We start from the raw sequence: 72089 nt of genomic DNA, 5'->3' as shown, positions 1-72089 counted from the left end.
TGGCATCATCTGAACAACTGGTGGTTTGGACCCACAGTCAGGTCCCTAACAGAGAAATATGTTTTTGATCTTTTCTATGTCCAGGCCCTCACTACTTACGATAACATTCTCACAGTGCATCCAGCTCGCTGGCTACTCACTGGAGAAAAGATAAAGGCTAAGTGATTTTACTATTAAATAAAAATGAAAAAAAAGCAATTAACTACAACAACTAAGATAAAAACTAATAAATCTAAAGACAGTAGAAGGAAAGAATGAAAGATAAAAGCAGACATAAGCAAATTGGAAAAAAGAAAAACAATAGGATTCGTAAGATAAATCAAAGAACTAACTCTTTTAAGAGACCAATAAAAGAGACAATCCTCTGGCAGGGTTACATAAGAAAAAAAAACCAAACTAGTAAATAGCCCTAGAAATACAGAAAGAATGAGAAACAAAAGCATGAAAGAAGATTAAAGTTAAAAGCATGCTTTATTTAAATTTATGCTAATAAAATACTAACCAAAATAAGACAATAAAATCCACTCAAGATCAGGTTGAAAAATTCAAGGAGGCAAAAAGTTGAATAAAGAAGAAGCTGATAAAGAACTCTCCATGACTTTGCTGAGATGTGAACTCAGATGATTTGGATGGGGTTGGGAGCAGCAGAATCCCCTGGGCAGAGGAGCCTAGTAGGCTGTGGGGGTCACAAAGAGTCAGACACAACTGAGCAACTAACATTTTCACTTTTTCTAACACTTTTTTAAAGGAAGAGAGAATTTCTGTAGGATCGAGTTGTTTCCAGAACATAAAAAAACTTTATAAGTGTCTTAAATAATTTTACAAACCAACCTAACCCTGGTAACCTAACCTGGTAATAGAAAGGGATTATATAGAAATACTACATGCTAAAGTGTTTAAGAGCTATAAGTTAAGCTAACTGTGCTTAAAAACGATCACACTTCTGCTTTGATAGATACACTTTTTTTTTTGCTGTGCTGGGTCTTTGTTGCAGGGTGCAGGCTTTCTCTAGTTGTGGCAAGCCGGCTTCTCTTGTGGTGCATGGGCTTAGTGGCATGTGGAATCTTAGTTCCCTGACCAGGAACCAAACCCTAGAAGTAATACCTCTCCCTTCCTGCTAAGTAGTGGCACATGATTTACCCAAGAAAACAAGTGGGGGACCGAGGTGGAGGTGGATAAAGGCAATAGGTGAGTTTTGCTGCAAAAACAAAACAGAACAGAACTTTTCCCTTCCTGTTTTGTAACCCTTAAATAAGACAGAAAGTGGAATACAACTGTATAATAAAAGAATAATATGAAAAAAAAAGAATAATATGACTAAATGTAGCTTAGTTCCACAAATCACAAATGCAAGGGTGACTCAATATTAGAAAATGTATGGATTCATCACATTCATCTATCAAAGAAGAAAAATGAATCAACTAACAGAATTCAAATTTCTTTCTTCCTATAGTAATCCTGTTAAATTGGAGAGAGACAGAGGCTTCACGTGAAAAATAATAAATTAGGAGTCTACAATGGTCAAATGATGAATGCATTTTTACTAAAGTAGGATCAGGCAAGAATGCCTGGTGTTCCAACTCAATATATTCTTAAATTCTGGAAGTTCTAGCTGAAGTGTGTCATACTCTGAGCCTGGGTTGAACCTGACCATCAGATATTCTATATTTGACTTGCCCGTTGTTTAGAACATTTGATTTCATTTTCAACATTTAAAAGGTTTATAGATTTCACATTTTTAAAAACACCTGATCTTTGGTATATCTTTGAAAACATCTGACCATCTATCAACATGAGGCCTATTTCTCAAATGGCAGAGAATGGCTGAAGCTGAGTAAGAACTTCTCCCTTTAGACAAGACTTGTGCTCTGCCATTTCCCAGAGGCCTCACTGGACCCAATTCGTTCATTTATGTTACTTCCCTGAGTCCCATGGACATCTGAATTCCTGAATCCTTGCTGAAGGCAAAAAATAGAAAAGAGGGTGTAAACATTGAAAAGGACCAAAACTATCATTTTAGGGGAATGAAGTGATGAGCTACCTGCAATAGCCAAAAGAATCAATGAAAAACCCTTAAAATGAATGACAGTTCAATAAGATGGCCAGTTACCAAATTAATAAAAGTTTATATGGCAGGGACTTCCCTGATGGTCCAGTAGTTAAGACTCTGCGTGCCCAATTCAGGGGGCCTGGGTTTGACCCCTGGTCAGGGAACTAGATCCCACATGCCACAACTAAGAGCCCCACTTGCAGCAAAAAAAAGACTCTACATGCCACAACTACAGATCCTGCACTCAGCAACAAAGATCCCATGTGCCATAACTAAGACCTGGAGCAGTAAAAAAAAGAAAACTCATCTAGGGGCTGGAGGTGGAAAGAGAGTTTTGTTACTATTTACAATAATAACAAGTACCTTTGAGCTCACTTGGCAAGAAATGTGCAGCATTTATATGAATCAAACTATGAGATGCTACTGAAGAACATAAAAAATGATTTCAAAACAAGAAAAGTAAAGCACACCATTTTCCTAAAATTGTTGTAAGGATGTCCATTATTACCAAAAGAATATAAATGTAATACAACTCCAATGAAAATCTAAACATAACTTTCTTGGGGAAACTTGACCGAGGGAGTCTTAAATGTTCATCTGGAAGAATAAATGTTTGAGGATAGCCAGCTAGCCAATAAAAATGTCAAAGAGTCTAATAATAGGGAAGCATCTGTTCAACAAATAATTAAAATTTATGATAAAATGATTAAACTTATATGATTATAGGAACAATCAACAGAAAGAGGATTAAAAGCATAGAAACATACCCAAACGTACACATAAACACAGTATAAGTAAGTTCTACTTCACATCAGCAGGTAAAGAAAACATTTTTTGTAGAGCTGTCATATGATCCAGCACCCCCAATCCTGGGCATATACCCAGACAAAACTATAATTTGAAAAGACACATGCACCTTATGTTCCTAGCAGCACTATTCACAACAGTCAAGACATGGAAACAATGTCGACAGATGAGTGGATAAAGAAGATGTGGCACATATACATGCTATGGAATATTAGCCATAAAAAGAATGAAATAATGCCATTTGCAGCCACATAGATGGACCTCAGTTCAGTTCAGTTCAGTCGCTCAGTTGTGTCCGACTCTTTGCGACCCCATGAATCGCAGCATGCCAGGCCTCCCTGTCCATCACCAACTCCCGGAGTTTACTCAAACCCATGTCCATCGAGTTGGTGATGCCATCCAACCATCTCATCCTCTGTTGTCCCCTTCTCCTCCTGCCCCCAATCCCTCCCAGCATCAGGGTCTTTTCCAATGAGTCAGTTCTTCACATCAGGTGGCCAAAGTATTGGAGTTTCAGCTTCAGCATCAGTCCTTCCAGTGAACACCCAGGACTGATCTCCTTTAGGATGGACTGGTTGGATCTCCTTGCAGTCCAAGGGACTCTCAAGAGTCTTCTCCAAAAGCATCAATTCTTCGGCGCTCAGCTTTCTTTATAGTCCAACCCTCACATCCATACATGACAACTGGAAAAACCATAGCCTTGACTAGACAGACCTTTGTTGGCTAAGTAATGTCTCTGCTTTTTAATATGCCGTCTAGGTTGGTCGTAAGTGTTCTTGCCCCGCCCCCCAAAAAGGGTCTCAAAGAAATAGATGGACCTAGAGATAATCATATTAAATGAAGGCAGAAAGAGAAAGACAAATACCATATAATATCACTTATATGTGAAATCTACAATATGATACAAATGAACTTATTTACAAAACAGAAACAGACTCATAGATTAGAGAACAAACTTATGGTTACTTGGTGGAAGGATGGGAGGAAGGGATAGTCGGGAGTTTGGAATGGGCATGTAGACACTGCTTTATTTAAAATGAATAATGTAATGCTTACAAGTATATAAGGAAAGAAAATTGGGTCAAAAAAGGGGTGATGACACCAATAGGCAATTCACACAAAGTGCTGGGTGGAGTGGGGAGAGAGAGAGAAAAACAAATGGCCAAGAAAAACAGGTGAAAAAATTTACTCTCAATAGTAACTGAAGAAATACAAATTAAAATAGTGACATGACACTGAACTTAGTATACTGTTAATAAAAGTCACAACAATGCTATTCTTAGACAGCCTGTGGGAGGCTGGGTTCTCATATCCTGCTGATGCAAATATAAATTGATAAAACCTTTTTGGAGAGCAAGTCAGCTGGATATGTCAAAAAGTAAAAACACGTTCTTACCCCTTTGATTAGGAATTCCCATGTGTCAGAATTTATCCTGAGAACATTTTCATGGATGTGCACAAAGCCTTAGTGTAGAAGAGATGCATCTCACCATTCTTTCTAATGAGGACAAATTGGAAATGGAAGGGTCAACAATACAGAACTGCTTTGAAAAAGTCCAGGCCTGATATGAGTGTGTGAGAGCAACTTGGATTGGTCAGCACCTCTCATGCACATTTGATGACTGTTTTAGATTGCACCCACACAAGGAAGTACTCTGTACCACTGAAATAATGTGGAAGAACATTCATCATATAGAAAAACTATATACAATTGCATCTATGGAAAGATTCCATTTTAAATGAAATACATAGGTAAATAGAGACAGGAAACAACTTAGGATACAGGTCAAAATGCCAGAAATGATATCTCTGGCTAGTAAAATTAGGTACAGTTTTTTGCCTACTCTTATTATATTTTCTGGGCTCTTCCCTGGTGGCTGAGACAGTAAAGAATCTGCCTGCAATCCCAGAGACCTAGGTTCGATCCCTGGATTGTGAAGATGCCTTGGAAAAGGGAATGGCTACCCACTCCAGTATTCTTGCCTGGAGAAGTCCATGGACAGATGAGCCTGGCAGGCTACAGTCCGTGGGGTTGCAAAGAGTCAGACATAACTGAGAGACTAAACACTATATACATTGTATTTTCTAATAACTGCACAAGATTCTACATATAATTTCTTTAGTAGAAGTTCCCGGATTTTGTAAAGTAATGATCAGCCCTGGTGGAGGCTACTCCTGGGTCAAGGATGGCCACACCTGGAGAGTGTCCATGGCTAGGGTCAGGGTATAGCGGGTGAGGTAAGGGGTTCCAGCCTTTCGGAGAACAAGATATGTGCGTGTCAGGAGATTAATATATGAATATGTATAGGAAAAAAACCTTAAGTGATGGGATTATGATGGTTCTTTCCTTTTTTTTTTTTTTAAAAAAACAATCTATTTATTTATTTTTGACTGTGCTGGGTCTTAGTCACAGCTCATGGGATCTTCATTGCAGTGTGAGGGCTTATATCTCTAGTAGTGCCATGAGCTCCAGGGCACACAAGCTCAGGCACATGGGCTTAGCTGCCCCGCGGCATGTAGAATCCTAGTTACCTAACAAGGGATCGAACCCATGTCTCCAACACTGGAAGGCAGATTCTTAACCACCAAGGAAGTCCTTGGTTGCTACTTTCTTTTCTACATTCTTTTCTATCGTTCAAATACAATGAAATTTTGTGTTGCTTATAATTGACAGGGAGGGGATGAACACAGTATAACTGCTAAATATTATAAAAGCCTGCCTGCGCTATAAACCCCACCAGGGCCTGGGCCTGCCAGCCCCTGTATCCCACCCCCTCTCCCTCCTTAGGTTGATGTGTACCAGTGCCTGGGCTCCTGTTGCTTCCTCCTTCCCACCTCCGCTTTCCTAGTTTCCTCTGCCAGGAGAGACTTTTCATTTTTTATATAAAATACAGGTTTTTAATATTTTATATTTACATTTTTATATAAAATATCTCTTGGATATTGCAATAGGAAAAATTATCAGATAACTTGGAAAAAGATTTCTTAAAATCATCAGATGGGGGCGGGATAAATTGTAAACATTGTAAATCAACTATGCTCCAATAAAATTTTAAAAGAAAGAAAATTTAAAAAGCACCAGTTACAAAAGAAAGCAGTGATCTATTTTATTATGTTAAGAACATTAATTCTTCAAGAGATACCTTCAAGAAAGTGAAAAGGACAGCAAACAAAGAATTAGAGTTGAGAATATATTAAGGACCCTTCTAATAAAAGCACCAGCAATTATAGAATGATGGGCAGAAAACATGCACAGATACTTTTCAGAAGAAAGGAGATATATTTGACCAGTCATATCCAAAGAGATGCCCACCATCAAAGGTAAAAATGCAAATCAGAACCGCAAGGAGGTACTATTTCACACACAATCTATTGGCAAAAATGAAAAAGCCTGACAACACCTAGCACTGGACCTCTCACTTCTCATACACACGGGCCAGGGAGGTTTAAGTTGGGGCATCAATTTGGGGAAAAGTTTGGCTTTGTACTCTGAAATCGAGCACATGGATGCTATCCAACTCAACAATTCCACTCTGAGGTGTGTGCCCAAAAGAAATGTTTGCACATGTATAAGACCAGCTATAACACAGTTCATCACAGGACTGTTTACAGTATCAAGAGTCTTTGACCAGCTCAAATGACGGGTAATGAGAGGGTGGCTGGATAAACTATGGGATGCTCACATAATAAAATGTTACAGAGGAGCCAAAACAAATGAAAGACAGCAACATGCGACAATAAGTGCATCTTAACAGCTTAGTTCCTAAAAATTACATATAGCATGATGTCTTTTCTATAAAATTAGGAACATATATACACATAAATAGACATACACTTTTCTGAATACATATAACATATATATAAAACAGTGAGACTAGATAAAAAAGAAGGGCATACTGAACACAGACATCAGAATGAGGGTCCTTATGAGGGAGAAGTAGGTAAATAGAGTGGGGGTAGATCTACATGGTTAGATGCAGGTTATAATCTTATTGTCAAGGTTCTAGCATTTTATGTTAAAAAAATTTTTTGTTTTGTTTTTAAAAACCCTGCTCTCCCACTGCAGGAGGCACAGATTCGACCCCTGGTCAGGGAACTAAAATCCCACATGCCACATGGTGTGGCCAAAAAAAATCAAATCAAATGATGGAGCATTTATGAAAAAAAGTAATTAAAGCAGGTCATGCATGGACCAATGGTGATGTGTTTCATGAACCAAGGATTATTAGTAGATTATGCACTTCTGTGTATCAGGCATCCAATAAGAAAGAAAAACTTATGTTAAATGAAAGTTAGAACATGATAAAGGAAACACAATTATTAACTAGAGGAAACAGGGAGCTGGAGTCTGACAACAGATTGAAGATTCAGTCTGAAGGCATATATCCAAGGTTTGAAGCGCCTACTACAAACTGTATGCAAAGGTATCATCTAAAACTGCACTAAGAAGCTAAACAGACCTACCTGGGGCTTGTCTTTGTTTTTATGAAAGTTCCCTTCCATTTCAAAAGCACCCTCTGATACCACTCAGTGAAACCAGGGAATAGCCTGAAGACTCTCAGCAGCTGGACATTGGTTCCTTGGCTTTTTTCAAGACAGCTAAGCTCTCACGTCAGCTGGAAAGACTCGTCTCATGCTATCTTATTCCTACAAGGCATTAAATGTGAAATAAGGCCTTGCTGGGCAGTTTGCCACCAAGTCTACTTTTACAGCCTCGGTAACCTATGCTCATGGCATCTCAGAACTCTGTAATGCATATCACAGTGCTTGGAAGGTTTGGTCATTTCCAGGCAATGAGTATGTGTGTGTATATGTATGTGTGTGTTTAATCTAAGTAATACTTTACTGTCATTCCATTATTACAAATACAAAAGCTGGCTCTGCTTTTAAGGTTCTTTTAAGATCTGAAAAAAAAACAAACAAACAAACTCAAAAACCCAGCAACCTGTAACTCCAGCTTCTGGGCCATATTCTACTTACTGTCTGGCATGTAGTAGGTGCTTCCTGAGTGTTTTGTTGAGTTCAGTGGCACTGTTTTCTAAATGATGCTGTTGAAGACCCTGGATTTCAAGAGTAAACACTTGTTCAGTGAGTCATCTTTTCTACCGATCCTGTTTATACAGACACACCTTGTTCTACTGTGTTTCACAGATACTGCGATTTTTTTTACATATTGAAAGTCTGTGGCAGTCACGTCTATTGGCATTTTTCCAACAGCATTTGCTCACTTCATGCCTCGGTGTCACATTTTGGTAATTCTGGCAATATTTCTAGATCTTTCATTATAATATTTGTTATAGTGATCAATGATTCATGATCTTTGATGTTAATGCCATGACTTATAGAAGGCTCAGGTGATGGTGAGCATATTTCAGCAATAAAGTATTCTTTAATTAAAGTACATATATCATTTTTTAAACATCATGCTATTGCACACTTAACAGACCACAGTACAGTATAAACATAACCTTTATATGCACTAGGAAACCCCCAAATGCATGTGGCTTGCTTTATTATGATACTTGCTTTATTGAGGTGATCTGGAACCAAACCTATGGCATTTTGAAGGCATGTCTATATAGCAAGAAACAATCTAAAAAGGATGAATATATTTATGGGGGAGGTATGTCAGAAGAATGAAGTTTGGGACTGTCTTTGGATGTTAAGGACACACTGCTGTTGTATGTGAGATCAGCCACTGCAACAAGGACACACCTTCAGAGTATATTCAGAATCCAGGGAGTCAGAAAATAGCGCGCATACACACACACACATTTAGTGACAGATGATGAGATTAAGACAAAGCCCTCCTACATTAATGACCCTCTTGTACAGATGACAGTCAAATTTTCCAACTCATTTTGTTTTGTCCGTTGAATTTGGTCACCAAAAGACAGCGGCAGACAGACGGAACAATGAAAGAAATAATTAAAACCTTACCCAAAAGGTTATCAGCCAGAAGCAGGAATTATCCAGAGAATCTCTCTAGGAGGAGGATGGAAAAGTCACTTTTCCTGTCCACCATGGGCGTGTTATCTGAGAGGAGAAAAATATCACATACTTTTCAGAAGAAGCTCCTGGGCCAGCCCACGCAGAAGCTCATATTCATATTTTCCCAATTGAGGTCGATCCCATCTAAAAACATCTGGACCGCCCCTCCCTTCACTGTGGCTCTTTCTTGATCAGCCCCACCTGCCAGGCCATTTGGTTCTTTTTTGCCATCTAAGCACACATGTGTTCGTTTTCGCCTAGATTAACTTGCTTGTGGGTTTGCTGGGGTCCAAGTGTTAAGTCATTTCACGTGTGCGGCCCCGCCCGTCCATGTAGCACAACTGGGTGCAGTTATGCTGTTGGCTTGACCTGACTTGTATTTGTTGAAATGGAAAGGCACCCGGGGCATAAACAGATGTCTCCAGTCTCAAGGCTGCTAGGGAGCAGGTGGAGGCAGGTACCGGGAAGGTCCTTTTTGTCTCTGCTCCCCAGCGTCTACCCCTCCCCAAATTCGTTGCCGGTCTGGGCTTTACCTATTCCTGGTCACGTGTCAGTTAAAAAGGAAAGAAAAGAAAAAAGCTCACCTACCAAATACACTCTAGGAGTGTGGGATCAGCACACCAGTGTTAGGTGTGTACACTTCATCTGTGTTTGCACCCAAATACAAAGCAACAGGGGCTTTCCTGGCGGCTCAGATGGCAAAGAATCTGTCTGCAGTGCTGGAGACCTGGGTTTGATCCCTGGGTCGGAAGATCCCCAGGAGAACGGAATGGCAACCCACTCGAGTACTCTTGCCTGGAGATTTTCCGTGGACAGAGGAGCCTGGTGGGCTACAGTCCATGGAGTCACAAAGAGTCGGGACAGGACTGAGCGACTAACAATTTCACTTTTCACAAAGCCACAGATGGGTATGGATGAGACAGTGAGGGCGGATACCAAGAGCTTCAGGATAAATCACCATAAAAATGGGTTGCCCAGGTTTTTTCAATTCCACCAAACTGTTAACTGTGTTTATTTCTTAAAAGATATTTGTGGTATAATTTACAATAAACATCACATATTTAAGCTGTATTTCCTGAATGATAACTGGCAACGTGTATGTCGTGACATCATCACTGCAAGAGTTTGGACATTCCCATCAACTCCAAATGAGTTTCCATGTGTGTATGGCCAGTTTTTCAGTTTGGAAGCCTTTTTGGTTTTGAGGGAATTGGAGCTCACCTAGGAGTCCAGGGCTTACCATGGGGTCACTGATAATGTTAAAGAAATCAACAGCAACCTCACCTCCTTCCCGACACCCCTACCCCCACTCCCGCCTCCGCCCCAAATCCACTGCTTCCGCAGGAAAAACAATCCCTCTGACCAACAAAAGACTTGGGACTTCCAGCATGACTCACCCTCAGTCCTGGGGCGCATACTCGGTTTCTGATAAGAGGCAGTCAATCTGTCCTCCGTTTGTTTATAATGAGTCATGCTGGAAATCAGGCAGCTCCTTTTTTTTTTTTTTTCCCCTCCCATGTCAGGGTTGGGCAAGAATTAGAGGCAGATACACCACCATTCAAGTGCAGTCATCCTTAAAGTGTCCGGTGACTCAATGGGGCCCCCTACTGGTGGAGACAGGGAGGGCCACGTCGTGGAGCGGAGGTCTGCCTTTCTACTCACACTTCAAGGCCAGACCTTAGCGACTTGCAGATTGATAAGAGAACTGGGAAAACGCAACTGAGTTTTCTGTGCATCCTGCCCACTACCCCCAACTATTAGTGGCAGAGTGGAGCGTGAGTCACAACTTGCAGCCGGTGTGTACACTGGAGCGATTAGCCACATAATTGCTTCAGTGATGAACCTTCCCCCAGCTGCAACCCGCCTCCCCCTCGGAGACCTCTGCCAACAGTTTCAGTGGCAGGAATACTGAGGGCCGAGGTTTACAAAGCGCGAGTTGTGATTCTTTTAGCTAGTGCCCTCTTGGCCCTGATTTAAAATTCCTGCACACGAGTCTGAGGGGAGCAGGGGAGAGTTTTCAACTAGAATTGGTGTCATGATCAAGCCAACGTAAGCTAGACTGATCTGCTGTTTCAAGGTATTGAGGCAAAGCGCTCTGTTTGGAGAGCAAATCACCATAGCAACTCAGCCGCCCCAGTTACAGTAGGCGCGCAGGACGACCAAAATAAAAATCCTTACCAAGTCTCAGGATTGGCTCCTGAGAGCTGCTCAACAGACTTTCAGTTTCCAGATAGCATGAGCCAGCATATATTTTGGTTTCCTAAATTGCTGAAAGGAGCGCTTTAAATAATAATAGAACTATCCAGCCAGGTTACAAACAGAGGAGTTCTGGGCTGTCCCCCCTTTCAGCTTAAAACACAAGCAGACATCAGTGCCAAGCAGCAGCATTTGTCGTTGAAACAGACTTTGGAAAAGGGCTCATTGTTACTTATTGTGGCTTGCCACATGGGGGTACATGGTACTCTAAATGCTGATTTTTAAGAAGAGCCAAATCTGTATGAAAACAGGTTTTCTGTAGGTGTGAAAGGAAGAAAAGCAAAACCACTCTTTCTTTCCTCCACCCCCAGGATCCCAAGCACTGGGCTTGGATTCCATTAATTATCTGCCCTCTCTCCAGCATCTGCCTTCTCTCACTTGGCTCTGCTCCTGATCACCAACAGACAAAATCGCCTTGGCCATGGGACTTGCCCGTTCTTCTCTTCATCCTCATTGTCCAGACTTCCTTTGGCCTCTCAGTCTGGTGTGTGTCCGGAGCTCCCTGCAATCACCATCCGGGATGCCCAGTGTTCTCTGCTGCAAACCCAGGCAATGAGCATTCCTTCTGCTCCACTCCTAATCCTGTGGGTCATCCCCTTGAAATTCTCTCCTGCTTTTGATTCTGGTTGCTGCATGATTCAGAATCTTCTTTTTATAGTCTGTCTCCTCTATTGTCTCACCTCCTAAATTTAGGAACTTTTAAAGTCCTATCTGTTTCATATTTGCTTTAACCATTTATCCGATGTCTTCAATTCTCACTTCTAAGCAGATATCTACTACATTTTCAGCTGAGACTGTTTGCCTAGAGGTTGTTTCAAAACCAACCCTATCAAAACTGAATTTAATCTTCCCCACACAACTGGATCCTTCTCTAGGCTCTGTTAACAGTGTCATCATTTCCTAAGGCTTAAAGGTTAGGTGTTATTTAGACTCTTCCTAGATGGATATTTTCTTTGCCACATTCCATTGACTGTCCATTGATGCTTCTTCCATTTGTGTCCTTCTTTCCATTTCCAAAGCTATTGTCTGAGTGCTCATCACCAGAACTGTTGCTGAAATTGCTACAACTTCTGAAATGGTGATTTCACATCCAGCCTTTCTTCAAGACAGCAAATTATGGTAGAAAGAAAGTAGGCTTTGGAGTTGGACTCCCATCTCTGCCATTTACTTTCATTGTGACTTTACTTTCATAATCCCTGGGTCTTAGTCTCTTTACCTGTAAAACAGGTATAAATCTGTACTTTGAGGTATAAGGACTTAATGGGGGTAACATATGTGAAGGACAGAGAAGCCTGGTGTGCTGCAGCCGATGGCGTCACAAAGAGTCAGACACGACTCACGACTGAACAACATATGTGAAATGTCTGGCGCACTTTAAACCCTCAGTTGATGCTAGTTCCTTTCCATTTCAAACTTACTACCAGACCGAAGCCTTAAAACAGACTTCCTAGTCACGTCCTTCTCTTACTCAAGCATACGTTTTTCTACCAAAATAAGGACAAACTCCTTGAGCCTAGCACTTGAGAGACTTGCCTAATGTGGCCCCCGTGTCTTGCTCCAACTCTGCTGTTCATGACTCTTTCTTTAAACACCACCTGCTCCTTTGCTGGTGCTCTGGACTTGGACTTGAGTGCATTGTCTGCGTCTCTGTCTGATGAAATTCTAGCTGTTCTGTAAGACTCATCTCAAATTCTATCTTCTCTCTGAGGCCACCCCTGCTCCCTACCATCGGATATGACATCTTTCTCTGGCCCCTGGAACACTTATCCCTCTCTGGTGGCATTTTTATTATTCTACTTGGCTCATGTTCTTTGTTCGAATTCTCTTTACTGCACGACTGAATGTCCTTGATGGCACAGAGAGTCCTGTGCCTTATGCAATAAATGCCTTATGCCAAAAACAAACCTGCCTGGTCACGCTTCCCTTTGTCTACTGAGCTTTCTTCTTCCTGAAGTTTTTGTTGGGTGTCACCCTTCCCAGAAACAAAGTTGCACAGGGAAGCAAATCTCTCTCAGTGAAAGGCATTCTCTGGGACACCAAAGTTCTGGAGCTCATCGTTATGGGAAAAGTGTCCTCGAATATCCTCTCAAATAATCCACGTCACCATTTCATCAGACCCAGTTTATTTACTGTTTTCATAAATCCCAGGGAATTCCCTTGTTTGAAATCACAACTTGGTTTTGCTTACTGGTCTCTCAGGCCCTCAGGGAGCACTGTTCTTTCAATGTAGAAAAAACTTCATGCAAATGGATCCTTGGGAATGTCTGAAATTCCTTTTTTCCTCATGCATTAATCAGCCTTTTTAAGACTGATAATACAACACAGGAAAGGAACTCAGATTAAAGATTCAGTTGAGCATTTGTAAACAATGAAAAACAGAGGTCCACTGAGCGAGTATCTTAAAATGTGTCTGTGGTTCTTAAATATTTAATCAATTTATAGTTTTTAATATTAATGGCCTAATTCCAAAGTACAGTTCTTAAATATGTGTACATATATTATGTATGTGTGTGCACGTGTTCGTGCTGTCGATTCAGTTGTGTCTCTTTGCAATCCCACGGACCTCAGACCGCCAGGCTCCTCTGTCCATGGGATTTCTCTGGCAAGAATACTAGGGTGGGTTGCCATATCCTTCTCCAGGGGATCTTCCCCACCCAGAGACAGAACCTGCATCTCCTGCATTGAACGTGGATTCTTTAATACTGAGCCACCTGGGAAGCCATATTGTGTGTGTGTGTGTGTATACATATATATCTTTTTTCCTCATTCATGAATCAGTCTAACACTGATGATACAACACAGAAAAGGAACTCAGATTAAAGATTGAGTTGAGCTTTCATAAAATGAGAAACAGAGGTCCACTAGAAGGTTTAATTTATACTTTCTAGTTTACAAAGTTTCATTTTAGGATGAATGAGGCTGGAAATATGGTTTCATCATTATATGGGAGCTCCTGTTGGTAACATCATTTGCAAAGTACAATTTTCAAAAGGTTAAATTCATGGGCTCTCATACAAACAGAAAAATAACAGAAGTCGAAGTTTTTCTTTAATTCAATCTCATTAATGAGGAAACCAGTTATATATTGACTGAGTTAGGAGAAAACTGAAAGACCTGGAGATTTGTAGCTGGTCACAGGAATGTAGAAATAAATTTACTAACAAATGCAAAATTGGTTAATTTCCCACCAGACAATAACCTTTGTGATGTTACTGAACAAGACTCATCTGCAGAGCTATCAGCTTTCTGCAAGTTAAACTCTCTTCTTTATAAGCACGCAAAATAGTTTTCCTAAGCAGTCAGCAAAAGGTTCACAACTCTAGAAAATCAGATAATCCCTGGGCAGCAGAGGTCACTAGACAACATCCAGGTCTGCAGAGAAGAGTACTCCGTGTTCTCTTTGACCTGTTTCCAAGTTTTGCGTATTTGCTCAGCACATTCTTCTCTGAGAGGCATGGAAACAAACCAATCTGCTTTCTCTATATTTGTTATTAGATTCATGAAAGGAGACACAAAACATAGTTTCCAACTCTCCACTGGGCCCTCCTTTGCCCTCAAGTTTTTCATTATGAACTTTGGGGTCAAAGTGCTTGAGTTGAAATCATGGTTCCACCATTTATTGGATGACTTTGGGAAAAATTACTTAACCTCTCTGTGCCTCAGTTTCGTCTCTGTAAAAGAAAAATTTAAGTATCTGTAACTTTATGGCTTTGCCATGAGTTAAAAGAGATAAAGCACAAGTGCTAATAAATTTGAGTTATATTACTACTAAGGGTTTGATCCCTGGGTTGGGTTACAGTGCATGGGGTCGCAAAGAGTTGGCTGTGACTGAGCAACTTAACACTTCCGCATTACAAGGGTTCATTATTCTACCGAAGTATTGGGACATAAACATTTTGAGAAATAAATTGACACTGTGCATTAAAGAGGGTTTAGGTCCTACATTTTAAAGCAGAAGCAAAATAACTGTTAGTCTCTCAGTCATGTCCAACTCTTTGCAACCCTATGGACTGAAGCCTGCCAGGCTCCTCTGTCCATGGAATTTTTCCAGGCAAGAATACTGGAGTGAGTAGCCATTCCCTTCTCCAGGGGAACTTTCCCACCCAGGGATCAAACCCGGGTCTCCTGCATTGGCAGGTGGATTCTTTACCATCTGAGCCACCATGGAAGCTCAAAATAATTAAATCCAAATGAGCAAATTAGTAAATAACTTATTTAAGAGGATACAATAAATTCTTGTTTCAAAATAATCATCTACTTCTTTCAACTTCATTGTTAAAGGGACAAAAATGTATGAGTCACAGGTGGCAAGAATTAATCTTTGTTGAGTTGAGGTGTCCCAGGCATTGTGCTTACGACACATTCATTACAAGTCAACAAATGAGTATTTTCAGAAGAATCATTTTTCCCCTCCTCCTTAAGGACACATGCTACAAAATGAAAAGCAGCAAAGGAAAATAACCAGAAGAAAAATACACTGGAGCCTTAGAAAGTGGGCTTACCAAGCAAGTCAAATGCCAAAGCAGTGGTTCAAAGCACATTGCAGCTTTAGTCACTTATTCTGTATGAAAAACTAATTAAATATTCTCTATAATTTTAAATTAAATCTACCAACACATTGGTAACTATCATATACTGGGAATGTATTCCTTTTTGCTCCACTTGGTTGTTTTTGCCCACAGAACGTTGAGGAAAATACTGAATAAATACACACATTTTATTAAAACATACACAAACAACTCTGTCACAAATTGATGTAAATGGTTAGGTATCCCTCCCATCCAAATTTTGGCTTATATAACCTTAAAAAAACCACAGTGGTGTAGGCCACCAAAAACCTATGGATAAAGATGGTAGATTAAGTACTGAAGCTCAGAATCAGACAGGAAATAGCTATAAACCAAAATAGAAAGCAAAATAATGAAGAAAAGTGACAACTCATGTCGAAGTCTGGGTAAATTTTAATAGGCTCAAGCCTGAGAAAAGAATTTTCCTAAAATGTTGGTTCTTAAGGGGACATTCCTAGGTTCAACTGAACACAAAAGAGAAGGGAATTTCCCTAAAGAAGTTTTCTGAGCCAGAAGAAAATCAAATTATGCTTGAAAAACAAAAGCAAAGATTAATAATGCCTGTCTTTCTCCCCTACCCACTTCTCTGGATTCACTTCAGTGTAGGTTTTCCTGCTGGAGGCCATTTATTAAGTCTATACTCTGTTTTCTCAACACAACCAAATCTAGTCTTAACCCTCTGAGTCTCAGAGGGTTGATAAATGAGACAATTATTTTCAGTCCCCTCATGAGCTGGGAAACTACAGTCTGGAGGTACTCAAACATATTCAGACATATAGACATACTAAGCCTCAGATTAAAGAAACAGCAACTGGTTGCCAAAAGGATATTATTTATGGCCACTCTTAAAAATGATTTCTTATATATAATTTTAAGAAAGTATCAAGAGAGGCACTGTGATTTAAACAAAACTGAAAACCATTTCTCACAATATTTCATATACTCAAAAAGTTTTGTGCAAAAAACTTGTAAACTAGAATAATGCTGGTCTCGAGTTCTTAAAAAAGGTTTTAAGAAAGCTAAGCATGAGTTCATAATCGGATATTTGTGATTTTGAAAGAAAAAAAAGGGCAAAGCTAACAAAATGCTGCTAGAAAACAAAGTGATAAAGTTTTTGCAACTGCATGCATCTCTAGTTCTTTGCCAGATTCTTAGGCTATAAAAATTTGTAAAAGAAGTTGATGTAAAGTAAATACGTGGTGGTTATATTGAAGGGTTTTCACAACTGGAGACACTAAGATGTTTATTTAGTCGGAAGAGGACGTAGCAATGAGAGCCTTTCAATTATAATGACCATTTTAGAGCTCATTAGAAACTATCACTCATAATTCAAACACATCTGAGCCAGTGCCCCATCTTAAGATGTCCAATAGGCATGTCCAGTATTGTGCATGCTGAGTCGCTTCAGTCATGTCCAATGCTGCGCAACCCTGTGGACTGTAGCCCGCTGGGATCCTCTGTCCACAGGATTCTCCAATCAAGAACACTGGAGTGGGATTCCACATCCTCCTCCTAGCAGGTACAACAGCATCTAAGTCTTTGGGAGCCAGAGGATGTTGGCTCTCTAAATACAACTAACTAAATACAACTGTCTTCTATGTTGTAGCAGGTAACGAGGACTATTTTAAAATAGTAGCTTTAAGAGAGGTTATTTTTGAAAACCTGGAGTGAAACCCTTCTCAAAAAATGTGCTGTTAGGGTTTTCCTTTTATGTAATGAAAGAACAATAAAAGGCAGGTGGAATTATACTAGGAGAAAAAAATAGAAATTACATTTCTCAAGCAGAAGTGCTAGGATGAAGAAAAATGATAATAACCATCACTATCTGAGGTGGTATCTATTTTAATGTACTTAAAAGACATGACTATGACTGAGTGCTTAAAGAAAGAAATGCAGAGGCAAGTGAAAATTAACATATGTGCCTGACATTTTGTTTTCTGTTCTTAAGGGTATATTTTTAACCCTGGGACAGAGTTAGTATCCCAAATCTTTATTCTACCACAAACTAATCTCTGTTTCTTGTCCTCTTCTCTCTTCTCCAAGTCACTCTACAGAGTCTAATGATAACAATTCGGTACCCCTTAATTCATTCTTGTGATACTCTCGTAAAGAGTTCAAAATCCACACACTTTAACTTATGTCAACATACCAAGAAACCAAGATGTCAAGACAACAGATTTGGTTTAGAGATGACACTTGAAAGACTGTGTTAAAGATGAAGGCCATTTCATGTCACACAGACCCCCGTCTACTCTGAGTTCAGACACTGTGACAAACACAGCTGATGCTGACAAAACACGCCCCTAGGTGATATGGCCAGTGGAGCTTATGCTCTTGAACAGCACTCCTGAGGTAGATGATCAACTCATTACTGAATATGTGAATAATATCTAAGTTAATAATGGTTCAATATCAAAGTTTAAAAACTGTACAAAGATGCTGTGAAAGTCCTGTATCTATACTTCAGTAAGAAGCTAAATAAAGTCAATCAGAAGGTTTGGAATGAGACTGTTTTCCTTATGGATTTTTAAAATATATATATATTTCATTAGGATTTTTATATATTCTATGCATTGATCTTCCATTTCCTCGCAACACTTGTAGTTCAAATCAAGAAGGAAAAATCGAATCTTAAAAACTGTGCATCCCTCCTTTTCTTGCATCCAGTCCTCACATAAGAGACGCAGGAGGCCAGTCCGGCCCAGGAAAGTGGGGGGCAGGGACCTGGGAGAGGACATGTGCTGGGGGGGTCCCAGGGCAGGTGAGGAGACACTGGGAAGGAAGGCATCTAACAGACTCCCGGACTAGCCATTTGGGCTTAGAGATTGCTGGACTCAGGAGGTTAAATATCTGTAGAAACAGAATTTTTAGGGCTCCTTCTAGACAATCCAGTTCTATAAACAATTCATTCATTCTATGTTTTAAAAATACTGGTTTTGAACAAACCAGGTATGGTTCTGGTACATGCCATCTATCTTCAGGTGATCAGAAAACCAACTGGCGTTTTAGAGGTTGCTGTCTTTCTTTGATTAGCAGTAGCAAGTCCCCATGAACTTATCCTAGAGGCAGGCAGTTAGGAGAAGCTAAGGAGAGCGTGGAGAGTACTGGTGAGGAGTGGCAGAGATGCTCCCTTCTCAGAGTCCCAGAGGCCCCTCTCAGACAGAGGGTAAGAACACAACTGTGCATTTCATTAGTCTCCGAAGGAAACCGAAGTTTCTGTTCCTTTCACGAACAGCCTTCTATAAACACCTGCAGACACCTTCCCTGATCCTGACAACACTTCATGTAAAGATGGAAAGTACTAGACCTGGCGCGGATGGTGCAGAGTGAAAATGATGCCTAAACAAGCCTCTGGTCCCCTGACCCAGGAAACAGCACAATCGTTCAAAGACTGGAAGAGAACGAGCTTTGTTGTTTGGTCGCTGAGTCCTGTCTGACTCTTTTGTGACCCCCAGGGACTGTAGCTCACCAGGCTCCTCTATCCATGGGATTTCCCGGCAAGAATACTGGAGTGGGTTGCCATTTCCTCCTCCAGGGGATCTTCCCAACCCAGGGATCGAACCTGCGTCTCCTGCACTGCCAGGCAGGTTCTTTACCACTGCGGCACCTGGGAATCCCGAGAGAATGAGCTACTGGGCTAATAACAAAGATCTGTGAGGGCCGGCAAAGAGCAGCTCAGAAGCAGTCGGGGGACAAGAAAACAGGCAGCACGGCTCACTTTCTCACTCTCCCTCTGGACAGGACCTCTGCATAGGAGGTGTGAATGAAGTCATAGAGCTGCCGCGCACTGCCCGTGTTCCCCAGCAGGCTCGCCAGCTGGTCGAAGGGCAGGCTTGCTAATTCAGCGATGTTCTTCACGTGGTTCATCAAGGAGCGGCAGTTTTTGGCGTTTATCCCCGGCATTTTTAACAAGAAGTCCTGGGGCCCGGGGTTGTACTTCTCCGCCTCGGGGAGAGTCTCGGAGTCGGCGGTCACTGCCATGGCGGTGCTGGCGTCCGGCTGAGGCTTGTTCTGCTTCAGCTCCTCGAACAGCTCGGCGGTGGCGTGCGGGGAGGGGCACCAGAGGATCCGCAGCCGCGGGAAGTGCAGCGTGAGGAGGGTGAGCTTGGAGCTGACGTCGTTGCCGGAGATCTCCTGATAGAGGGCGCCGCGGGACATGAGAGAGAACGGCTTACTGGGGTCGAACTCGATGAGAAGCACCGGCCGCTTGTAGTAGCGGGACATGGAGATGCACTGGCTGTAAAGGCGGCCGTTGTTCAAGGAGCCAATCAGATCACTGATGCTCTTGCGCTCCACGCACATTTCCGGAGTCAGGATGTAGTCTCCGACCTCCAGGGTCACTGGCTCGATGTCGATGCCCCGGCGGTGGATCAGAGAGGGCAGCTCACTTCGAAACTCCCGCATGTCCACGACGATGCTCTGCTGGGTACCGTTCTGCTCCTGGCCGCCTGGGAAGAAAGAGAAGCATTTTAAGAAACATTGCTGAGGAGTAACTCTCAAAGATGGAAGATCACAATTAAAGTCAGATGTCTGTGTTTCTGCTATTAGTCTCCCACGCCTGGTTACACAGTATTACTTTATTCCACATTTTCCCGTATTTTCAAAAAGGTTTATTTACGGTTGAAGGCAATTTCCCTTAAACTAAATAGAGCTACTAGGAAACTGGGGTCTCTTGGTAAATACTTCCTTACACAGAATTCACAAACACCAACACTCACCATCGTCTTCCCTCTGGGGCTCCTCTGTGCTCCCTCACTGCTGCACTGACCACCCTTTGCTGATCACCGTCATCCCAATTCCTACGGCAGAGCCTAGCACACAGTAGATGCTTAGTAATGTCCTCTCAATAAACTGCCATGTGAGCTGCTGTGAAAAATTTTGAAGTGTTTCCTGCTTGTATCAATGAGTCCAGAGACAGAAAAATGGAAGAAGCTGGGAGAAACATGAGCACAGAGCTTCTCCCACTAATGTGCATGTGAATTGCCTGGGATGGAGTGAAAACGCCTACTGCATTCTGTAGGTGTGGAAGAGGGTCCCAGAGGCTGCGTTTCTAACAAGCTCCCTGGTGATGCCAACACTGCTGGCTGAAGGACCTACTTCTGTAGGTAGAATAATGCCCCCCGCTCCGGAAGATGTCTCTGTCCTGACCCCTGGAAGCTGCAAATATGTTACTTTACACAGCAAAGGGGACTCTGGAAATGTGATTAAATTAGAGGTCTCAAGATTGGGAGATTCTTCTGGATTATGGAGACAGGTCCAAGGGCCCTTATAAGCAAAGGAGAGCAGGAAGCTCAGAGGCAGAGCTGCTGGTGGAGGTGGAGGAAGGAGCCACGAGTGAGGGAGCAGGCAGCCCTGGATGACCTGGAAGAGGAAGGGATTCTCCCCCAGAGCCTCCAAAGGGAGCGCAGCCTTGCAGACACCTTCTTTTTAACTCAGTGAAACCCATTTGGACTTTGGATTGTATAATAACTGTTAGATAATGACTGCATGTCATTTCAAGACACTAAAGTTTGTGGCAATTTGTTACAGCAGCAAAGGGAAGCTAATACGAGCGCTGAGAAGACTGAACTCAGAGGGCAGATTTCTGTGAATAGCTTTTCATGTGGTACCCATAGGCTCTACCTTCCTTCATATTGCCGGGTATTCCTGCTGTCCTGCAGGAAATGTCCCCAACCTATTTAAGAATCTTCTTCAAAAGACACAGATCCTCTGATGAGGCCGTGTTTCCCAAAGTATGGGCCAAGGACCACTTCCATCAGATGCTGACCCCGTTTCAGATCTATCAAATCGGAATTTCTATGGAGTGGGATCCATGAATCTACAGTTTTAACAAGCACCAGAGGCTATTCTGAAGGACAGTGAATTCTGAGACGCACTGCTTTAACTGCGCTGACCTCACCAAAGGAGAAAGCGACTCAGCCATAGTTTTTCCCACGCCACCTGGCTGAAGGCAGCTGCTGAAATGGAGATCTGGGGAGTGGGAGGGACATGGTCATCCTCGGACCGCAGTGCAAGGGTCATCCAGCATGTCTCGGTGGAAGGCCACTGGCTGGATGCGGCAGAGCAGTGAGTACCACATACCTGTGGTCTAGAAGAGTGCCAGGAAGCAATCAACAAACACTGGAAGGGGTGGGAATGCTCCCTGAACAATGAACCCTGTCTCTTATCTATAAGGACACTGGCCTCTTTGGGTTAAGGTAAGAACCCAATCACCATTCACAAAAGCTTCTTGGCAAAAGTATATTCTGAATCTCAACTAATGCTGGAATGTAACTTATTTCCAATGCTGGTGCCTAAAACACAACCCCCCTATCTTATGGGTGAAGAGCCTGAGATTCAGAAAGACATGTGGTTAGTAAGTAGCAGAGCTGAGACCGAGATATGAGAGCAGACACCCACGTTGAAGAGCTTGTTTAGAAAAACCAAGCTCTTGCAGTGAGACTCTGGAGCCCCATAGCCTTCGGCACAAGCAGCAGGAGAGCTTGGCAGAGAGTGGGACTCACCGGCTTTTCGCGTGTCGGTGGGAGCACTGGCAGACACGCAGCCTCTCACAAGGTCGAGGTTCGTTTCGTCTCTGCCTTCTCTTTCTTCAGGGATGACCATGCTAGCCTTTTCCCTGGGGGTGGGAGGAACACATCTTCAACCTTTCTGAATTAATTTCAAAATTCCTGATTTTAATCTTCGGTAAATTATAACATAGAAAATGATCTATGCAACTGTAGTGCTAAAAGAGAACCCAGGAAACATCAGAAGGATGTTTGGGTATGAGCCAAACATGCACAGACAAGCGATGGGGAATGGAAGCACAGTTTCTTGGTTGGGTACTTCTGCTCATCTTCTGGAGTTAAAAAAGAAAAAAAAACTTACTTATTTTCTATTCTGTATGTCCTCCAAACACTTTGAGTCATGAAATAAGCATATGAAGACTGCCACAAAGAGGTTACTGAGGTTTTTTATACAAATGTGCTAAATGTGTTACTGAGCACTGAAAAGAATTCAAACAATTCATATTCCAATATTTTCAGAGAAATCATAGATAAGATAATTAAAGACCAATGATTAAAGACATGAAAACATAAATGGCCAAACTAACTATGATTTGAAAAACTCTAGGTGGGAGGCCCCATTAAACACTCTCCAGTTTTAAAGGAAAATCATGATTAATATAAGAAAGCAAATTTCCAACAGAGATTTAAACAAAAAAAATCGACATCTCAGGTTATGCAGTACGGCAGTATTGATTCACTAACTTAGCTGTTTAAAACATTTAGGGCAGGCTCCCACATACTATGCGAGGTAATTTGGATACAAATATGGTTACCCAATAATTTCTGTCTTCAAGAAAGCTTAGCACCTTAAGCTGGTAGACTGACAAGCCTATAGAATCCTAACTCAGATTTGCAATCAGGAACCAGAATCATGACAGGACCCTCAATAGCCACAGGAAGACTAAGCCAGGCTTGCCATCCTCTGATTTTTCAAAACCAGTAAAAGGATGTTAGAATCAGCTCAGGAAACAGCGGGCTCTGTGGGTCCTTTTGTGGCAGGTCAACAGAAAAGATGTATAAGACTGCGTCTCTGCCCTGGCTGGGTTTGCAGCTGAGTTGAGGAAATATAGCAACGTGGAAAACCACCGTGGAACTGCCTGCAATAAGAGAGTCTGCGGAAGGGGAAACAAGAGGAATCATTAGCAACCAGTGATTCCAACAAGGGCTCATACCCAAGGGTTTTCCAAAGAAATAAGATAAAATCAGATGGAGCAATTCCTCAGCCACTCTGGATACGCAATGTCTTAGGGCACGGTACCAAAAAGAGGTACCATGGGTGAACAGAAACTCAAGTTTATAAATTCTATACTATTTGAAATAATATACAAATGCAAAGTTGTTATTAGTGTAACACTTTATGAACAGGTTGCATAGGCCAATCACTCGAGTTCTGTTCCGGCCCATTATTCTCAACACCAGCGTCAAGGGTGGCTACTGCAGAATTCTTTGCAGTGATCACAGCTCCAGAGTCACTCAGTACTGCCCCGTCACACCTACCAGACTCCAGCTGGGGACACATGGCAAATGGTCCAGAGAGCTTACTGCTCTTAAATTTCTTTTACATTTGGGATCAACATGGGGGATTTTCCCCCCCTCTATATCTCCACTTACCCTACTGACTAAGCCATCACAGGCAGGGGCAGCTTCCTTTCCTGGTCAATCTGTTATCTGTGCGTGGCTGCACAGCACAGGGGGTTAGAACGCAGACTCTGCATCCACATGTTGTGGATCTGACACCACTTACTGGCCGTGTTGACTTTAGGCGAGTTTTTTAAAAGCTCTGTCCCTCAATTCTGTCTGTAAAATGGGAAGAATACTAAAACCTAACCTCAACAGGTTAGGAGGAAGCACAAGCTGGAATCAAGATTGCCGGAGAAATATCAATAACCTCAGATATGCAGATGACACCACCCTTATGGCAGAAAGTGAAGAAGAACTAAAGAGCCTCCTGATGAAAGTGAAAGAGGAGAGTGAACAAGTTGGCTTAAAGCTCAACATTCAGAAAACTAAGATCATGCCATCTCGTCCCATCACTTCATGGCAAATAGATGGGGAAAGAGTGGAAATAGTGGCTGACTTTATTTTTCTGGGCTCCAAAATCACTGCAGATGGTGATTGCAGCCATGAAATTAAAAGACGCTTACTCCTTGGAAGGAAAGTTATGACCAACCTAGACAGCATGTTAAAAAGCAGAGACATTACTTTACCAACAAAGGTCCATCTAGTCAAGGCTATGGTTTTTCCAGTGGTCATGTATGGATGTGAGGGTTGGACTCTAAAGAAAGCTGAGCACCAAAGAATTGATGCTTTTGAACTGTGGTGCTAGAGAAGGCTCTTGAGAGTCCCTTGGACTGCAAGGAGATCCAACCAGTCCATCCTAAAGGAGATCAGTCCTGGGTGTTCATTGGAAGGACTGATGCTGAAGCTGAAACTCCAATCCTTTGGCCACCTCATGTGAAGAGCTGACTCATTGGAAATGACCCTGATGCTGGGAAAGATTGAGGGCAGGAGGAGAAGGGGATGACAGAGAATGAGATGGTTGGATGGCATCACCGACTCAATGGACATGGGTTTGGGTGGACTCCAGGAGTTGGTGATGGACAGGGAGACCTGGTGTGCTGCAGTTCATGGGGTCGCAAAGAGTTGGACACAACTGAGTGACTGAACTGAACCTCAACAGACCGTTACAAAGATCACATAACACATGTAAGGCACTCATAGTAGTGCCCGGAACATAACAAGCACCATATGTTAGCTTTTATTAATGTCGTAACTGTGTGCTCAGTCACTCAGTCATGTCTGACTCTTTGTGGCCCTCATGGACTGTAGCCCGCCAGGCTCCTCTGCCCATGCGATTTTTTAGGCAAGAATACTGGAGTGGGTTGCCATTTCCTCCTCCGGGGGATCTTCCCCACCCAGGGATTGAATCTGTGTCTCTTGTGTCTCCTGCACTGGCAGGCTGATTCTCTACTACTGAGCCACCTGGGAAGCCCTATAATGTAGTAACCTCATCCCCTAATTATCCATGACTATGCTAAAAAAAAAACTGGCAAAGGAAATGGCAACCTACTCCAGTATTCTTGCCTGGAAAATTCCATGGACAGAGGAGCCTGGCGGGCCACAGTCCACAGGGTCGCAAATAGTCTGACATGACCAAACACGCACTCGCATGCTAAAAAACAGATTTCTTTCAAATGATCCTGCAACTGCTTCAGTTAATACTGTTAAACAAAACAGCTAGTTTACTATGAAATGTAACTGCAAATTAAATCTCAGAAAAAAAAGCGTACTCTTGAAATGAAACCAGGGTTGTGAAGAAAATATTAAGTCTTCCTAACCAGTAACTCAAATTAGTTTAACAGAAATTTGTCATACTTAAAAATATTCAGTCCCTTGTTCACAACATTTCGCATAATCAAATTACTGTATGTGACAGATACAAAATAATAGAACAATTCAGATTTCTACATCCACCTGAAATACTATGGTTTCTTAATATTGCTGTAACATCTCTAGTGGTATTTGAATAGCTTGTACAACGTGATAAAACAGGGAGGAGGTATTGGACTAGGAGTCTCTTCAAATGGGCATTTATTCAAGTCCTCATAATAACCCATTTTGTGATCATATTTTTTTAACTGTAAAATTTCAAATAATCTAACCCTTCCCTTTGAAAAGTGGTGACCTCTCGAAAACTATGTTTACTCAGAATGTTATTACTAATTTTTTGACCCAGGGAGCATTTTATTATCAATACTGAGACATGTAATCTTTTTTCTCTTTACTTGTCATCTGTAATCTACTGATCTCTAGTCCAGCCAAACAGTCCTTTCACTGCCAGTTTGCCTGATTCATTCCTCTCTGGTTATTTTAAATAGCAGCATTGCTTTTGTTCTTAACAAAACCACTTGTGGAGGTCCTGGCAAAAGTGCATTTCCTCAGTCTCCCATTACATTTTTCTCTAAGTCCAGGCTCAGTGCAAATGCTCTTTTAGCCATGCACCTCACATATATTTTGCTTTTCAAAACAAACACTTCTCAAATTCCCCAAGTTTTCTGGGAAAGTAAATATCTTAAGATTCTAAATAGTGTTACTATCTGTGTGATATGGCAAGACCTAACTTAATATGTAGACAGTCACAGCTGAGAGAGTTAGAAAATTAGGCCAGGCCATATAGATAAAATCTGGTACGGAAATTGCTGTAGAAATTGAAATGTAGGAGAAAGGCTACATCCTGGGTTCTGCTGAGGGATGTTTCCAGTCAAGGCCAGGTTGATCTGAGCCTTGTCACTAAGCCCTTTGAGTGTACAGTCCCTCGTAAAAGCTGGGAAGTGCATGCGGGTCCCCAACACCTGGCTACAGTCCACTAATGGCACTCTTTTCTAGGCTACGTTCTGATGAACTGGAGAAGATGCAGCTGTGGGAAGGAGGCCTGGCGCATACAACTCACCTACTCAGATGCTACAGGCACTCTGGGTGGGCTACAGCTCTGGGCAGGAAAGGGTTCAGAGAGCAGGCCTGGGATGCTCAAACCCTGCACATTCCCAAGAAAGGCCTGTCTCCTCAGCTTGTCTTTCTGGAAACCCCTGGCCAGCTTCTGGGAGCTGAGATCTGAGTTCTTGGACTACTCCGCCTGATAAGAGGATCACACAGCAGGCCCCAGTGTGATTTATGGTGAATACATGTTTCATCTCCAGGGAGCCGGAGTCCGTCCTTTGAGTACTGCATCTGTATGACTGACTCCCAGTAAAAACACTGGACCCCAACTCTCGGGTAAGCGTCCCTGAGGGTAGTGCTGAGTGTGTGCTGTCACACACGGAGGCCAGGATTAAGCACTTCCCGGGACCTCACTGCAAGAGGACACTCGGAAGCTCACGCTGGATTTCTCCTGGACTTGGCTCCGTGAGTTCTTTCTCTCTGCTGATTTGACTCTGTGTCCTTTCTCTGTAATTAACCACAATGGTGAGGATCCCAGCTTATCTGACTCCTGTGGGTCCTTCTGGTGACTCACTGAGCCTGAGGGTGATCTTTAGGGACCCTCAACGTAAACACCGACAACCTCATCTGAATATCTTAGTTCCCTGTACGCAATGTAATCTAGAGACAGTCACTTTAATCAGAGAAGCCTGAGGCAAAGGATATTTAAAAAAAAGTGAAAGAGCCAATTAGGAGGTTACTGGCCCACATCCAGGGGCACCAATTCTTGGACTCCATTTCCTCAATATCGCTTAAATCTCTCCCCTTCTCTCCATCAACCTAATCTTAGCTGCCACTGGTTCTTATCGGACAACTGCAATAGCTTCCTGACTACTTCCCTACTCCATCCATTCCAAGTTTGGTGCCAGAGAGAGCCTCTGAAAACACACTACGTCACTCTCCTACTTAGAACTCTGCAGTGCTGTCTTACGGCCTTCAGAGTAAAGTTCTGAATCCTTAACAGGTCTCCTGCACCTCTGAGCTTTCACACACACTCTTGAACACAACCCTCGGCCCACTTTTGTCTACTCAGCAACCAACACACATGCTGCCTAGGTCAGCTTAAAGGTCACCCCTCAAGAGATGCTGCCCCTGACGCCGCCCTCCTCGCCCCCTCTGACAATCTCTCGATACCACTTTCTTTCAGCTTTGCAGGCTATAGCCTGCAGGTGTTTATTAGACTGTGCATAACCATTCAGTGTTTGTCTTTTACACTAGGGGATAAGCTCTAGAAGACAGAACTGAGCTTTTTTTCTGCACCACTTTAAGTCTAGCACTTTAATGTGAGGACAGGAGGAGTTGGATCATAATAGATGCTCAAGAAATATCTGTTGACTGAGTCTTGGGAGATGAAGGTCTAGGAGACACAGAGAAGCTAAATGTTCTGAACAGGAAGAGGAAGTCTGTGTAACACATGGTTATAACACTTTCTGGAATATCTTTTTCAAAAAGCATACATACACACATATAAAATATCCTCCATGGATTATATCTCACCAGGATTTTCTCTCCATGGAATTCTCCAGGCAAGAATACTGGAGTGGGTAGCCATTCCCTTCTCCAGGGACTCTTTCAAACCCAGAGGTCAAATCCAGGTCTCCCGCACTATAGGCAGATTCTTTACCATCTGAGCCACCGGGGAAGCCCACATACTATCCTCCAGAACACATGAATAGAAAATACATACCCACAAAACACCAGAGAGGAAAACGTCAGTTTTCATTTCAATTGCAAAGAAGGGCAATGCCAAAGAATGTTCAAACTACCATACAACTGTGCTCATTTCACATGCTAGCAAAGTAATGTTCAAAATCCTCCAAGCTAGGCTTCAACAGTATGTGAACTGAGAAATTCCAGATGTACAAGCTGGATTTAGAAAAGGCAGAAGAACCAGAGATCAAATTGCCAACATTCACTGGATCACAGAAAAAGCAAGAGAATTCTAGAAAAACATCTGCTTCACTGACTATGTTAAAGCCTTTGACTGTGTGGATCACAACAAACTGTGGAAAATTCTGAAAGAGATGGGAATACCAGACCACCTGACCTGCCTCTTGTGAAACCTGTATGTAGGTCAAGAAGCAACATGGAACAGTGGACAGGTTCATACTTGGGGAAGGAGTCGTTTACTCAACTTATATGCTTCTTTAACTTCCATGCAGAGTATGTCATGTGAAATGCTAGGCTGGATGAATCACAAGCTGGAACCAAGACTGCTGGGAGATATATGAACCACCTCAGATATGCAGAAGATACCACCCTAAGGGCAGAAAGTGAAGAGGAACTAAAGAGCCTCTTGATGAAGGTGAAAGAGAAGAGGAAAAAAGGCTGGCTTAAGACTCAATATTCAAAAAATAAAGATCATGGCATCCAGTCCCATCACTTCATGGCAAATAGGAGGGGAACAGTAGGCATGTACAGATGTGAGAGTGGACCATAAAACAAGTTAAACACCAAAGAATTGATGCTTTTTAACTGTGATGCTAGAGAAGACTCTTGAGTCCCCTGGACCACAAGGAGATCCAACCAGTCAATCTGAAAGGAAATCAACCCTGCATATTCACTGGAAGGACTGATGTTGAAGCTGAAGCTCCAATACTTTGGCCACCTGATGCAAAGAGCTGACTCACTGGAAAAGACCCTGATGCTGGGAAAAATTGAGGGCAGGAGGAGAAGGGGGAAACAGAGTTTGAGATGGCTGGATGGCATCACCGACTCGATGGACATGAGTTTGAGCAAACTCCGGGAGATGGTGAAAGACAGGGAAGCCTGGCGTGCTGCAGTCCATGGTGCTGCAAAGAGTCAGACACAACTTAGTAACGGAACAACAATGAAACAGACTCAAGACATAGAGAAAAGACTTCCCAAGGTGGAGAGGGGCTGGGGGAGGGAAGGACTGAGAGTTATATGTGTGTAACTGAATCGCTTTGCTGTATGGTGGAAATTAACACAAACTACAAATCAACCACACTTCAATAAAAACTAAAAGAAAATATATTTTCACAGGCTGAAAGGACTGTCCCATAGCTGTGGATCGACAGCTGTAAGAATCCTTGCCTAAAGGTGAAAAGACAGCCCTCAGAATGGGAGAAAATAATAGCAAACGAAGAAACAGACAAAGGATTAATCTCAAAAATATACAAGCAGCTCCTGCAGCTCAATTCCAGAAAAATAAATGACCCAATCAAAAAATGGGCCAAAGAACTAAACAGACATTTCTCCAAAAAAGACATACAGATGGCTAACAAACACATGAAAAGATGCTCAATCACTCATTATCAGAGAAATGCAAATCAAAACCTCAATGACGTACCATTACATGCCAGTCAGGATGGCTGCTATCCAAAAGCCTACAAGCAATAAATGCTGGAGAGGGTGTGGAGAAAAGGGAACCCTCTTACACTGTTGGTGGGAATGCAAACTAGTACAGCCGCTATGGAGAACAGTGTGGAGATTTCTTAAAAAACTGGAAATAGAACTGCCATATGACCCAGCAATCCCACTCCTGGGCATACACACCGAGGAAACCAGATCTGAAAGAGACACGTGCACCCCAATGTTCATTGCAGCACTGTTTATAATAGCCAGGACATGGAAGCGACCTAGATGCCCATCAGCAGACGAATGGATAAGGAAGCTGCGGTACATATACACCATGGAATATTACTCAGCCATTAAAAAGAATTCATTTGAATCAGTTCTAATGAGATGGATGAAACTGGAGCCCATTATACAGAGTGAAGTAAGCCAGAAAGATAAAGACCAATACAGTATACTAACGCATATATATGGAATTTAAAAAGATGGTAATGATAACCCTATATGCAAAACAGAAAAAGAGACACAGATGTACAGAACAGACTTTTGGACTCTGTGGGAGAAGGCGAGGGTGGGATGTTTCGAGAGAACAGCATCGAAACATGTATATTATCTAGGGTGAAACAGATCACCAGCCCAGGTTGGATGTGTGAGACAAGTGCTCGGGCCAGGTGCACTGGGAAGACCCAGAGGGATCGGGTAGAGAGGGAGGTGGGAGGGGGGATAGGGATGGGGAATACATGTAAATCCATGGCTGATTCATGTCAATGTATGACAAAAACCACTACAATATTGTAAAGTAATTAGCCTCCAACTAATAAAAATAAATGGAAAAAAAAAAAAAAAAGAATCCTTGCCTAAGACATGCCACAATCACAGAGGAGAGGAAGGGGAGGGAAGGACAGCACAGGGTGCTGCCCACATACTGTGCTGAGTGTCTTTACAGGGGCTCAATGACACTGATTCAGGAAGTGCTCCTGTGTCTGGAAACCATTCCTGGATGCACTGGGGTATCTACATATTTTAGGCATATACTGAAAGCCCACAGCCAGTGCTGGAGAATGACTGTCCATTTTGAAATTGTGTCGAGGTCCTGGCTGGCTAACTGCCACTAAAAGTGACTTATGCCCTCTTGTTGTCACTGCTACGTTGCCAGTGTCTGAGGCTTTTAGGACTGGTCTGGCTCGGTCCCAGCCAGGCTAGGCCATGGTATCCTCTCATCTAGCCTCTTCTCTATCTCAGCTCAAGGATTCCCTGTCCAGCCCCTGCCCTGGCTCCTGGGGCCCCTGAGAGACCACCTGATTCATCTTCTCTCACCAAGCTACCATCTCCTTGACAACATTCCTTGGGAGATGTTATCAGCTTTCTCAGATGCCTACAGGTAAGAGGTAGCCATGCAATTTGCCTATCAATATCTCACTTAGGAACATTTTCCTTCTGTTAAACCAAAAACTTTTTCTATCTGGAACATTAAAGGATACTCATTCTCAAAAAACACACATCTGCTCAGACAAATGTTGCACTTTTATAAAAATGTTTTTCTCAGAGTGATTCTATTGATATGAACTGACCAGGTCATAAAAGTATTTTTGGGTAAAGACTAAAGCAGTCACCCACCCAAGACAATGGAGATTTCACAAGGGAAAAAAAAAAAATCATGATTCCAAGCGAAGGGAGAAATCTTGGACATGGGGGAGGGGGAGAGTTCTACCTACTGCTGGTGCTTTAGGTTTTATTTCTTTACAAACAGAAAAGCAGTTTTCTTCACATATCTAATAGTCCATCAAACCCCTGAAAAGCAAATGGGGATATGGTGCAGAGGCAGGGAAAAAAGAAATGGGTGCTGATCCATGTAAACCCTGGGGGGTTATCAGACCATAGGTGTATCTTGACGTGACTGTCCCTAGCACCTAAGGGCTAGGAGATATTCCCCCACCTAGATCCAGAGAAGCCTCTGGATCTTCAAAGGCCTTTGATTCCTTCATACTGATCTTCTGTGTATTTACCTTATGAGCTTTTCAAAAGCTTCCTTTTCTTTCCGCAAAGCAGTGAGATAGCGCTGTTCCTCCGTTGAACCTCCGTATATAAGAAAGTAAACCCTGCAAGTTAAGACAGATCTCTTTTAGGCTGAAAACACATAATTTTTAATCCCTGGAAGGAAAAGCGTGAAATCAGCAACCCAGAGTGTTCAAATAATAAATATTTGATGGAGAAGAAAAGGTTCCATTAATCACATACTTGCTAAAATCAAGCAGCCTAAACCCCACCTGTTAAAGGTCTCATTACCACATGGGCTTTTTTTTCCTTTCTTCTTTCACCGAAAGGAGGAATGGAGTTTAGGTAAACACTGAAACATAACAAAGAGGGATAGAGTAATTCTTTCCTCATAACTATAAACAAGTCAGAAAACACAATCTTAGCGGCTTCTCTTTTTTCAATTTTTTCTTTGCACCCCTGCCAAACAATCATTTAAAAAGTTGGAGAGCAGTTATAAAAGCCAGCTTAGGAAAGTTCATGTTAGTGAAAAGTAAACAAATGAAATCTATATGACCTTTATCTTCACAAGTAATTTCTCAGTTCCTTTTTATTCATGTCTTAACAGAACCAAGCCATCGCACATTTTATATAAACACATGGACACAGAGGACATATGGATTATATCAAGCGCCTCAAGAAATAATTTGACATATTCTTTTCTCTTAGAAAAGGCCAGCTTTCTATCTTGTTTGTTGCTAAGCTGAATGAAGCACCTTTTCTTCACCTTCCATCAGAGATATTTTTCCTTTTTTTGTGTGTGATATTTTTCCTCTTTAACCCTCGATTTTTCTTTTGACCTTCATCTTCCTAGATTGCATTTTTTTAAAGTGTGAACATGGAAAAGGCCACTGGCCAATGAGTCCAGAGACCCCCTGCTCTGCCACGAATACATCAAGTGGCCAAGGGCAAGTCACTCACCACCTCTGAGCCTCAGTTTCTCATTGTTGGACTAAGTGGTTGAACTCCAAAGACCCTTCCATTTCTGACATTTTGTTTCTAAGCATCACACAGTATTCTATTATCAGGCAACAGAGAACTTGGGTGCACATAAGCTATCTACAGTATTGATCAATGGTAAAGTATGAAAAATTTATCAGCCTATAATTATTTTACCAGCTTTGTCTAATCTCTTCATCCTGCATTATCTCTGACCCAACTCCTCCATTCATCTCTACTTGGAAGGGTTGCCTTTGTTAAACTGGCTAGAAAGGTTTCTTTTGGCTCTGATTTTGGTTCAGGCTGAGTTCAGGATATTAATTTTGCTGTTTATTTCCCTCGGATAATTGGAGAGCCAGAACACTATATTCTTTGGGAGGCACCATTTTCTCATCTGATATTTCTGTAGATTTCTCATCTGATAGTTCTTGAAACTCAAGAAAACTTGGTACAATAATTCCCCAAATACTTCAGTTTTATGTGGCTGTAACTTAGAGTCACTTCTTCAGATTTAAAAGAAAGACATTTTCGAATTATGACATGATTTTGCTGAGTCATGATTACATGAACATTTGGGAGAAGTTAGGATATTGTAAATTTCCTAGGCTTATTCAGAGACGGCACCCTGTAGGCTACAACCGATGCATAAAGAATACGGCACCGAACAGCAGCAGAGGTTACCAAGGGAGGCGTTCGCCCAGATCCCCGGTCCCACTACAACACGCGACCTCCTCCTCAGGCGTACTTCCCAGATGGACCTGAACCATCAGATGTTTCACAAACTCAGCCAACATCCCAACAAGGCAGCGTTACAGATCGGAAAGCCCGTGGGCAGCTGGTCTGTCTGTACAAACCCTACAGAACTGTGAAGTCGAGCCTGTAAGGTGAGACTTCACCTTCCCTACAACTTGCCTGAGAGGCTTCCCGGGCCGAGACGCCCTGTAAATTTCAAGCTGACGCACGAAGGTCAGCTCTGCATCATACAAGACCACGTATCTCGGCTCCACCTCGTGGAGCACGCGTGTCAGAGCGTAGGGATCACTGCAGCCCAGGAGCGGGTGGATGATGGTGAGGGGGTCTTTCAGAATCCCGTAGGCGGCATCGGAGGACACGTTCACATCAGACTCCTCGTGCTTACTGTCTCCTGTGCAGCTCTCCGGGCTGCTGGTCAGCTCTCCTGGGCTGCCCTCCTCAACACCTGCCTCCCCCTCTAGTTCTTCAGTTCTTCCCACCATCTGAGTTAAAGTCAACCTTGGTTTCTTCTTTCTGAGGGCCTTCTCTTTGGCAGGGGGCCTGTCTTTGTCTCGGAGGTCTTTGGGCCTCTTGTTGGATTTCATGATTCTCTTCGAGTCATCTTCCTTCCTTAATCTCATCCATACATCTTCGGCTTTGCTGTCCTTCTCAAAGGTTTTTCTGTACAGCCTCAACAAGAAGACCTCTGCTCCGACAGTGAGGTACTCTCGCAGCTGGGAACATGTCCTGTCGTCACTTGCGCAAATGAGAACTTGTCCTAAAATTGAAAACAGCGTTATGGAGCTATGAGCTCACTTCCTGCCCTCCTCCCTGTGTGCCCCCGCCTCCTGCCCCCCACAAAGAAGACCCGTCTCACCTCCTTGGCGCTAAAGATACTTTACACTTTGTTTAACAAGGGTCTCAGATGCTCATCAAAGACATTCACCTCTCTGCCAGGATCACTTAAATCTTTTGGGTAAAGTTGAAGCCAGAAATATTTAGAGACTTATGAAAATATAGCTGTGGTATAACAGAGGCTTTAAGGGAGCTCTTTTTAATTAATAATTTTCCAGAGGATCTGGAAATACTAAAATAAATTCCAAATGGATTACAAAGTCAAATGTTAAATAATAAATCATAAAAAAAAGATGACTCTTCTCCATCTCTCCATATGAGGATGCTTTTCCAGGCTTAAAAGCAATGAAGAAATCTCAGAGAAGATTGATATCTGTAAACTAAGACTGACTCAATACACTGGAGAATTAACTGTGCATTATAAAGGTAAAGAAAGACTGCTCTCAAGCCTTTTGAGATGGACCGTGTTCTGTCTACAGAATGTGTATCTCTCTAAATAAACCCATTTCTAATCTTAAAAAAAGAGCTAAAGACAAAATACAACTTTATACAACTATGATAAATGTTAGTATCTTCAATGTATAAAAAGCTGATACAAACTAAGAACACACCTTAAACCAGCAAAGGAAACTAACACAATTCACAAAGAAAGAAATGCATCTGAGAAAATACTGAGTTCCCTAAACATCAAAATTTCAAACTAGATAAGCATTTTTCTCCCATCAAATTAATAAAACTGTTATACATATGTGATACATGCAGACACACACAAATATATACAGCATCTTCAGTCAATGCTAGCTAGGTGAAAGAGAGACACGGTCTTATACTTCCAAAAGAAATGACAACTGATAAAAACCTACATATGAATGTGGTAATATGTTTTGAGAACTTTGAAAATGTCAGTGTCATTTGTCTCATTAATTCTACATCCAGAATTAATCTACACTAGAACTTTATAGTGTTATATCTATACTATAACTTTAACAATGTGAAACAGAAAATACACAGAAGAAAACCAGGAAGGAAATATGTCAGGGTTAACAGTGGCTGCGAGACATAATTTTTCCCCCTTTTCTTTTTTCTTTATACTTTTCACTTTGTCTAAGTGGGTATGTATGACTTAGGGTCATAAATCACAGCACCATATGTTCTGTGATAATATCATAGAATAATACTCATATAAGGACTCTGTGCTTGCCTTTATTGCTTTATAGGAGTCAAAGTCTCAACAGATATTCTTTAAAATTTAGTTTTATTTTTTATCTGGTTTTATTTTAAAAACTTAGCTCAGGTTCTGAGCTAATGAGTTATGGTGCTAATGTTTAAAGAGAGTAGCCCTAAAACTTGGAATTTCTTTAGGGCTAGGCCAATGTTACTCCACAGGCCAATTAAGGCTTCTTTGAAAAGACTTGCTGACAACTTAAAACATAAGCCCATTAGCTTTCTCCTTGGGGATTTCAGACTTTAAGCTTTAAAGCCTAGTGAACATATATGTGGAGATTAGCTGCACCTTTTATTTTTTTTAATTGAAGTCTAGTTGATTTATGATGTTGTGTTAATTTCTGCGGTACAGCAAAGTGACTCAGGTATATACATATATACATTCTTCTTAATATTCTTTTCCATTACAGTTTATCACAGGATATTGATTTGAGTTCCCTATGCTATATAGTAGGACCTTGTTGTTTATCCATTCTATATATAATAGTTGATTAGCTATATCTTTAAATAGAGGTTTTCCCAAGAACTCAACCAGTAAAACAACCTGCTTTCATGAATATACAATGACTGAACTTGGAGAAAACCATCCAATGAACAGAAAGGAAGTTGTCACTAAGATTTTGGTGATGTGGCACTTATTTTTCTTATTCTATAGACAAAATAATAGTGTTAAGTTATTTTTAAAGAGCTAATCAAAAGGACTCATTTGCCAGATTTTGAAGGCCAATGTCATCATCTCCTTTTTTCCTACCTGGACCACCAAGGACTTCACTCTCCTTATTCTCTGCCTCAATTTCCTTCAAAACTTCTGTGAGTGCTGCCCACTTTGGGTTGCTTTCTAGCACCAGTTCCTTTTTTGTTTCTGTATAGAAATAAACGATAATCTCATTCTATGTGATAATGTTTATCCATAAAGTATTCCAAAGGCTTTGAAAACAAATAACACAGGCATCGTTCTATAAGCCCATTCCTTTGAGCTTCCTTCATAACGGGGGGAGGAGGGGCAGGACTGTCAACTTAGGAGGTCCGGTTGAACATGTGCACATATAAACGGTACATCAAAACAATCAACAAGCACCCATCAAAGTGCTTATAGTGCAGGTAGTAAAAAACAAAAAACGAAAAACAAGCACCCACTATGCAGCCCAGGAAAGTAGACTTATGAGAGAATCCAGATTCTTTTTTTTTTTTTTTTTTTTGAGAATCCAGATTCTTGAGAAGGTCTCCTTATGGTCTAAATGAAGACACTTCAAACCCAGATTAACATAGGCTCCATAACGCCTTGACAGAAAGTCATATGCATGGTCACTAATAAGAGGTGATTACATGTCAGTTGTCAACTACGATGTTATATATAAACTGCTACACAAAATAAAGGAATCAGTACAGAATAACAGTTTTTATTATTTCTAAAATCTCCATGATTTTCCTAATGCTGAACACGAGATATAAGCAGACAACAATAAAACCTTTATTTCTGTAAGTACTCAAATGTATTACTAAGGTATTTAATTAAGTTTTGAAATAGATCTTTGCACTAGGTAGGACATAAGCATGGCAGCTCAGCTGGTAAGAGTCCACCTGCAATGCAGGAGACCATGGTTCTATTACTGGGTCGGGAAGATCTGCTGGAGAAGGGATAGGCTACCCACTCCTGTATTCTCGGGCTTCCCTGGTGGCTCAACTGGTAAAGAATCTGCCCGCAATGCGGGAGACCTGGGTTGGGAAGAAGAAGCTCCCCTGGAGAAGGGAAAGGCTACCCACTCCAGCATTCTGGCCTGGAGAATTCCATGGACTGTATAGTCCATGGGGTGGCGAAGAGTTGGACATGACTGAGCGACTTTCACTTTCACTTTTATGTCTTAAAAAGCCAACAATATTCACTATATATTTACTATAATAGTTATAGATGAGTGTGAAATAAAATCCATTATTTGCCTCATTCTAGTACCTCTGTTTCCTAAAAGCTAAAAAGAAAATCTTAAAGAGATGGGAATATCAGACCACCTGACCTGCCTCTTGAGAAATCTGTATGCAGGTCAGGAAGCAACAGTTAGAACCAGACATGGAACAATGGACTGGTTCCAAACAGGGAAAGGAGTACATCAAGGCTGTATATTGTCACCCTGTTTATTTAACTTATATGCAGAGCACATCATGAGAAACGCTGGGCTGGAAGAAGCACAAGCTGGAATCAAGATTGCCAGGATCAATAACCTCAGATATGCACATGACACCACCCTATGGCAGAAAGTGAAGAGGAACTTCATCAAGAGGAACTTGATGAAAGTGAAAGAGGAGAGTGAAAAAGTTGGCTTAAAGCTCAACATTCAGAAAACTAAGATCATGGCATCTGGTCCCATCACTTCATGGCAAATAGATGGAGAAACAGTGGAAACAGTAACAGACTATATTTTCTTGGGTTTCAAAATCACTGCAGATGGTGATTGCAGCCATGAAATTAAAAGACGCTTGCTTCTTGGAAGAAAAGTTATGACCAACCTAGATAGCATATTAAAAAGCAGAGATATGACTTTGCCAACGAAGGTCCGTCTAGTCAAAGCTGTGGTTTTTCCAGTGGTCATGTATGGATGTGAGAGTTGGACTATAAAGAAAGCTGAGTGCCAAAGAATTGATGCTTTTGAACTGTGGTGCTGGAGAAGGCTCTTGAGAGTCCCTTGGACTGCAAGCAGATCCAACCAATCCATCCTAAAGGAAATCAGTCCTGAATATTCATTGGAAGGACTGATGCTGAAGCTGAAGCTCCAATACTCTGGCCACCTGATGTGAAGAACTGACTCATCTGAAAAGACCTTGATGCTGGGAAAGATTGAAGGTGGTAGGAAGGGATGGCAGAGGATGAGATGGTTGGATGGCATCACTGACTCAATGGACATGAGTCTGAGTAAACTCCAGGAGTTGGTGATGGACAGGGTGGCTAGGCGTGCTGCAGTAAATGGGGTCGCAAAGAGTCGGACACGACTAGGTGAACTGAACTGAGACGGGATGTTAAAATAGTCCACTAAGACCTTAAGTGCCCAAATAGTAATTATTCTGAAGTTAAAAAAAAAACAACAACCATTCTTATGTAGTAGTAAGAATACTTTTGATTGATACTTCGTGTTTGTTATTTGGAATCCCCTGGCAATGAATCCATTCCAAATATTTTTTAACACAGATCACATATGTTACATGTTAACAAGTAATTAAATGCAGTCACATATTTTTCACACAGTCGAATGAGATTTAAAGTTATACTGTAACTTGATAAGCATTTCTACACCAAATATGTAAAAACTAGACATGTTTGAAGACTTAATCATACAAGATACCTTGTTCTTCTTTAATCTCCAGTTTTTCAGGCAGTTTGATTTTTTTACTCATTTTTGCATCTGGAACATGATAAACCCTTGCTCGAGCATTTACAAACATTGAGGTGCTGGAGTCAAGAAAGAGCCAACCTAACATAAAATGTTAAGGGGGAAAAAAAAGCCTTTAATTTATGGTTAACTTCAGAGAATCTCTGAAGGTCACATGACCTGTATATCAACCAGTCACCAGCCTGTTCATCTCCCAATCACACCTCCCTTGTTATGGTCTCTGTCACTGTTTGGCTAGACTGGTGGTTTTCAAAGTGCGGCCTACAGATCCCTGGGGGTCCCCAAGATGTTTTCAGGGGGATGGTCTGTGACCTCAAAACTACTCTCATACTAATACTATTACGGAATTTCCCCCACTGTGTTGACATTTCTAACGATGCTGCAAAAGCATCGGTGGGTTATGCTGCTGGTGCCCAAGCACAGATGAAGGCAGTGGACCCAAAGTTCACTAGCAATCAATGTATTCTTCAACTCTGTGCATTTGTAGTTTATGACTCAAGAAAGTCCCTGGTGAAGCAATAAGAAATATTAACTTTATTAAATCTTGGCTCCAGGGGCCCCTGGGCCACACTTTAAAAATCACTGGTCTTGCCACACAGTGAGAAAGGTCACAGTAATGAGGCAAGAATGTGACTGGTAGAAAATCCAGTTGGTGGACAGCAGCATATGTATGCTTCCCTACAAATCTCTTCTCATTCTCTGGCTAATGAAACTCCATATTCCCTTGCCGTTTCTTTGGGGAAATGAATTTTAAGTTCATAACAACTAAACTTTCAGAAGACAACCTATTTCTAAGCTGGGGACTGCCTATGATATATGGTCTTTTCTAGAAATAAAACTGCCTGGATGGATATGAATATTTATTAATATACAGAACAGAAGTTAAGTAGGTGGAAACATTAGCTATCAATAAAACCTACATCCCTGTGCTATGAACATAAAACATAATTTGACATCTCAGTACATCATGTAGTTGAATATAGCACTCCGCACACCTGACTCCCCAATAAAATCTAGTACTTCACTCAAATCAGTTCCTAGAATAACGTTAGTATTTTTATCTCCCACCTGAATTCTGACCGAATGCCTTCTCTGTTGCTCTGAGAGATTCCAGAAGATTAAGAAATGTGATACAATCATACTGAGAGAGATACTGCAGCAGGGTTCGTAATATCTTCAAATCCTGAACCAAGGATTTAGTCTTGGCTCCAAGCTGGTGCCACAAAGGATCTAAGTAATGGCGAATTGTCTAAAACAAGAATAAAATACTGCTAAAAGATATTTAATATAGCTATTATTAATACAAATGATACTTGCAACAAACATTATTCCTTGTATACCTAAAAATGGTTAAAATGGTAAATTTTGTTATGTAAGCTTTACCACAATGGTTTTAAAAAATAAAAACAAAAGACATTATCTCCCAAGGAAGTGGACAGAAAATTTAAGTTCATAAGACTCAGAACATTCTAATTAGAATGTTTAATTTTTCAAATGTAAAGCAGAGTGTCATCACTACAATCTTTATGATCAGATACAGTCAATTCATAATTACCTGCATTTACATTATTAGGAGACAAAGGTCCTGATAAACATCAGATACTCAATTATTCACTTTTATGCAGAATCAAAGCAAGTAATGGAGATACATTTAATTTCTGCCAAGTCCTGTATGGACAGAGATGTGACAGCCAGCTGGATGATGAAAAAGACATAAACTAGGGAAACTACACGGTATCAAATTAGTATCAGCAGACTGTAGTTTGCTGCTATAAAAGATGTTTATTATTTTCTTTAAGTGTGATTCAAGGATGAGAAAATATTTGTTAACAACTAACTAAATCTGAATACTTTTTAAGATCCTAAAAAACTGTCTAAAACACAGAACAGTTTTATGTATATACTATGTAGGTATCTATATATCCAGAGCTATATATATGCATGTCTCCTTCACAAGCTGATCCTATAACTAAAAGGGATAATGCAGCATGATGCAGAAGCAGTTTCACTACATGGCATCTTATCTAACACATTTAATACTGAACGGAAGTAATATTTAGAAGACCAAATAATCTACTGTCCAAACTGGAACTCTTGTGAAAATGAAATGACGTTATTAATAATTGCTCCAGGACAATAGGCAGACACTGTGACTGTCCTAGATAAACTGGGACATATAAGTCTTTTGTATATCATCTTTTGTAAAAAATCACCTACATGCCCCTTTTCTAAAACCATTAACAAAATTTAAATTTTCTAACAAACGCAAATTATGCTTTATTTTGTTTTGGTTACGAGATGAGTATGTAAAACAATACTTTGACTTTTACTGGCCAGGGGATGATTTACAGAAATTTAGTGTGAAGCCTATCTGGCTATATTTTGTTTTTCTAGGGACATATACGGGGGCTTCCCTGGTAGCTCAGTGGTAAAGAATCTGCCTGCAGTGCAGGAGACCTGGGTTTAATCCCTGGGTTGGAAGATTCCCTGGAGAGGAAATGGGAACCCACTCCAGTATTCTTGCCTAGGAAATGCCATGGACAGAGAAGCCTGGCAGACTACACTCCATGGGGTCACAAGAGTCGGACACAACTTAGTGACTAAACCGCCACCACACAGATATATGTACCATTAGAAGAATGTGAGAGGTGTTTTTGGTATACTAGGCACTAAATTAAAATAAATTTTAAAAAGAGGCACAAAACACATGGAATGGTTTTTATGCATTATTATTTCATGGTAAAAAGACTTTCTGGAAGAATCAGAAAAATAAGGACTTAAATTTTTCCCTTTTAAAAATCACTATGCATTATTTTTAGTGACAAAGAGATTGATTCAGAGTTTGAAAGAAAAGAACTTGTTCTTCAAAAATATGAAAAAAAAAAAGCTGCCTGGAATTTTTTTAGTTTTTTCTAGACATACAATTTGATCTTAGACATTTATGTACCTGTATTAATATTAATCTATGATGAAAAAGTTAGTTGAAATAAACATTCCTAGACTACAGTCTTAGCATTTTCTCACTTCAGAATGTAATTTTAAGACAGGCAAGTTTCACATTCCTCAGTAATCAAAACTCATCGAAATTATTTTTATTCCAAATAAGAGACCATAAATTATGAAGCTTCTTATGCACACTCTTCTACCTGTAGATATTCAAATGTTGTCATTTCAGAGCAAAAGGTGATTCGTTGTTCTCTTGGAGTGAAAGTTTAGTCGCTTAGTCGTGTCCGACTCTTTGCCACCCCACGGATTGTAGACTACCAGGCTCCTCCATCCACGGGATTTTCCAGGCAATAGTACTGGAGTGGGTTGCCATTTCCTTCTCCAGAAGATCTTCCCAACCCAGGGATCGAACCCAGGTCTCTCACATTGTAGGCAGACACTTTACTGTCTGAGCCACTAGGAAAGTTCTCTTACACATGTTCTCTTACATATACTTAAAAAAAAAGAGACAGTCACTGTATAACTGCAAAAATCAGAATTATGCTTAGATGCCAATCAATGTATTTGACTACAAATTACTTTCCGGTAAACCAAAGAAGATATACTTTAAATCACCTCCAACCTAATTTTAAAATGACAACAAATTCCTACTGAGAACATTATAAATATTAAAATAACTTGCATACTTAAAAATTACAACATCACAAACAGTGCTTAAAAAGAAAGAGAAATAGAGTACCTTGTCAAAAGGTTTTCCAATAGCATTTTCTAAAGATAAATCTTCAACTTCAAGTGACGGGTTATGGCATTTTAATTCCTTTAAACAGGCATTTAAAATGTCCAGAATAGCAGTCTGTATAGCAAGCATGGCAGGTGTCATAGAAACATGAATTTCTACGACTTCGGGTTTATGCAGTTCTAAAAACGAGTTTACTGCTACATGGAACCTAAAAAGACAAACATTTTAAAAATATTTTCTAGAGTTGTAAGAGCTCTGTGTTTCCAGTCTCAGTTTACTACTCTAACAGCTTTTTGTAAATGGACTGAAGATCAAACCAGTCAATTTTGGAAGTCAGTCCTGAATATTCATTGGAAGGACTAATGCTGAAGCTGAAAATCCAATACTTTGGACACCTGATGTGAAGAACTAACTTATTTGAAAAGACCCTAATGCTCGGAAAGATTAAGGGCAGAAGGGGAAGGAGCGGCAGAGAATGAGACAGTTGGATGGCATCATCGACTCAATAGATGTGGATTTGAGCAAACTCTGGGAGATAGTGAAGGACAGGGAAGCCTGGTATGCTGCAGTCCATGGGGTCACAAAGAGTCAGACACGACTGAGCGGCCGAACAACAAATGCAATTAAGAAGCAAAACGGAAAGCCAGGCGACAGTGTTTTCAGGATTACTTTTAACCATATAAATGGAAGTATTACTCAAATAAGGTAGGGTCAGGGACTGAACCCAGGTCTTCTGCACTGCAGGGAGATTCCTTACCATCTGAGCCACCAGGGAAGCCTTAACATACACACATACCCAGCCTTTTCTAGATTCTTTTCCCACATGGGTCATTAAAGAGCGCTGAGTAGAGTCCCCGTGCTATACAGGAGGTCCTCACTAGTCATCTATTTCAGACACACTAATGTATGGCAACCCCACCCGCCAATTTACCCCACCCTCTTCCCCACTGCTGATGGGTAGTTTTCAAAGTGCAAGTTAGAATCTTAGCCAGTAAATCTGTAGTTCACCTAATTCTGTTGTACACATGAGCCTCCAGATTCCTAGGGATTTCACTAAATGAACAAGAAAGTGGTGGCCTTGGGCTACCAGAAAAATAACTATCAAATCTCTCTTTCCTATTAAAAGAATCACAAATGTGGTGACCATTTATCTATACTTGGGTGCACTGTTATAAACCTGACTAGCATGTGTCAAGTGCAGTGACAGTAAATACTATATTAAAGTGTGAAATTAAAGTACAGCAGGTTCTCTTGCAGAAATTGGTCACATAATGCTGTTTACCTTGGCCACAGATACAGCTTCCTTACGAAAAGATTTCTCATCACTCTTTCCACGTGACAAAAGCCGGTGTCAAAGGCAACAGCGTTGTCTGTGAAGGCTTTAATAAAACCACGTTTGTTTTTCTGTCGAAAGAGGCGCAAGATGAATGCTTCTTGACAAGACTCGATTATTCTGTGAGCTCTATATACCAAGATGCCTGAGGGGGGAAAAATCATAATTTAGAGTGCACAAAAGACATGTCATTTTTATGCTTGCTTTCACTTATTCATTACAGTTTTCCTGAATGCCTTATTTGAGCATAGGCAAGCTATTCTAGGCTGAGGATACAGCCACAAACAAAACACGAAAAGCTGTCCTGTGGCATTTACAAAAGTAATATAAGTAAGAAAGATATTTAGTTGTTATAAGGGATAAGTGCTGAGGGAAAAAAGTGAATCAGAGGAGACAAGGAGTATGTATAAGAGGTGGTGGTTTGCAATTTTCTTACTTATTTAATCTTTTAAAAAAAATTGTAGTTGATATACAATATTATAGTTACAGGTATATAATACAGTGATTCACAATTTTGAAAGGTTATACTCCATTTATAGCTATCATAGAATATTGGCTACATTGCCCATGTTGTACAATATATCCTTGTGGCTTATTTTACACCTAATACTTGTATTTACTAATACTTTACCCCAATATTTGCCCTTCCTTCCCTCTCCCCTTGGTAACAATAATATGTTCTTTTTTTTTTTTCACTGCACTTTGAGGTGTGTGTTCTTTGACCAGAGGTGGAAACCATGACCCCTGCAGTGGAAGCATGGAGTCTTAACCACTGGACAGTCCACAAGTTTGTTCTTTGTATCTCCAAGTTTGCTGCTTTTTTGGTCATATTCATTAGTTTGTTGTATTTTTTAGGATTTGCAATTTCAGATAGGGTACCTCACTGAGGTCTTAAGTGAGTAAAGGCTGGATGGAGATGAGAAGGGTGAGCCTTGTGACCAGGTGGGCCAAAAAAGTTCCAGCCCAAGGAAGGGTGAGAGTAAAGGCCCTGAGGTGGGGTGTGTCCGACCTGGTGGAGGAAAAATTTCTCAAAGTCAAGTGGGCCATTTGTTCTTTTATATGTGAATCAGATGTGAACTTTGCAAAACAGCTGCCTTTCAGAAGTCTGGGCAGCATCTGCTTCACTTATTGTAAGAGTTCAACTTTCAGAATCAGTATATTTTACTGAAAGATAAATTAGTCTATTTGAAATAAAAATCTTAAAAAAAAATGCTTAAACATCTGTTTTGTGGGGTGGATGTGACAATGACACCTCTGAATGGTAAAAACAAGGATATACACGTTTCTTTAATTAGAAAAAGAGAGTTCTGGACCAGATGATTTCTCATGTGCATATATCATACACACACGCCTCTGTGGTGCAGTAGGATTAGTGGGAAATTAGAGAGAGACAAGAAATGACAAGAGTGCACAGATGTCAATTACTATATGACAATTCTCGCCTTTTAGACCTAAACCAAGCCAGGTACCATATATATTTACTGTAAACTCACTGGCATGTTTTTGCTCCCATTCTCATCACTCCTGGGATCTGGAAAATGACAATACTAACCCATGACTTGTTCAATAGACTCAATACAGACTCTACTATTTTGGTGTTTAAAATTTAGATTGAGGTAGATGGAGCTGAAATTTATTCTAGCCAAGCAAACTGCTTTTCAAAGACAGTAAAAAGAAACAGTGCTAAGTAGAAATTTGTAGACAGAGGATTTTCAATAACACCAGTAAATGTTGTTGTTGTTTAGTTGCCCAGTCGTGTCTGACTCTTCTGAGACCGCATGGATTGGGATTTTCCAGATAAGAATACTGGAAGGGGTTGCCACTTCGTTTTTCCAGGGGAAGCCAACACCAGTATATGTGCACAGCTAATCTACTACTCAGAAAATACTTCGTACCTAGCAGGTGGGTTTTTCCAAGTATGCTTCTGGGCCACAGTTGTGGTCCTGGACAAAATAGGACATGAAAGTTAGAAATAATAAAAATAGACTTCTAAAGAAAAGGTGAATCTCAAGTTAAGAAAATGGTGTACTCTAAAAAGTTGTCATTCTTTTGGAAGCCAGGAGAAGGAGGGAGAAGAGAAGTATATTCTATCCCAGCCCTAAGCACTGGGCTTAGGCACTTTTACAGATTTTTATTTCATTTAATCCTCATAATAACTCTATGGGGTAGGTATTACTATAGAGACCAGGAAAGGGAAGCAACTTGACCATGGTCATCCTACAAGTAAGTGGAGGCCAAAGGTTCCAAATCATGAGTGTCTGATAGCACAGCTATATTCTTCCTACCAGGGCATATCATCTGAGGACCATGCACCCCTCTCCCTTAAAAATGTACAAGTAAGTTAGGTTTCCGGGTACAATTCTAGGGCCACATTTTTGCATCTCATTTTGCTGCACTGTAATTACTTCTTTACACCTACCTCCTCCTGGTTGGGCACAAGATCATTATAAGAAGAAGTAATCAGAGAGTGCTTACTATGTGCCATGCATAATGCAAGAATTTCATATACCTGATGTCAGTTCACCCTCACAATAATCCTAAGAGAAAGGGGAGAAAACTGAGCCATACAGAAATGGAGAAACCTGCCCAAGGTCACACAGCTGGCACCTGCTGCCGGTGAGCTCAAACCCAGAGGCTGCCTAACTCAGGAGAGTCCCCTGCCATCTCATCATCTTTGTCTTCAGCACTGATCTCATTCCTGCCACATAAGGGCAACTGGCAAGTGAAGCCTTCACTAACATTGAATGTTAAAAATGACATACAGTCTGAAAGACGACAAAGCTGAATTACAGCACTGGGTGTGCAAATCTAATGTCACTTTTTTTTCCTTTAAGTTTCCCAAGGAAAGTGTGTTCTGAGGTCTATTTAGAGATGTCAGAATATGCTTTAACAACGAAAGAATCCTCTTTCCCTATATGTTTGAAAGTGTAATCTGGGGAGATATTTTCACAGTTCTCCCACTGCTGAGAAGTCATGTTGGCAGGGATGCCTGGGGTGGGTGCAGTGACGCTGAAAGCTAATGACAGGAACAAGTTAGGGCTGGTGCGTTCAGGACTTCCCAGGGGGTTACATGCTCCTAGGACACTGGTCTGTAACAGCTGTGCTGAAAGCTTCTACAGGGGCTGGGAGAATGCAGGGGATAGATGATGATCCCATGGGTTGTAGCATTTGAAGGGATTCATTTCTGTGGCTCATTTACATTCTATTCAGCCAAGGAGCACTAACAGCTCCCACTTCATTATTGGCTGGGAATCAATCAGAAATGGGAATAGCATTTTAATTAGGAACCACCTATAAACTACACTTTGCATAGTCCTTCGATTCAGATTGCTCTCTGCCTAATCAGGTTGAACTGTTACTGGGAGTCAAGAGTAATACTGACATCTAGTGGTTATTTCAATACTTTTTTCCATTTTATCAACTTAAGTAAAGCTAAATTTATAAGAAACCAGCAAGCAGTAAAATATTTTACAACGTATCAAGATTTCAGGCTATACAAAGCCCTTTTTTTTTTTTTTGCTATTATCTATTATTTATTACATACCATGTACTGTACTAAGCAATTATATTTATTTTACCTCATTTAGTCTTTATAATAACTTCACAAGGCACTATGTTCTCAACGTAAGCAATGAGACAACCTAGACTTGTGCAAATTAAGTAACTTGCTTGTAAGCAGTGGCGTTACCCTTCAAAGTCAAGTGAGTCTGACCCTAACTGTACAGCCTTGCCGTGGCTTATAACTGATAAATATAAAAGTATAGCAAAACTTTCCATCAATCGGTTCACTATGAATCATATAAAACATTGGTTCGGGGCTTCCCTGGTGGCTCAGTGGTAAAGAACCTGCCTGCCAATGAAAGAGACACAATTTCAATCCCTGATCTGGGAAGATCCCACATGTCATGGAGTAACCAAGCCAAGGCACCATAACTACTGAGCTTGTGCTCTACAGCCTGGGAGCCACAACTACAGAAGCCCGTGTGCCCCAGAGCCCATGCTCCGCAAGAGAAGACACCACAATGAGAATCAGCCCACACACCACAACTACAGGGGAGCCCCTGCTCAAAGCAACTAGAGAAAAGGCCACTCAGCAACGAAAACCCAGCACAGTCAAAAACAAATAAAATTATAAAGTATTACACATGACATTTCCATTAAAAAAACATTCATTCATACATTTATGCATTAAATATTTCTTGAGGGTCTTCGAGGCTCAGGACAATGTGTTAGATAGAGTAGGAAGGACAATTACGAATTCCAGCACCAACAAAGATACAAAAGGAAATTAAAAAATTCCTTGATATGAAAGAAAACGGAAACATAACTTTCTAAAGTTTCTGGGATGCAGTAAAAGCAGTTCTAAGAGGGAAGTTTAAAGTGATACAGGCCCACCTCAAGAAGCAAGAAACATCTCAAGTAAACAACCTAATTTTCCATTTAAAGGTATTAGAAAAAAACAAACATAGCCCAAAGTTAGCAGAAAGAATAAAATAAAAATCTGAGTGGAAATAGAGACCAAAAAAACCAAACAAACAATAGAAAAGATCAATAAGACTAAAAGTTGTTTTTTTTGTCTGTGCTGATCGTGCGCGGCCACCTCTCCAGTGGACTCTGAACTCTGTGCTTAGCGCCTGTGGGAATGACAATGGAAGGATAAGACCCCCCTCTGGGCAGGGGAATCTTGAAGAACAGACACTAATCACCCCTGCCTCCGGACACTATCTATCAGAATGTAAGCACAGGCTTATCAGTTATTAACTATTTGGAATGTAACTGCGGGATTATTGATTATTGACTGTTTGAACACATAACTCGTGAATGATGGGGTTATTGTAGTTGTATTTACCCTTCCTTTGTTTATGTAAGTCTCAAGGGAATTGGGGTAGTGGGTTTGGACACATGGGGTATAAAAGATTTTCACAAATGCTGGTCGGGGCCCTTGGCTAAGAGGAGACTCTGCCTTGGGCCCTCCGGTGTAATAAACTGCACTCCACTATCTGCATTGTCCTTCTGAGTGAGTTTGTTTCCCGGAAAGCGTGGCTAAAACAGTAACACATAAATTAAAAATTGTTAAGTGTTAAAAAAAAAATAAATAAATAAAAGACAAAACTGATCCTTTAGCAAGACTCAAGACAAAAAAAAAGGGGGAAGGGCCCCAAAAAAATTAGAAAGGAAAGAGGCAAACTTACAATTGATATCACAGAAATATAAACAGTCATAAGAGAATATACTAAGAGTTAAATGCTTACAAATTGGACAACCTAGAAGAAATGGATAAACTCCTAGAAACATACAATCTTCAAAGATTGAATCAGAAAAAAATAAAATATCTAACTAGTAATAAAACTGTATCACTAATAAAAAAATCCCAACAAAGAAAAATCTAGGGCTAAGAATTCCACCCAACATTATAGGAAAAGTAAATACCTATGTTTCTCAAACTAACAAAAAAATCAGAGGATGGAACACCTCAAAACTCATTCTACAAGGTCAGCATTATTCTGATACCAAAACCAGACAAAGACACTACAAAAAGACAAAATATCCCTGATGAACACAGATGCAAAAATCCCCAACAAAATATCAGCAAACTGAATTCAACAATAAATAAAAAGGATCACACATCATGACCAAGTGTGATTTATTCCAGGGATGCAAGGATAGTTCAATATTGAAACTTGACTTGTGAATACTGAACTATTAACAAAACAAAGGATAAAAATCACCTAATCGTCTCAATAGATACAAAAAAGGCATTTGACAAAATTCAACATCCATTCATGATAAAAACTCTCAACAAAGTTGGATAGAGAGAACATACCTCAACATAATAAAAGCCATTTATAACAAATCCACAGCTAATGTTATACTCAATGGTGAAAAGTTGAAAGTTTTTCCTCTAAAATCAGGGACATGACAAGGATGTCCATTTTCCCCACTTCTGTTTACCATAGTATTATAAGGCCTACCCTCAGCAATCAGACAAGAAATAAAAGGCATCCAATTGGAAATGAACAAGTAAAACTATTTCCAGATGACATACTATATATAGAAAATGTTAAAACTCCATCAAAAAACTTTGAGAATATACAAATTAAGTTGTAGGCTACAAGATTAATATACAGAAATCTGTTGTGTTTCTTTACACTAAGTATTAGGTATCAAAAAGAGAAATCAATACAACAATCCCATTTACAACTTAATCAAAAAGAATAAAATACCTAAGAATAAATTTAACCAAGGAGGTGAAAGATCTGTATTCTGAAAACTATGACACTGTTGAAAGAAACTGAAGACAAAAGGAAATATATTTTGTTCATGAAATGGAAGAATTAATATTGTTAAAATGACCATACTACTTGAAGCTATCTACAGATTTAATGCATCCAAATAAAAATACCTATGACATTTTTTAAAGAACTAGAACAAATAATCCTAAAATTTGATTGGAACCACAAGACTTCAAACAGCAAAACCAATCTTGAGAGAAAAGAACAACACTGGAGCTATCACCTTCCTTAAGACTATCCTACAAAGCTATAGTAATGAAAACAGTATGGTTCTGGCCCAAAACCAGACACAAATATCAGTGGAACAAAATAGAAAGCCCAGAAATAAACTCAAGCTCATGGTCAATTAATTTACATCACTTCATGGCAAACAGAAAAGGCAAAAGTTGAAGTAGTGACAGATTTTCTTTTCTTGGGTTCCAAAATCACTGCTGACAATGACTGCAGTCATGAAATTAAGACACTTGCTCCTTGGAAGAAAAGCTATGACAAAACTAGATAGTGTATTAAAAAGCAAAAACATCATTTTGTTCACAAAAGGTCCATATAGTCAGATCCATGGTTCTTCCAGTAGTCAACGTATGGATGTGAGAGTTGGCCCGTAAAGAAGGCTGAGTACCGAAGAACTGATGCTTTCGAATTGTGGTGCTACAGAAGACTCTTGAGAGTCCCTTGGACTGCAAACAGATCAAACCAATCAATCCTAAAGGAAATCAATTCTGAATATTCATTGGAAGGACTGATGCTGAAACTGAAGCTCCAATACTTTGGCCACCTGATGCAAAGAGCCGATGTACTGGAAAATACCCTTATGATGGGAAAACTGAAGGCAAAAGGAGAATAGGGTGGCAGAGGACCAGATGGTTGGATGGCATCACCAACTCAAAGGACATGAATTTGAACAAACTCTGGGAGATAATGAAGGACAGGGAAACTTGGTGTGTTGTAGTTCATGGTGTTGCAGAGTTGGACATGACTTAGTGACTGAACAACCACAACAAAATAGGGAAAAGACTCTCTTCAATAAGTGGTGGGAAATCTAGGCAGTTACATGTAAAAGAATGAAATTAGAACATTTTTCTCACACTGTATTAAACAAACTCAAAATGGACTAGAGACCTAAATTTAAGATCTGAAACCATAAAACTCCTAGAAGACATAGGCAGTATACTCTCTGACATCTGTCTTAGCAATAATTTTTGAATCTGTCTCTTTAGGCAAGGGAAACAAAAGCAAAAATAATCAAATGAGCCTACACCAAACTAAAAAGCTTTTGCACAGTGAAAGCAGCCAACCAACAAAATGAAAAGGCAACCTACTAAATGGGAGAAGATATTTGCAAACAATATTTCCAATAAAAGATTAATATCCAAAATGTATAAAAAATTAATACAACTCAATATAAAAAAAAAAAAGAAAAAACTTGATTAAAACATGGGCAGAGGACCTGAATAGGCATTTTTCCAACAATGGCCAACAGACAAACAATGAGATATCACTTCACACTTCTCAGAATGTCTATTGTGAAAAAGACAATAAATTATAAGTGTTGTTGAGGTTGTGAGAAAAAAGGAACCCTTGTGCACTCTTGCTGGGAATGTAAACTGGTACAGCCACAATGGAAAATGTATGGAGGTTCCTCAAAGAATTAAAAAGAAAAGTATGATATGATCCAGCAAGTCCACTCCTGGGTATTTGGCGAAAATAAAAACATTAATTGAAGAAGATATATGCACTGCAATGTTCACAGCAGCATTATCTAAAAGAGTCAACTGAAGTGTCCACAGGTAGAGGAATGGATATAAAGAAGATGAGCTCTCTCACTATATATATCCAATGGAACATTGCTTAGTCATAATAAAAAATGAAATTTTGCCATTTTCCACAACATGGATGGACCTGGAGGGTATTATGCTAAGGGAAATAAGTCAGACAGAAAAAGACAAACACTGTGTTTTTACTTTTATGTGGGGTCTAAAAAATAAAACAAATGAACAAATGTAAAAAAACAGGAACAGACAACAAACTAGTGGTACCAGTAAGGAGAGGGGTGGGGGAGAAGCAAAATACAAAAAGCAGATCAAGAGGTACAAACTACTAAGTATAAAAGAAATAAGTTAAAGATGTAATGTACAGCTCAGGGAATAGTCAATCTTCATAATAAATTTGTATGGAGCATAATCTATAAAATATTGAATTAACTGTGTTATACACCCAAAACCAATGTAACACTGTAAGCGAATGAAAATTTCAAATCATAGTTTAAAAAAAAAATACTCTTTAAAGAGGAAAACCAAACTACTCTCGGGGATATACAAAGAATATTTATAAACATTCAAATCTGATTAGCTTCTAAAAGCAACCGCCAGTCAATTACTAAGCATTGAGTGAATATGAGCTTAAAATACACAGAAATGTCAATCTTACATTTAGTTTCTTATTCAGGCCATAAATATTTACTGAGCATCCAAAATGTGTCAGGTATTGTGTTAACACCTGGAAGCAAAATGCTGAGCAAAAAAACATCCAATGCTGCTTTCAACAAGGTTCTAGTTTAGAGTTTAGCAGAGGGAACAGACATACATGGGAAAAAAAGAAACATATGCAAATAAACAATAAGGCTTCAAATTCTCACCGGTAATTAAATCTGAAGGTATTCTATCAGTCAGGAAATCAACCACAAGTATTCGGCTTGTTGCAAATATCACACCGCCTTGTGTGTATACTTCATAGCGATTGCTACTTGTGATTTCATTTGTTACTCGCCGAGGGAGATGTTCAACTCCTTCTATCTTCAGCTGATTGATAAAATACTCCTAAATCAAATTAAACTGGATTAGCAGACTATTTAATACAGGGCAGTTTTTAACAGGTTACAAGTGTTTGTATTTAAAGAGCTTCCCTGAAGGCTCAGGTAAAGAATCCTGCGGCAACTCAGGAGACCTGGGTTCCATCCCTGGGTAGGGAATGTCCCCCGGAGAAGGAAATGGCAACCCACTCCAGTGTTCTTGCCTGGAGAATCCCAGAGACAGAGGAGCCTGGCGGGCTACAGTCCATGGGGTTGCACAGAGTCGAACACGACTGAGCACGGCTCGGCACAGCAGCAGCATTTGTACTTAAAATGACATGCTGCCTTTTTCAGAGATTATGAACTTTATCATGAACATACAAATTAAATTACTACTTAACACCAATCAATCGACATTTACTTAGGGTTTTGTTTTTGTTTTGGGGTTTGCACTAAAGACTCATTGCACTTGAGATGTTATTAGCAGTTTAACAACCAAAAGACTTTAAAATCCTGGGCTAAAGACTGCTACCTAGAAAATACTGCCTGCCAGAGGTGGCTTTGCAGTCACGTGTACCATGTGAGAGGACAACAAGGGAACCCTTTCTCCAGGTGGTGTTTTAGACTATTAGTTCTGTCCCGGTCCCCCCTAGAGGGGATTTCATCATGTCAGTGAGACCCTTGGTCCTTCACATCTTCAGTTCTGTGCCAGGGGGGCGTGACAGGGGGGTGCCTGTCATGCTAAGTCCCAGTCCAGCACTAGGGATACCCAGATGAATCAGCCAGGTCCCCAGCTCTTAGGAGTTTATGGTCACTCTTCTCAGCTGGCATTTTCCTTGAGGCCACCTGCTCTAGATATCTAGGGGCTCATCAGACTTGTCAACCAGGCTGTGACACCTGTCACTATCCCACAACACAGGTGTATCCTATTTTCCTCAATGTCCTCCACTCTCCCCAACCCAGGTACCATTTCCCAATAACCTCAGCTTCCAGCTCCCTTCCCTTCGGACCCTGTGCCCCGCGTCCCTAAAGCCTGGGTGAACCCCCAGTACGTCCCGTCCCTGCTGAGTTCTCCCCAGCCTCAGCGTCTCCTAAGTTCTCATTCCCCTCAGTGACTCCTCCATCCCCATCACTGTTCCCTTTTAGGGACCTCACTGCTCTTGCTCCAGCAAGTCCCTTAATATCCAACTTGAGGACTGCCTCGTTATTCCCACCCATATGCTCCTCCAAGTATCTCCCCACCCTCTGAAGAGACCTCCGATCCTTCTCCCCACCTCCATCCTCCTTAAATGAACTCCCCTAACTGCTCTCAGAGACCCTCCAACACTCAGCGTCCTCGCACCTGTTTCACTGTCCCGCATTTTCCCTCGGGACCCCGCCGCCCTCTCAGGGTCCTGGCACCTACGTCAGCATCCTGCGACCACCTCGGGACCTCTCCCACCTTCTCAGCGCGCCAGGGGCCTGCATCTACCTCAGGGACCCTTACTCCACGCCCCCCCGCCCGCGTCAGGGCCCCGCATCGCCCTTGGCCTCCGCGCGAGGCCTGCGTCCGCTCAGGAGGCCCCCCCAAGCCCTATCGGGGTGCCCTCGTCCCCCGCGCCAGCTGCCGGCCGCACCTCTTCGGCCGGCTGCGTGTTGAGCACCAGCACGAGGCACGCCGGGTGGCAGTGCAGCCGGAGGAAGTGATAGAGGAGCCGGTCCGCGCCAAGCCCGCGGGCGCACACTACCAGTCCGTCGGCGTCCAACAGTTCCAGCACCAGCTGCCGCTCGTATTCCAAGAGCGGCGCCATAGCCGTCGCTCTAGCCGGCGAGCCCGGCTCCATGGGCGCCCTTCCGGGGCCGCGGCCGAACGTAGCCGAAGGGAGCCGAGTCTGAGACGAGAGTGGGCGAACCAGGCCGAAGAGAGCCGAGCGTAGCCGAAGGGAGCCGAGTCCGGGACGAAAGTCGCCGAACGTAGCCGAAGAGAGCCGAGCCCGACAGGACGAGAGCCGGCCGAACGCAGCCGAAGAGGAACCTAGAAGAATCGAAGATTCGTGGAGTCGCGGGGAGGTGCTATCGCTCTCAACAGGTGTCTGCTGCGGGCTTCAGGTTTCACCTTGTCTGTAGTTTAGATCTGAGAGTCAGGCGGCCTAGACCCACCAGAGCACAAGCTACCACAAAGCGAGAGAGGAGATGTAAACCCAAGGAATTGAGCTCCCTGACACTGTCCATTGAAAAAGTTAACTGTCAGTCTAAGGATTGCGCTTAGAATGGGTAGCACCTGCTACCCAGGGTGAGGTTTGCTCCTTTCTTTTGCAACGGGCCCCTCTTAAAAATTTTTTTTGAATAAGCAGAATAGTTTGTTAATCTCAGACTCTTGCTTCTCTCGAAAGGTCTTGACTATAATTGCCGCTGCTGCTAAGTCGCTTCAGTCGTGTCCAACTCTGTGCGACCCGATGGACTATAGCTTGCCAGCCTCCTCTGTCCATGGGATTCTCCAGGTAAGAATACTGGAGTGGGTTGCTATGCCCTCCTCCAAGTGATCTTCCCCACCCAGGGATCGAACCCGTCTCTCTTACGTCTCCTGTATTGGCAGGTGGGTTCTTAGCTCTGTAAAAAGTCGCAACCAGGTGTACCCGGGGCAGCCTGGTCTAGTCTTCCACTAGGGGGACACCTAGGTATTTGTTCTGTAGGTAGAAATGCCAGTAATCTAATTAGAGGAATTCTTCTGTGTGTACGCACCTTCCCCCCCCAACCTTCATTACTAGAAAATAAAAAATACTGTATAAGTAAGCAAAAATAAAAATCATTTGTAATTCTGTTACCAGAAATTACTACTGTAACATCATCTACGCTTTGTTTTTGTCTTTTTTTTTTTTTTGGTATATAAATTCTCACCACACAGAATTATTTTACTGATATCATGAGAAACCCTGAGTTAAATCGAGAGTTTGTTGCTCTCATTTGATAAATCTGTGAACGTGGTATTTAATGTTCTTCTACAAAATTCTTTTTCGTGACAGTTTTATTGAGGTAATTGTACAATCACATTCATTTGTAAGAAATGCTGTTGCTGTTTAGTTGCTAAGTTGTGTCCAACTTTTTTGCTACCCCGTGGACTATAGCCTGCCAGGCTCCTCTGTTCGTGGGATTTCCCAGGCAAGAATACTGCAGTAGGTTGCTATTCCCTCCTCCAGGGGATCTTCCCAGCCCAGGGATTGAACCCGTGTCTCCTGCGTTGGCAGCCAGATTCTTCACCACTGAGGCACCAGGGAAGCCCCCCAAATTTTCTTATATATATATGGCTGATGAGATTTCTGCAATGCAAATGTACCATACTCATTTACCTAATTCTTTATTAGTGGACATTGAGTCTGTTTCCACTCCCCCCTGAGATATTGTAAATAATATTTTATTGAGCATCTTCAGACATAAATTCAACCATGCCCCTAAGATGCACCTTAGAAGTGGGTACTTACTAGGATAAAGAGAACAAACATATAAAAGATTTTACATTACATCCATGGTGCCACATCACCTTCTAGAAAGCCTGTACCAATTTATATCAACATCAGCAGTTTACAGGGCTTCCCTGATGGCTCAGTGGTAAACAATCTGCCTGCCAGTGCAGGAGATGTGGTTTAATCTCTGGGTCCAGAAGATCCCCTGAAGGAGGGCATGGCAACCCACTCCAGTATTCTTGCCTGGAAAATCCTGTGGACAGAGGAGCCTGGTGGGCTACAGTCTGTGGGGTGGCAAAAGAGTTGGGTGCAACTGATCACACAGCAAGAGGATCTGTTTCTCTACCTTTTACTGCTTAGTCTAGTATTTTATGTACATTTTGTCAAGATTTAAACAGTATATGGTATTTCCTAAATGTTGATTAAATGGAAAAGAATGTCTGCCGACATTCTCCACACACCTGTTCTATGAGACACATGTGAATCCCTCCACTTTTGCAAGTGAGAAAAAGGAGTCTCAAGGAGCTTTTGTAACTTGGCCAAGACCAGTCAACTAGTTAGGGCATTTAGTTCAGGACATGATAAGTAGGGACTCAACATGTGTGAAGGATATGCATATTGAAGTAACAACTCTGATATTCACACCTGATTCCAAGCTGTGATATGCAAAGTAATGGCTCCACAAAGATGTCCCTGTTTTAATCCCTTGGTACCTGTGAATATGTTACCTTATGTGGCAAACGAGACTTTGCAGACTTTATTCATTTAGAGATTTCAAGATGGGGAGTGTATTTTGGATTGTCGTGGGGGGCCCACTGTAATTATGAAAGTCTGTATAAAGGAAGGAGAGAGACCAGAGGGTGAGAGTCTGAGATGGAGATATGACAGTGGAAACAGAGGTTGGAATGATGTGGAAGGGGCCACGAGCCAAAGAATGCTGCCTTTTGTAGCTGAAAAAGGCAAGGGAATGAATTCTTCTCTGAGGCCTTCAGAAGGAACACATTCTTGCCAACTGATTTTGCACTTTTGACCCCCAGAACTGGAATATAATGAACTTGGGTTGTTCTAAGCCCCTATATTTGTGGTAATTTGTTATAGCAACTGGAAACTAATATATAAGCATTCACTATTTCCACTAAACTGAGTTCTACAGATGAAGTCTGATAAGAGTATATAATGAAGCAGTAATTTTGGAGGATGATTGGTCAATATATAGAGAAATTTAAAATATCTATATAGATCCATATATGTGAAAATATATTTACCCCACAAATATTTACCGGGCACCCATGGCTTGTCAGTGAACAAAACAGATAAAAACTTGGCTACCGTAAAACTTATATTCTGTGGGGAACTTATGTATGAAGATGTTTATTCATCATATAATTTTGTGAATTGTCATTATTTCTCAGACATTTCTCCGGAATTTCTAATGCTAGGAGACTAGTCAAAACTTCTTCCTGCATCCCTAATAAGTGGAATATCATACCATACTTATAAGCTGTTCAGTTAAGCCGCTCAGTCATGTCTGACTCTATGACCCCATGAACCGCAGCATGCCAGGCCTCCCTGTCCATCACCAACTCCCGGAGCCCACCCAAACTCATGTCCATTGAGTCGGTGACACCATCCAACCATCTCATCCTCTGTTGTCCCCTTCTCCTCCTGCCCTCAATCTTTCCCAGCATCAGAGTCTTTTCAAGTGAGTCAGCTCTTCGCATCAGGTGGCCAAAGTCTTGGAGTTTCAGCTTCAACATCAGTCCTTCCAATGAACACCCAGGACTGATCTCCTTTAGGATGGACTGGTTGGATCTCCTTGCAGTCCAAGGGACTCCCAAGAGTCTTCTCCAACACCACAGTTCAAAAGCATCAATTCTTTGGTGCTCAGCTTTTGTTATAGTCCAGCTCTCACATCCATACATGACCACTGGAAAAACCATAGCCTTGACTAGACGGACCTTTGTTGACAAAGTAATGTCTCTGCTTTTTAATATGCTGTCTAGGTTGGTCATAACTTTCCTTCCAAGGAGTAAGCGTCTTTTAATTTCGTGGCTGCAATCACCATCTGCAGTGATTTTGGAGCCCAGAAAAATAAAGTCAGCCACTGTTTCCACTGTTTCCCCATCTTATTGCCAAGCTGTATGTGACAGATACCAAATCCATGCTATTATATAATACAAAAAGTAACTTCAAAACAGTAATGTATAAAATGGTCCCATTTGTTTAAAGAACCAGTAAACAGACATTATTTCCTTATGACTACATAGAAAAGCCCTTAACAAAAGTAATAGCTTCTGGGGAGTTGAAATGGGTGGTTGGTGTAGGGTGAGACCTTTACATTTCAGTTTATTCCCTTCTGCTCTGTTTGACTTTCTTACCATGAACTTATATTGCTTTTATAATGAAAGCAAAAGAAAACACTTCCCAGGTACTAAATAAATACTTCATCAGTACTGCACAGTATTACATCGTGAATTCTATATTTAATGTGTGTTCTGGGCAACAATGTCAAAAGTTGGTATCTAGGGAAGCAGACTTTTGTATTAATAAATTCTAGCAGATGTGTCTAGACATTGTAGTTTTGTCCCTCAGTCAGTTCATTCGCTCAGTTGTGTCTGACTCTTTGCGACCCCATGGACTGCAGCACACCAGGCTTCTCTGTCCATCACCAACTCCCAGAGCTTACTTAAAACTCATGTCCATTGAGTCAGTGATGCCATCCAACCATCTCATCCTCTGTCATCCCCTTCTTCTCCTGCCTTCAGTCTTTCCCAACATCAGGGTCTTTTCTAGTGAGTCAGTTCTTTCCATTGGTGGCCAAAGTATTGGAGTTTCAGCTTCAGCATCAGTCCTTCCGATGAATATTCAGGACTGATTTCCTTTAGGATTGACTGGTTTGATCTCCTTGCAGTCCAAGGGACTCTCAAGAGTCTTCTCCAACACCACAGTTCAAAAGCATCAATTCTTCAGGGCTCAGCTTTCTTTATAGTCCAACTCTCACATCCCTGGGCAAAAGTTTTTCACTTAAAGGATTCTTCCTCCCACCATGTCACTGTCACAATAATTCTCCAAACCTTTCCTTATTTTTAGATTGTTCTGATCAACAGAGCTATCTCCACTCTAGATCACTTTGCAAGTTTCAGTTTTGCCCACAAAGACACAGGTCAGGCAGCAGCCCTGTGGTTTTTGATGCTGGGCTGCAGTGAAATTAAGCATCATTTTCCTCCTAACTTGAGGTAGAACTCAGCACATCTTAGATAACCCTGATTTGCCATAGGTAGGCCACCATAATTTCTCTCAACAACCTCAGTTTTTCACATCCGTATGGAGACTGCCTTAAATCTAGAGGCTGGAGAAAAGATCAAGAGAGAATGCTTTCTGACTTTTAACTCCTTTCCTAGGACCAGATCACCTTTGGGCCCCTTAGAGTTTGCTTGTAAGGTTTAAGGGTTCTGGATGTAACTTATAAAGACTTGGGCTTAAGACCCAGCTCAGCTATGTGACCTGTGCAGGTTATTTAACCTCTCTACGCCTAAGTGGCCTAATCTTTAAAATGGAGCTGACATAAAAAAGAATGAAATAATGCCATTTGCAGCAACATGGATGGACCTAGAGATTATCATACTAAGTAAGCCAGAGAAAGACAAATACCATATGATATCACTTATTTGTGGAATCTAAAACATGATATAGATGAACTTATTTACAAAACAGAAACAGACTCACAGACAGAAAGCAAATCTATGGTTACCAAAGGGGAAAGGGGGTGAGGGATGAATAAGGAGTTTAGGATTAGCAGATACACACTATTATAGCTAAAACAGATAATCAACAAGGGCCTGCTGTATATCACAGGGAACTATTTTCAGTATCCTGTAATAACCCATAGGGGCTTCCCAGGTGGCTCAGTGGTAAAGAATCTGCCTGCTAATGCAGGAAACGCGGGAGATGTAGTTTCAATCCCTGGGTTGGGAAGATCTCCTAGAGGAGGAAAAGGCAAAATCTAATGGTCAGTGGAGCCTGGCAGGCTACAGTCCAGAGGGTTGCAAAGAGTCTGGGATGATGTCTGGTGAGATAACAAAGTAGGAACTGTTATTCTCCTTATTTTCCAAGTGAGAAGATACGAGATTAAGATGGACATGCGCTCATCTTCTCCTGCCAGAGCACGAAAATTACAACTAGCTGTTGAACAACCATTGACAGGAAGACACTGGAACCCACCAAAAAAAGATGCCCCACATCCAAGGACAAAGGAGAAGCCACAATGAAATGGTAGGAGGGGAACAGTTATGATAAAATCATATCCTATACCTGCTGGGTGGGTGACTTAACAAACTGGAGAACGATAATACCAAAGAAGTTCTTGCACTGTTTTGAAGGTTCTAGGCCTCACATCAGGCTTCCCAGCCTGGGGATCTGGCCAGGGGATTAGAAATCCCCAGGGAATCTGACTTTGAAGGCCAATGGGATTTTATTACAAAGCTTCCACAGGACTGGGGGAAACAGAGACTCTTCGAGGGCACAAGCAAAACAATATCTTGTGTGCATCAGGACCCAGGGGAAAGGAGCAGTGACCCCCCAGGAGACTGAGACAGACCTACCTGTGAGTGTGTGAGGGTCTCCTGCACGGTGTGGGTGGGTAGGGGCCTGCCATGGGACAGGGGCGCTGACAGCACCAGTCCTGGGAGATGCGGCTCGTGTAAGCCCTCTTTGGAGAGGACTCTTGAGACTCCCTTGGTCAGCAAGGAGATCAAACCAGTTAGTCCTAAAGGAAATCAACCGTGAATATTCATTGGAAGGACTGATGCTGAAGCTCCAATATTTTGGCCACCTGATGCGAAGAGTCAACTCATTGGAAAAGACCCTGTTGCTGAAGGCAGGAGGAAAAGGGGGTGACAGAGAATGAGATGGTTGGATGGCATTACTGACAGGAGTTTGAGCAAACTCCAGGAGATGGTGAAGAATAGGGAAGCCTGGCGTGCTGCAGTCCATGGGGTTGGAGAGTCAACCGACTCAGCAGCTGAAAACAGCAATAGAAGCCCATAGACTCCAGGACTGGGTCACCACAGGCCAAACAGCTAAAGGAGGGAGCACAGCCCCACCCATCAGCTGACAATTGGATTAAAGTTTTGCTGAGTAAGGCCCTACAGGTGAGAAGACATAACTAACTTGTCCACAGCTACCCAGGTAAGAGTGGAACATGGAGCACAGTCCATCTGCTTCTAAACCTGAATTCTTTCTTATTGCCGCCTTAAACTAAACTGTTGCCTCCTTAAATGCCTGATGCTGAAGGCCTTGAACGCCATCCTGAGTCATTCAGATTTGAACATGTGATTCAGATGGTCCCCTTCCTTTCCACTCTTAAATATCCTTTTAACGAATTCAAAATACTCTTGGACCTATCCTTCATAAAGGCAGTAGGATTTTTTGTGTTTGTTGGTTGGGACAATACATTTAAAAAGCTGCTGTGAATTTAGCGAACCTTCCCAGATGGTGTTAGTGGTGAAGAATCTGCCTGCCAGTGGAGTAGACATAGGTGACTTGGGTTCAGTCCCTTGGTTGGGAAGATCCCCAGGTGTAGGAAGTGGCAACCCATTCCAGTGTTCTTTCCTGGAAAATTCCATGGACAGAGGAACCTGGTGCGCTAAAGTCCATGGGGCCACAAAGAGTCAGACATGAGTGAGCACACACACACACATGATTTCAGCAATGCTTTCATATCAATTGTTGACTTATTAATTCCAGCATCATCTATTAATAGAAACATTTGAAAAACTTTAGTATATGACCTTGAGCAGTCTATTACTGATTCTGTCCGTGGGCAATAGTTGGTATACACAGGACTGGGGAAACAGTTGTAATACCTGTAGAGTTCTGCCCATGACCTGAGGTCCATGGGGGATTCATTGGTGTGTATCACGTATATTTGTTGTTGTTGTTATTTAGTTGCTAAGTCGTGTCCCACTCTTTTGCAACCCCATGGACTGTAGCCCATCAGGCTCCTCTGTCCATGGGATTTCCCCAGCAAGAATACTGGGTTGCCATTCCCTTCTCCAGGGGATCTTCCTGACCCAGGGCTCGAACCCAGGTCTCCTGTGTATCCTCCATTGGTAGGCAGATTCTTTACCAACTGAGCCACCTGGAAAGCCCAGTATTAATTGTCTGAAAATGAAGTCACCTGCATGCTAATACTCTATAGTTAAGTCCACCAAAAGAAGACTTAGCATTTGGTTAACTATTACTCACAGAAGCAGAGGGAATTTAATTATTAAACTAATCTTTTCTCTTGGAAATAAGGACTTTTGATGGCTTGTAATTAAAATAAATATATTCTTGCTGTTTTGACAAGCCATTCATCTTTAACAAAAAAGAAAAAAAGTAAGAATGAAGCTGAACACAAAAACCAATTACCTGTTCCTCTTTGCAACATTAAGTAACCTTTTGTGAAAATGATAGTGGTTCCTATGGATTAGCAATTAACCTTTTGTAAGGATTTATGGGGAACCCCATGGAGGCTCTCCCCTGGGGAAAATAATACTTAAATCCAGTAAGCTTTATGGAATGTGTTTTTTACTTATTTTTGGAGACATTCTTTTCCCCTTACTGCACTTTCTCTCTTAGAATGCTTTCTGAGAGGAGGCAGCAGGCAGTGCAAAATAAAAATTCAGGGCGTTTTGTAAAAAATTGAGAATTTCAAGGTGGTGACAGCAGGGCACTTAACCAAGCATGAGGCCTTCCTGAGCCTGTGACTGTACATGCCTTGGAGCTGATGCTGGCAAAGAGCTTTGACCTTGCAAATGACAAGTTCTAAGTTACCTGTCTTTGTTAGTAGGCACTTATGACCTTGCAGTTGTAATCTGTTTTGCCTGATTTGAAGTTAGTCTTGTGTAGAAGGGAATTCTGGGGTAGTGATGCCCGGGGACCTTATTCATAAAGGTCTTAAATGTAGAATTTAAAAAAAAACAACTTTTTATTTTGTGTTGGGTCCTTGGTGGCTCAGATGGTAAAGTGTCTGTCTACAATGCAGGAGACCCGGTTCTATCCCTGGCTCGGGAAGATCCCCTGGAGAAGGAAATGGCAGCCCACTCCAGTACTATTGCCTGGAAAATCCCATGGATGGAGGAGCCTGGTAGGCTACAGTCCATGGGGTCGCCAAGAGTCGGGCACGGCTGAGCGACTCCACTCCACATAGCTGATGAACAATGTTGTGATAGTTTCAGATGAGAAGGGACCAAGTCATTTAAAAAGACTTTCGACGTTTTCTCCAAATGTGGTTCTACCTGCAGTCTTATAGAAGAGAGAAGGGGTGGTAGAAGAAAACATTACATTTGGGTCTGATTTTTGTACCATATTGCTTGTAGTGACCTTTGGCTTAATATTAAATGGAAATAAACCATGTAATTTTATTGTAGGACCTTGTCATTGGAGTGGAACATGTAGACAGACTTAATTCTGTAATTTATAAGTAATGCATAGTTATCATTTTAACATATCTGCAACAATACTATGATTATCCAAAAATCCCCAGTAATATTTTACTGTAAACCACCCCCCCCCCGCAAACCCTGGGGTTCTTATTAATCAGAAATTATTGATTTTGTTGAGTGAAAAAAGTAAGGTGCAGAACAATGTATAAAATATGCTGCCTTTCGTGTAAGATCATTTTTGTGAATGTAGATTTATGCTTGAATATACATAAAGAAAATCTGGCAGGATATAAGAAACTAAGAAACTGTTAGAGGAAATTGAACAGATGGAATTCAGGATGAGAAGGGGATTTTTTTTTCAATGTTTATCTTTTAATTCTTTTTACTGTTTTAAGTCATATAGTTTAAATGTATTAAAAATTAAATAATATTAACAAGCAAATGTAATTCAGTAGAAGATAAGAAATCAATTATTCATGGCACTAGATTTTGGGGTTTAAAGCATTCATTTTTAAAATAAATGAATGTAAATAAGTGATAGCCATTTGAAATATCCCATTTTGTCATTTCTTCATGATCTGGTCCTTTCTTGACCTCTTAGATGCTTGCTTTGGAGTTTGCTTCTTATGTTTTTTCTGAGAAATGCCATTGGGTCAGGGTACCTTCTCAATAAAAAATAGGTTTAGGAAATTCAGAGCTGGCTCATTTCAAAAGTAGAATTGATTGTTATTTAACATAGATCTAATCATGCCTAGTTTTGCCTCCACAGGGAGTCATGATATACAGCATTGACTTTTAGAGTGAGAATGATGTTTAGAAGTCAAGACAAGCTGCTTGAAATAAGAGAAAGGAGGAAACAGTGTGATAGCTTTTGTATCATTCTGGTGAGAAAAAGGAGATTGTGAATAGCTTATTCATGAAGAGTCCTCTTTAAGACTAATAAATCAAAAGGTTAGTTCTTTACCCATTCTTGAAAAACGAGTAAATGGCCTTTTTCCTTTTTTCTCTCCTGTGCCACTTCCAGATAAATCCTTGATTTTTTTTCACCTTATCAAATTTCATCAGACTCTATAAGGAACAGTCAGTGTAGTAGATACTGTGGTATGCCACACTCATTTCCTCATCTGTTGGAAGTGCTGGAGGCCAACAGTTCTCTTCTGAGTCTCTAAGACTTGCTCTCAGCTGAAGAGGGCTGCCTCGCCCCAGGTCACTTCTCTGTTCCAAGGATAGCCAAGTATGATTGGAATGGACATACTAGGTGTTTGGGAGAACTCCACATCCCTGGCTTGTCGAGTAAAAACTGTCACAATGGGAGCAGGCCAACAGGAAGTGTCTAAAATGGCCTTTCTCTCTCACATCAGCCAGAATAGTATATAAAAAACAGTATGACAGGGGTAGCCATCCCCCTCATGTGTGCATGCTAAGTTTTCAGTCATGTGCATCTCTTTGTGACCCGATGGACCCCACCAATTCCTCTGTCCATGGGATTCTCCAGGCAAGAATACTGGAGTGGGTTGCCACACTGTCTTCCAGGGCGTCTTCCGGACCCACAAATCAAAACTGGGTCTCTTATGTCTCTTGCGTTGGCAGGCAGACTCTTTGCCACTGAGCCACCAAGGAAGACCCTGTGCCTATATTAATGATTAAAATGTGGCAGAAATGATGCTGGTGCGTGACTTCCAAAGTTAGTATAGTAAAGGCCTTGTTGGTTTCTTTTGGGGCACTCTCTCTGGGAGCCTTCAGTTGCCATGTAACCAGTCTGGCTATTCCGAGTCCACCATGTTGAAAGACTGTTTGGAGAGATGGGTGAGAGAGAGGGAGAGAAATAGAGATAAAAAGTGAGTGGGAGGGCACTTCCTGGATGGTCCAGTGGCTAAGATTCTGTGCTTCCAATGCAGGGGACCTGGGTCCTGGACCTGGACCAGGGGACCTGGTCAGAGAATGGGATTCCACATGCTGCAGCTAAGAGTTTGCATGCCTCAAGTAAAGGTCCTGCATGCTGCAATGATCATCCCTTGGGTAGCAACTAAGACTTGGCCCAGCCGAATAAATAAATAAATATTAAAAATTTAAAAAGAGAGAGAGATTGAGATTGAGATTTGCCTGAGCAACCCTTGATGTTTCAGCCCCTGGCTACCTGAGTCATCCTAGCCCAGAGAGCAGATACACGAGTGAGAAAGCCTTTGTGATGACCCTGACCCCAGGCACCAATTGACTGCAACCAGAGGACAGACCCTGATTGAGAATTACCCAGCTGAGCCCAGCTGACCTCCAGAATTAGAACAAACCCAGTCCTGAATATTCATTGGAAGGACTGATGCTGAAGCTGAAACTCCAGTACTTTGGCCATCTGATGAGAAGAGTTGACTCATTTGTAAAGACCCTGATGCTGGGAAAGATTGAAGGCGGGAGGAGAAGGGGACGACAGAGGATGAGATGGTTGGATGGCATCACTGACTCCATGGACATGTGTTTGAGTAAACTCCGGGAGTTGGTGATGGACAGGGAGGCCTGGCGTGCTGCAATCCATGCGGTCGCAAAGAGTCAGACACGACTGAGTGACTGAACTGAGCTGAACTGAAACGCTTGTTATTGGTTTACAGCACTGTGTGGTTTGTCACTAGTAGGTAACTGGAACATGGCTGCTGTGCCAGATATGGTATCTTTTGATGGAGGAGATCAGTATGTCCTCAGGTACATGGCATGTGACCTTTGATCCAAGAAATGTGCTGATTTTCACCCCGACCAGAAAGACTTTGTATTTACTTAGGATGGACAACACTATACATTTATTGTTTTGCCCCAGTCCTATCTTAACTTCCTTTCCTTTTGTCAAAATATAATCCCAAAGGTCCTGGGTCATCCGGACATCCCTATTGGCCCACTATACTGATGGCATCATTGACATACCAAATGGGCAAGAAATGGCAAGTACTTTGGAGGCATTGGTCCATTTGGGATGCTGTAAAAACATAACACATGAAACTTCCCTGATGGTCCAGTGGTTAAGAATCCACCTACCAGTGCAGGGGTCACGGGTTCAATCCCTTGTCATGGAAGATCCCATGTGCTGTGAGGCAACTAAGCCCATGCACCGTAACTACTTAGCGCTGGTGCCCTAGAGCCTGTGCTTCATAAGAGAAGCCACTGCAATGAGAAGCCCACATACCCCAATGACGAGTAGCTCCCACTCACTGCAACAGGAGAAAGCCAGCATGTAGCAATGAAGACCCAGCACAGCCACTGAAAAAAAGTAAAAAGATACCTCAGATTGGATGGCTTGTAAACAACAGACATTTATTTCTCACAGAGGAAATCTTTGGCCGTCTTTTGAGACTCATTGGCCCAATTTTGATGGTATTTTTGATTGGCCTGAGAAACACTGGTGACCAGGTGCTCAGATTCCACAGAGAAGAGGGTCTAGATTGTTGCACCAGATAAGCCACCTTGACCTTCAGAGGTGCTAGCCATAAGTGAGGGGATTCTAGAATGGCTAGTTGTAGGAGGGGGTATAAAGAGAAGGAGTTTTGGAACTGGGACTTGCTTTAGTGATGGGGGCCATGGTTAATCACATTCATTATTATTTGGAAATTTACCCAAGGAAGAGTCCCAATAGAATCTTGGAAGAGCTGTTCACAGATTAAATTGTGTGCAACATATGAATCTGACAAGGGGTAGACTGTAGTGGCTACTGTAATGTGCTGACCAGATCACTCCCTTCCAGGACTGAAAATTCATTCTCTCATCTGCTGAGGTATTGGCAGCTGCAGTTTCTTGGTTGAGTTCCTAAGACTTGCCTTCAGCTAAAAAGAGGTGCTTTGCTCAAGATTACTCCACAACTCTTTACAGTGGTGGCTACACCTAAGGACTGGTTGATGCAGGGGTTTGATTGAAGTTCTCTTGCCCCAGGCCAACCCAGCTCCAGAACTTCTTATAGGATTAGCTGAGGACTTTCTTGTGACTACATCACAATTCAACTTTTCTTTTTGACTAGTCCTGCTTTTTTTTACTTTCTTATGGGTGTTGAGAATTCCCCAATGCATTTCCTGCATGAAAATCTCTTTTTCAAAGTCTGCTTCCTGGAGAATCTGACTTGTGACAGACAGAAAATGCATTTATCAATTATGAAGCACATTTTAACATTATTATATGTGTTTAGAGAATTAAAAATGGGAACATACAAAGGAGTAAAAGAAGAGAAAAATTAGCCATAATATTTTTTTGTGAGTTCAGTTCAGTTCATTCGCTCAGTCGTGTCCAACTCTTTGTGACCCCATGGACAGTAGCACGCCAGGCCTCCCTGTCCATCACCAACTCCCAGAGTTTACTCAAACTCATGTTCATTGAGTTGGTGATGCCATCCAACCATCTCATCCTCTGTCGTCCCTTTCTCCTCCTGCCTTCAATCTTTCCCAGCATCAGGGTCTTTTCAAATGAGTCAACTCTTCTCATCAGATGGCCAAAGTCTTGGAGTTTCAGCTCAACATCAGTCCTTCCAACGAACACTCAAGATTGATCTCCTTTAGGATGGACTGATTGGATCTCCTTGCAGTCCAAGGGACTCTCAAGAGTCTTCTCAACACTACACTTCAAAAGCATCAATTTTTTGGCACTCAGCTTTCTTTATAGTCCAACTCTTACATCCATACATGACTACTGGAAAAACCATAGCCTTGACTAGATAGACCTTTGTTGGCAAAGTAATGTCTCTGCTTTTTAATATGCTGTCTAGGTTGGTCATAACTTTCCTTCCAAGGAGTAAGTGTCTTTTAATTTCATGGCTGCAATCATCATCTGCAGTGATTTTGGAGCCCCCTAAAATAAAGTCAGCCACTGTTTCCACTGTTTCCCCATCTATTTGCCATGAAGTGATGGGACTGGATGCCATGATCTTAGTTTTCTGAATGCTGAGCCTTAAGCCAACTTTTTCACTCTCCTCTTGCACTTTCATCAAGAGGCTCTTTAGTTCTTCACTTTGTGCCATAAGGGTGGTATCATCTGCATATCTGAGGTTATAGATGTTTCTCCTGGCAATCTTGATTCTAGCTTGTGCTTCATCCAGCCCGGCGTTTCTCATGATGTACTCTGCATATAAGTTAAATAAGCAGGGTGACAATATACAGCCTTGATGTACTCCTTTTCCTGTTTGGAACCAGTCTGTTGTTACATGTCTAGTTCTAACTGTTTTGTGAGTAGAGTTTGCTTTTGTTTAAGGTGACTCAGATGGTAAAGAATATGCCTGCAATGCAGGAGAACCAGGTTTGTTCCCTGGGTTGGGAAGATCCCATGGAGAAGGGAATTGACTACCCACTCCAGTATTCTTGCCAGGAGAATTCCATGGACAGAGAAGCCTGGGAGGCTATAGTCCATGAGGTTGCAAAGAGTTGGACATGAATGAGTGACTAACACTTTCACTTTCAAATGATTTTGTACTTACTATATTGCTTTTCAGCTAATAATATAATTTGGAGATCAGTGTAAGACAGGTGCTTGAGGGTGAGCAACTGAAGTTCATTCTGGTTTATTAAAGAGCAAAGGAATTTATTGAAAGCTATTCCATGGTTCACAGAATTGCCAGAAAGTCTAGAGAATCCCAGGTGGCACTAGTGGTGAAGAACACGCCTGCCAATCCAGGAGAAGTAAGCGATGTAGGTTCGATCTTGGGTCAGGAAGATCCCCTGGAGGAGGGCATGGCAACTCACTGCAGTATTCTTGCCTGGAGAATCCCATGGACAGAGGAGCCTGGTGGACTACACTCCATAGGATCGAAAAGTTGTACGTGACTGAAGCAACTTAGCTCTAGAGAACCAGGTTACAAAGAAAACAAACCAGGGAAATTAAGGACCAAGCCCATAGGTGTGGCTGCTCTGCAGGAGGGGTATGAGCCACTGTGGCCACCACTGGGTGATGGACACACTCTCCTCTGTGTCTTCTTTGAATCTCTTGTGTCAAATCCAAAGCCCCAGATGAAGATGCCTGTTCATATCCCAGCTGCTAGGGTGTGGTAAAAGTGTGTAAATGGTCTTTTCATGGTCTGGAAAGACATACAATAGCCAGTCTCTGTTTCCTAGAAGTTCCTTTTCCTGCCTCCATCCTGTCTGTTAGAGGCTGTCCTCATAAACTTGGCGATCCCTGGCTCGCTGTTAACAGAGTGAGGCACCAAAGGACTGACTGGAAACTGTGTGTGAGTGGGGCTGGTGGGCTAATTGATTTCATTGAGGGATTGCCATACTTCAACTTCTCTAGGTCTTTTCTCCTGGGAAAAAAATGGTGTTTTTTGGGGAGAAGAATCCACCAGGATTTCTGCTTGGGGACACATGAGTCTGGTTCCAGAGCTCTGGGACTTGGCTGGGAGGTTTCTGCAGAAGAAAGTTGAATAATGGTCCTGCCTTGTGTCTGGCTTTAGTAAGACTGTTTGTTTCCATTTTAAGATATTTCTTCTGGGGACTTCCCTGGTTGGTCCTGTAGCTAAGACTCTGTTCTCCCAGTGCAGGGGGCCTGGGTTTGATCCTTGGTCAGGAAACTAGAACCCACATGCCACAACTAAAGATCCCAGTGAAGCCAAATTAAAAAAAAAAAAAAAAAGATGTTTCTTCTGGTTTGAAGTAGTATTCATATATGTTACTTCTCCTTTATAGTAGATTATTTAAAATCTGGAATGGCTGTTGGATTTTATCAAATATTCTTCAGCATCTGTTGATATCATATAAATTTTTTCCTTGATCTATTGAAAAAAGTTAAATTTTAGATTTCCTAGTAATGATCCATTCTTGATTTCCATCGACATATTAGCTAATTAGCTAACACTTTTGGAAAGTCTATGGCAATGTATCTGTGTAACTATAGAGGCCAAAAAGAAGCCTCATTCCAAGGAGGTTCAGCCTAGTGTACTAGCAAAGCACAGGCCCCAAACCCAGAGAGCCGTATCTTTGAGCCCTCTGTCTGTATCTTTCTAATTGTATGGCTGTAGGCAATTTTTTTGACCCTCAGAATTTTGGCCTGTGAAATGGGTGTGCAGAAATGAAATGTAACTCATGGGAATGTTCTGAGAATTAACTGAACTAAACTGCTACACAGTCAGAGCTCAGTGAATGTTAGGGAAAAGATATTTTTGGATAAAGTGAATACCTGCAAGAATAGAGCAGCTTGGTAGCCATCAATGTCAAGACAGTTACAGAGGTAATTTTGTTCCTTTGAGCTGAAGCTTCAAAGAACTATGTTTCATATAAAATTGTTAGTACTCTGAGAAAATATTTCTCCTCTTATCTTTTTATTCACAACAAATTTTGTTCCTAATGCTAGATGCATATTAAAATATATTTTTAAAGATTAAGTAAATTATATTTGGATGAGACTTTTCCTCATTTCTTTCTCCAGAAAAATTACTGTGGTTCCAAAGAAAGAAGACTGCAAATAAATGGAAATTGAATATTAACTTTTTGGGTGAATTTCTTTTGAGTAAGCATTAAATCCAAGGGAAAGAACTGAAAAATAGACATATGGATTCAATTCAGCTTAAATGTAGATGCATTTTAGATTATATGTGTATTTATGTGTATAGTATTGAGCTATATATAATATAGATTATGTATAATATATATATATACTATAGATCTATTAAGTTGATGCAAATGTAATTGTAGTTTTGGACCATGAATTTTAAATCATTATAACTAGGCTCAAATATTTATTAATCAAAATAGGAAAGGAACCATTAACAATCAACACATTTTTGCCAATGAGAAATTAGTTTATTCCTGTAGCATAAAAATCCATGCTTCAGGATTCAACGAACACTTGGAAAGCATATTCTGCCTCCTACTCATTGTGGAAATGTTTTCCCTGCAAAAAGTTGTTGAGATGCTTGAAGAAGTGATAGTCAGTTGGCGAGAGCTCAGGTGAATATGGCGGATGAAGCAAATTCATAGCCCAGTTGTTTCAACTT

The 72089-nt window shown here is 41.4% G+C and overlaps 1 protein-coding gene across 1 annotated transcript; it reads right to left on the bottom strand.

The window, feature by feature from the left end:
• Nucleotides 1-13961: 13961 nt before the first annotated feature.
• On the bottom strand, nt 13962-55145 carry ERCC4 (ERCC excision repair 4, endonuclease catalytic subunit). Its single transcript, XM_043914354.1, has 11 exons — nt 54894-55145; nt 53125-53305; nt 44146-44341; nt 42864-43071; nt 40247-40427; nt 39131-39259; nt 36550-36660; nt 33900-34497; nt 32021-32113; nt 22176-22288; nt 13962-20120 (listed from the first exon to the last, which is right to left on the bottom strand). The coding sequence occupies exons 1-11, from the start codon at nt 55098-55100 to the stop codon at nt 19387-19389; spliced, it is 2751 nt and encodes a 916-aa protein (XP_043770289.1). The 5' UTR covers nt 55101-55145; the 3' UTR covers nt 13962-19386.
• Nucleotides 55146-72089: the final 16944 nt, after the last annotated feature.

Source organism: Cervus elaphus, chromosome 10 (assembly GCF_910594005.1).
Source record: "Cervus elaphus chromosome 10, mCerEla1.1, whole genome shotgun sequence".
NCBI lineage: Eukaryota > Metazoa > Chordata > Mammalia > Artiodactyla > Cervidae > Cervus > Cervus elaphus.
Note: the sequence above shows the minus strand (reverse complement) of the source record. Positions and strands in the feature narration are given on the sequence as shown.

What these genes read in the sequence shown, in the direction of transcription:
- ERCC4 (XM_043914354.1), bottom strand. Translation starts at nt 55,100, where the DNA reads ATGGAGCCGGGCTCGCCGGCTAGAGCGACGGCTATGGCGCCGCTCTTG. An exon ending in ACACGCAGCCGGCCGAAGAG is followed by an intron (nt 53,306 to 54,893) that starts GTGCGGCCGGCA and finishes AATTTGATTTAG; the next exon opens with GAGTATTTTATCAATCAGCT. An exon ending in ACCTTCAGATTTAATTACCG is followed by an intron (nt 44,342 to 53,124) that starts GTGAGAATTTGA and finishes TTCCCCCCTCAG; the next exon opens with GCATCTTGGTATATAGAGCT.